Raw genomic sequence first — 60,948 nt, 5'->3', positions numbered from 1 at the left:
TTATCACCTGGTATTTGCTTTCTGTGACTTTAAAACAGTGGAGAAAATTCAGGTAAACGGTGCAGCTGGGCAGTGCAGGATGCATTGCTGTGTGAAAAGGCAGCTGAAGATCACCAAAATAATTTGGAGCAGCTTTGATGACACAAACATTACTGTGAGTACTGATTCCAACAGGAGTGAAAACATCAGAGGTGTTCAGCTGTGTTCAAGGATTGTGTTGATATGGTCTGATTTACAGCAGAGTAAACCAGCTGCAGAGATAGGTCTTCGGAGGAAGATTTCTTTGCGGTGTAAGAATTATACTTCCAGGTTCTGTTTTCTATGCTTTGACTGCACAATAAATATTTTTTTCTTAGTTTGCTTAATATTCTTGATAACTACCAGTTGCTGTGGAGCCACGAACCTTTTCTGCCTGTTAGCCAACTGCAAATAATTGTCCTTAAAATCTCATGCAAAAAGAGCAACCCAAAAGACCAACACCCAGAGCTGAAAACAGTATGTTTCTTGGAGATTTTGGTAAGACTTGAATCTGTTTTTTTAATGACTAATCATTCAGGCATGCAGTGGATTTATGGAGAGTTAGTTACTGAATGTCAGCCAAACTCTGGGAATTGTTTTGGTACATTGCCTCAGGCAGGGCAAATGTGGTGCTACCAGGCAGCAGCTCACAGGAAAGGGTTGTGATGCAAAAGAGTGGATTTTTAGGAGCAAAAGCAATTTGTTAGTGAAGTTGCCTAGATTGAAAGATCCATGTGGGGGAAATATGGGACACTTGTATATCATAGGTAAAAAAGTCACTTGGAAATTGCTATTGCACGTAATAGGGAAAAAATACCTGAGAGGACAAAAAGCACAGGCAGGTCAGAGTTTGAGGAAATTGTCCAATAGCAGCTGTTCCCAGCTCATTGAATTTTTGTTTTCAGTTTGGTTTCAGACTGATTTGAGCCAGACCCAGTATTTTCCTCCCATTTCTGGTAAATCTGAAGTTCCTCTGATCCTTTTCAGCTAGATCGGGGTTCTCGTTAGTACTTGTGCTCACAGCAAGATGCCGTTCTCCTCAGCAACAGCTAAAGGCCTCCAGGCAGGTCCACTGTATGTGTCTGCCCCCAGGCTGGACATCCCAAAACCGTAATGGGCATATCGTGGGGCAGACTGGGGAACCACCAGATTTCCTCTCTTTGATACTTGTAAGCCCAGTTATTCTTTAGTTGTGGACATATTCCGTCCAGAAAAAGAAAGTTGTCTCTTTTTTCCCTTCCTTTGCTGGCCTGTGCTTCCTACGTGATCCCTCTGAGCTGCGGTTGACATCTACTACCCGGCTGGGAGGGGAAGCACGGGTGAAAAAGCACAGCACCTGAGCTGGACGCAGAGAGGGGCCCCGCACTCCTCCCTGGGTGCCTGTGCTCGCTCTGAAAACAGCGAGAAGCGAGGCAGTAGCAGGCGCTGGGTGCCGAGACACCCCCGTGGAACCAGCCGTGCACTGAAAGCGCAGTATGGGCTGAAATCTGTGGCCCAGTGTTTTATACTTAATGTTTCCAGTACCACAAGCTTTAGAGAAAGGTGAGAGGTGCTTGAATTATCTGGCTATAAAGGAAGTTACTTTTAAATGTCTTAAAGCAACGTATGCTTTGAAATACAAGATTGTCAGTCTTGCACTGTGTTGGAAGAGTAATTTTGCTCTTCAGATAGAACGACAGCACAGTTCTGGGTGCTGCTACCTGTTTCAGTTGTCCCCTGTATTGCTGACAAGGGTTTAAAAAAAAAAAAAAAAGACTCTTTTGAGAACTCAAATCTGCGGAGTTGATTAAATCTATTTCTTAAGTATCAAGAAATAGGTAGTTAATGCTTAGGAAACTGGCCTGGGTGAGCCACCCTCCTGCAGGAGCAGGCCCGGTGTCCCCAAGGCAGAGCTAATTTAGTGAGTATTCAGTGATGGAAATAATGAGAACCACCTGACTTGCCACATGAACTTTTAATAAACACAGATATTTTTGTTTCCTCCACGAAATCATTAGAGGGAAGTGCTTTGGGACCCCAACTGAAACCCATGTGGGTTTCCAGTGTCCTCCAACCATTCAGCGCCGTCCCAAGACTTGGTTTACGTGCCTGCAAGTGCTGGCAGCAGGCGAAAATCTGTCAGGAAAAAAAAAGAGAAAAAAAAAAAAAAAAAAAAAAAAAAAAAAAAGCAAGCTGGGCTGTAAGCGGGACGGTTGTGGGCGAGGGCCCGGCCCGCCGGCCGGAGCCCGCGGGGGGCGGAACGCTGGTGCGCGGAACGCGGGGCGCAGCTCCCGTTGCCAGCCGGCAGCGCCGGGAGGACGGGCCGCCGCGGCCTGGGCGCGATGTGGGGCCGCGTCCGTGGCTGGGCCGGCGTGGCCGTGCGCTCCTGGGAGGCGGCGGGGAGGCCGCAGAGGTACCGTCGCCTCCCGTGAATCCTTCACACGGGGGAGAGGGTGGGTGGGTGGGTGGGTGGCTTTGCCGGGCGGTGTCCACGGCAGCGCCGCGCGTCGCCCCGAGCCGCGGCTCTCTGAGGGGGGACGAGGCTCCCTCAGCTCCCCGGGTAAAGCCGCTCCTGCTCGCTGCGGGTGGCGGGGCCGGCCCGCCGTGGGCCTCGTGTTTTTAGCGACTTTCTCCCGCGACTGTGGCGCTTGTAGCGGGGTGCGGGGTGCCCGCCCGCCGCCGCCCGGCCTTCGGCTGCCGGGTGCGTGGGGGGGGCTCGGGCCCGAGGCCGTCTGTCCGGCTGGGGCTGCGTGGTGTTGGCACCCGTGGGCCGGGGCCGTGGGGGCCGAGGGGAGCGGTTTGGGTTGCGTTGCTTCCTTCGGAGGACACGCTGCGAGCGTGATTTTTGCAGCGTGGGCAGGAGCAGAGTGGTGCTGCGTGTCGGCGGGGGTACCTGCCCAAAGCGCGGGCCAGAAGTAATAGTTGGAAGTTCGTTTTTATTTGTACTAAAAGACTTTTAACTGCGCTTAATGAAAAGTCATCTATTTATGTAATTATTTATTTATCCAAAAGTAAGTTGTGTGATTGATCGATTTATTTATTTATTTATTTATTTATTTATTCATTCATTCATTCATTCAAAGCTCCTCAATAATTTTGAACGAGCTGATACTGTGATAGCCTCTCGTATAAAGCAGCCTGGTTTCTTCTGTGTTTTGCTCTCTAAGCCTCAGCTTCCAAGCAGAAGGCAAACCTGATGGTAGGTGAAATACAGTAACGCAGACTGCAGTGTGCTACTGGCTATAAATGTTTAAGGCTTGCAGTCTTGCTGTGTTTTTCTGGCGGTGTGAGCAGAGATCTCTGAATGGATAGTTTTAAGGAGTGTGCAGCCTGAATTAATGAAAAACATGTGTTTGAAAAAGATCTGTGGGGAGCTGCTCAGTGTAAAACAGCAGGGCTCCTACCATCTCCTCAATAATGTGGTTCCGAAGCCTTCCTTAAATTTCTCTCTTGCTTCTCCACGTCAAAATTTAGGGTTTAATGCTGACAATTGAATGCCGACAATTTATTAAGTGTGGAGTGACTGAAATAATCTGGTGCCACAAAAGCACAAAAAGCACAAAAGCAGATTTTTCCTTTTTAGCTAGAGGGGTGTGTGTGTGTGTGTGCGCGTAAGGTATGTCAAAATTCCTTCAGTTTTGTTGAAGTGTTTTAAGATCTACTGAAGCCCTCTATTTTGAATAGAAATAAATATTTAATTGTAAGGGTTTTTTCCCTTATTTTAGTAACTTGAAGGTGAGTTTTAAACTAAACAAGTAGCTGTGAATTTAAAGATTTAACATTTCATTTTAGAATGTTAAAGAGTCAAAGTGTTAGAGAGTTCTTTGAAATTTATGGGAGTTTTTCCAGAGAATCCAGTTGTGTCTGTGTTGCAGCAGTATCCTGATCAGCTCCCTGCTGTCCCTGGCTTCACATAGTTGCCTGCACTGTGCCAATTTTAGCTACTTTGCAGTAATGTGGTAAACTAGGTAGAGGAGCTGTTCCAGAGGGAAAAATAACCAAAACAGCTTTTTTGTTACTGGGTTATTTTGTAGGAGGATCCATTTCCTCATATGGCTGCACAAATGCTTGGCTGCTATTTTGCAGGACGTAGGGTAGGGGAATGTGATCCATAGTAGTGCCACTTGTGTGAAACGATGTGAAGCTAGATGTGTGTGTACAGTCTTTTTTCAGGCAGCTAGGAGTGGTCTCTTTGTTGCCTCATTTGAAGAGTTTCAGTGAGTTTTCTGTAATACTAATGAATTTTAAGTATCAGATACCAGTAGATTGAAACTGTCTGCTGCCTAATGCAGAGATACTTTAAAAGTTTTAAGTTCATAGATTAAACACACTTTATTTGTGGAGGAAATAAAGTTGTTTACTTGACTTTTTTTGTGATGAAGAAACTATAAATAATCAGGAGATTTAAATGGCTCTTCTCAAAAGTCAAAAGGTGCATGTTTGACATGTACTGAACACGCTCAGTTTGCGCTTGGTTAGGCCTAGACAGTTGTAACTGATGGTTTCTTTGTAGACATACAAAATTCAGCCTTGGACCCTAGTTGTAACTTCTGATTTTTATTTATTTATTTATTTTTAAAACTTTGTATATCATCTAGCAAAATACAGAAACTCTTCAGCACAAGCAGCGTGCTTTCTACTGAGAATGATAAACTTGCTGCTTCTAACGACAGCACCACTGAAGTGGCATCGAAGAGTCAGGAGGGTGCAGCAGAAACACCAAAGCAGAAGTTGCTAGACATTATTGGTAATATGAAAGTAGAAGTGAGCTACAGGAATAAACTCCAACAGTTAAAAGCACGTGAAGTCAAAAAGCAAGACACAAACAAGCTGGAAGGCCCGGACAGTGAACATGCTGTGCTTCAGCAAACTACAGAAGACATCCAGCGGTAAAGTATAACAAACTTTTGTTAGTCTGTTTTCTCCTTTTTTTTTTTCAGATTTTTTTTTTTTTTTTAATTATCTAGGACAAAAAATAGCATCATACATCATTTCCAAGTATGGAAAAGAATCTTGTAAGGGAATGTGCTGTACAGATGTAGATTGCAGTAAATCGCAGGGAAGAATCTGGACAAAAGACACTGTATACTTTCTACCTTTTCTGCACTGAGCATCTGCCTGCGGAAGGTTATTGTAACAGGAGGGGGAGAATATTGTTCAGATAAAATACAATAAAACTGAGGAAGAAGATAAAAAATTTGCGAATGGCACCATGGTTGTCAAGTCTTGCGAGTGGCTCCCCGCCGCTGTGTGTCCCAGCATGGCCATGACCCCCCGGCTCTATGCTGCCTCTGGTCTTCGAGCTTCGCGCCCCAGGGGCTGTGCAGTGGCACAGGGCTCCCATTTTCACAGGTTTGAGAACAAGAGGTGCTCAGTGTCATTTGGCAGCTGACGATTACTGCAACATAGGGCAAACCCAGCCGACCCCCTGGCCGCTCCCATTTGGGATAATGTGTAACTGTAACTTCTGAGTTAAGACATAAAATGACGGTAGGAAATGACTAAATATATTAAGGCACTTTGTTTTGGTTTGTTTTTTCTGTATCTGTTGTGTCTCTTACAGAGGCAAGCCTTTAAATCCCAAACTGGTGGAGGCTGCTTCTGCAGTTGCGTCTTCCCTACCGTTCAACAAGAAGCAGACAGAATCAGAACTACTTGCACAACTAAGAAGACACGAAGAAACCACAGATATACAGAAAAAGGAGGGAATTGTTAACATACGGTCTGTTTATTGAATTTTACTCTCAATAATGTTTGAAATTCCGATTTTGCAATATCATCTTGAAGGTGACTGGGTTCTGTGTTGGAAAAATGGCCCTAAAAGATACGTTTGGACAGGTTACCCTTGGAATTAACGACTGTTGGGAACACCATTGGTCTGGTTATACTGAACTCCCTAAATTTTGCCATCCTCGTTCTAAAATGGTTTTGCAGAAATGGAATTGTTTCCCTGCCCAGGACCATTACTTCCTTGGACAGGGTAGCAAAATAACAGATTTTTTTTTTTTTTTCCCCCAAGTTTCCAAAATTCTCACACAATGGATGGATTTGTAGACATTTCAGACGTTCTGTCTGGACTGGTGAATTTTCATGACAGCTCTGCAGAACTGAACTAGAGCAGCTCTATTTATAGCCCCACCCTTCCTTACAAAACTTTCCAGTCAACCTAAGAAACTCATCTCTTGGCTTAACTCCGTTTCCAGTGTGGTTTTCAAGCAGATGAGAAACATTTGTTTGGAAACTAAAACAGTTGTGGATACTGCTCTTTTGGATGATGGCTGAAGACAGATTTTTCGTTCGTGGTTTTTTTTGGTTTTTTTTTTTTTTTTTTTTTTTTTTTTTCCAGCTAGTAGTCATATAACTACTCAGAAAATAAGGCATTAAATCCAGGTGAAATGCTGAACTAAACAGAAAATGTCAGAGAAAATCTTCAGGAAAATAGGATTTTTGAAACCTTTACTTATGGCTGTTTGTGAGCTGCAAGCTGCTTATCTTATTTTATTCCGTGAAAATTAATTTGTCCCAAACCAGGATTTAAGTTTCGCCCATTATTGTATTGTTATTTGTAGGTTGCTCCTAGGGATCAATAAAGGATTTGCTTTGTATATTTATCAGCGAACTGCAAACAGAGTAGCCAATAAACTAATAATGCTTGTGGTTGATGGCTGCCCTTTATGGGAGGGAATACTAAGGAATGGTGTGACAGGTGCTTGCGAATAGATCGAGTTAGATGGTTACAGATAGATTGGGAGGCACAGTGGTCAGTGAATAACTTTGTTAAACAAGATGCATGTTCTTCAGAGGTTGTCCAGGGAAAAGGGAGAGAAATTGTGCAAGTTTCCATTTCAGCTTAGCCTGTATTGATGATTCTGTCTACCAAGAGCGCTAATGGTGGTTGTGGAGAGCAGAATGAAATTCTTTCCAAATGTGTGAAATCTGTGCTGTTTGAGGAGGAAGTATAGTTTTAGGTAGCACGTGCAAGCATCTCCAAAGCCTGGGGGTGTGGTCTGTTTTCATAATGTCCTTTCAGCATGAATGCAGGAGATCTGAGGAACTTGACAGAAGCTTCTCTCCCCAGGGGCTCTTGGAGCCAAAACGAATAGCTTTACACCAAACAGCCAGACCTCTGATCTTTTTTGTTGTTGTTGTTTTTTCTGTGCAGTATTACCAAAAACTTGAGACACTTCCTAATGTAAGGAGGATAAGTAAGGACTATTTTTATATAAAACATATGTTCATTAAACTATTAATTCCCAGTGAGGTCGTTCCATCTCTGTCATTGTGGTTTACAGAAGAGCAGAGTACACAGTTGTGTTAATAATGGCATTGGCTGTGGGTGGCCAACTTAAACGTAATTAAGACCTACTTCAGTACCTGATAAGATGTTGGAGGACTGTACTGATACTGACTGAGCTAATGCATGCCGAGGCTAACCTCATACGTGCCTGCATCTATTCTTTAAGGTATACATACTGTTCTTTAAATGTGGTTTGTCTGCCTACTGGCATCAAGGGCTTGCTGTCCTCACCACCCACTGCATTTTTCCTGAAGCACTTAGCCAGCTGTGACTGCTGTGGAAGAGAGAAGGTGTCTAAGGAAGTTGTATAAGCAAAAAGTTTTTTTTTTTTCTTCTGACAGTTTAAATTTTTTAGAAATATAAAAGCTGAAGTGCCTGCAGCTGTATGGTACTTCCATATAGTTGATTGATGGGTTAACATGTGCTACTACAATATTTTATAACATTCTTGTGCATGAATCACTATGGTTAAAAAATGGTTAAAAAAATGCATTTTCCTCAACCAAAACCAGCCTCTTTGGTTGGCTAGGAATGTCATGGCTGGCTTGCTGTGCTTTGAGTTGTCAAGTTGTACTCTCGGAGGCAGCTTTGTACACTAGCTTGTTTACCCCTGGGAATATACTTCCTCACCTCTGTGTGAGTTGTGGTGTGTGTGTCTCTCCTCCCCTCCCCCCAATATGCTGAAAAGTTCCATTTTCTTCCTTAACGGTTAGGTAACAATTTGAAACTCTTATCGGTGCGTGAGCTTTCAAGAAAGACCAGCAACTCCTGATTTTCATGACTTAAAACTTGGTTAATAGTAACCTTTCACAGTCAGACTCTGAGATAAATGTGGTACTTTCAGCTTTCTGATCAGCGTGTTAAAATTTTTATTTTAAAAAGCCCAGCAGGCATCAGATGTGCTTGGACATGACTTTATACTCCAGAATACTCCAGTCTACATAAGGCACTAAAATGCTTTTAATTTATTAGAAGACAATTAATTTTATTCATACGTGATTATTTTGTGTTGAATTTTATTTGATAACAAGAAAATACGAGCGATTTAACTTCTAATTTTTTACAGAAAAGTTTTGTATTCAATATACTGACACGTTGTAAAAGCCAGTATATATCCCTCTGTTATTAAAACTGTTTAAAAATGAGGTAACTTTACAAGCAGTAGAGACATTAAATGCTCAACTGCAAAAAACTGGGGTACTGCTATTGAGATTTGATATGTAATAAATTGTATATTGTCCAGCTCTCTTGGTTTGTAGTAACTTTTTTCCCGAATTGTGGCATGACCTCCAGAGGTCACTGTTGTATGCAGTTGTCTTGTTGCCTTGTTTTGTAGACAGTGTGAGGACAGCGTGTTCGCTAGGAGGGGAAAATATTAACGATACAGGAATTTATTTTTCTCAGCGTGGGATGAAGTTTCATTCAGTGGAAATTACAACAGCACTATACCAAAATAAAATCTGTAGCGCTACACGTGGAAATTTCAGCTCCTGTTCTGGGTGAAGAAGAAGAAGAGTAATTCAGAGCTTTAGGCTAGAGTCTATCAGCTTCTCGTGTCTCCATTTTTAGTATTATAATTATTGGTTGGTAATCAGGAAGGAGAGAGAATTTGTGGGTGTTGCAAAGGCTCTACCTCTTCCCATCTCTGGAAGGCAGGAGTATCTAGGAACTTTGGTTTTTAACCTCATGAATTTAGGTTTTCAACCTCATGCTGGGACACGAGGTAGTATCTAACCACAGTAGATAAACTGGAGTTGGAGTATGACTTCAGAATCTGATGCTTTTTGTTACAGAAGGCGTTAAAACATCTTTGTAGTTTTATTTTTAGTTAATACAGGGTCACTTTTAATGATGGAGTGGTGAATGTTCCTGCCAGAAATGTTCATATACCAGTGATAGTGTGACGTTGGGACTTCCCAGTGAGAAATACGATAAGATCGACCACGTGTGCTGATAGCTTGGTGGCACGGTCTGTCCAGACCTACTGTGCAAAACTCCAAATAAATCAACATCAGCCGTGAGGAGAGCTTCTCTGAGCAAGCCTGATCCCCCTGCAGCAGGGGAGCACTGCAGCCTTTTAGGTGGCAGCCGAGTCAGGCAGTTGGGCTCGGCTGTGTGTGGCTGACCTTATGAATTATGTCCCCTTGACCCTCAGAAGTGTGGCAAGCCTCTGGCCCAACACCAGCTAACTAATGCCAGTAGGCTCTCCATAGAGTAATTTCTAGTGTGGGATACGCAACTAATCTGAGATTCTTTCTTCTTTAAGATTAAAATGAGATTATTTAAAACTTGTTTTCAGCTGCCTTTCTTTCAGAATAGGTGCTTGAAGAGCTGTGCTATTCTTGTTCTGCCATTTGAAACCACATCTAAGACAGAAGAGAAATCCTACTGTGTTGCTGTGGCAATTAGCTTTTACAATTTTCCAGAAGTATTTCTTTCTTGTCAGTAAAAATCTCTTTTGACTTAAGCTGCCAAAGACATAGTTTGAATTTCATTCAGATTTTCATAAAATGGGTATGCAGTATTTTTTACGTGGCCTGTTTTTATTTTTTGAGACCGTATTTATGTCTTAAAACTTGAGCACTGCAATTTTGGATGACTGCGTGTTACTGGAAACGCTTGGGCGGAGAGGATAGCTGTGAGGAAGAATTACCAGCTTTGGTCTTTGCCAGCCAACAGACTGACCAGTTAAGGGCACTGCCTGGCGGAGGCAGCAAGGTGGTGTGTTTTGTCCTTAGCGTTCAGAATGCGCTGCATGCAGCACTGGAAGAGATCAGAGCATTTGCTCTCCACGAATGATTTTGACAACAGAGTTACAAAGGAGGACGTGGTCTGTTAATGCTATAATATGATTATGCAATGCTGGAGGTTGCAGTGGTTCAGGAAAGGTGACCTACTTATTAGGGTGGCATGATTGACCCACGTCAGGTGATGTGTGAAGGCAAGCTTTCTTTTGGTCTGTAGCAGCACAGCTCTGTCCCTGGGCAGTGTTGGTTCCTGTCCAAAAAGCTGGTGACTTATACCTCTCTATTTCAGTGTATTCCTTATATCCGGAGAAATTCCTCGTTTACTTAAGCAAAACATACCTAGTGCACTTTGTGAATATTGGTATGCAGATATATGACACTTTTTTTTAGTTATAAACTAAATAATATTCAAAGAAAGCATTCATTGTAGATTTAGTAGGTTAAAATAGCACTTTTCATTTCATTTATCTAGAATGTAACGACTGATGTGATTTAAAAAGTAAGACTTGAATGTTTAATGACTCAAAAATGGGTGTATTTTGTAAGGAATGTATAATTCTGTCTTACAGGGGCTTATGAAACCAACTGAGAGTAGAGCTTCTGGTTAGTACCTATGACAGACTTCCTTGCTTTGTTGAGTTCTTAGCTTCATGTTTTTAATTTCAGGAATGTTATTTCAGAAATGGCAGTTAAGAGGCAGTCCCCAGCTCAGAGAGATGTGAGAATATCCGCACGTGTTTCCTTGGAGATGGATGAGGATGGTCAAAGAATCAAGCCTGGAAAATTGTCATCTCAGTCTTTTGACTCCAGAAGGTATTACTGTTGTGTTCCCTTCCAATAGAAGGAGTGTGCAATCAATTACTAATGGTTAATATATTAAATTTAGTTGTATGTATTCATGTTACCATGGTATTTCAGAGCTTTAAAGAAATTACTTAAGTAATTTTCAAGGAAAGTACTGTTAGGGTTGAAATAAACTTCTGGGAGAACGCACTAGTTAATGCTAAGCAGCTAATCAAATAATTTTAGATAATTAAAAAGACATGGTGCTGAAATGTAACTGTGTTTGTTTTAACTAGTTTAAATTATTCTCACTTATGCATAATACAATTTTGTACCACTTTTTGGGAAATGGAGGCTTTGAAGGCTTACTTTCATCTACTGGAAAACTTCGATAAATGTTTTGTATCTAGAAAAGTTTCATCCATTCTGTTAGGGTTTTAAAGAGATTTTAAAGGGTTTTTTTATTTTTTTTACCACCTTGTTGCAACTAATAAGTCATTTTGTGATTAATTTCTCTGTTGTCTGTGATGTTATAATTGTTTATGAAATGAACTTTTTAACTTACGATTTCAGGACACTTCTTAAATTTATCTTGCTGCTGGTTTGTGGCCAGTCTATTTCTTAATGAATTAAGGAGTGCTCTTAATTTTTTGTTTTATTGCTGTAAGCTGTGTTTTCTTGCCTGTAGTCTTTCGATTTTCCCATGGCAGCTCATCAGCGCATACCTTCTCAATATGTTCTTTCTCTAGCGGTTCTGTTTTTGTAAGATTAACTTCTCTAATCATGAATTTATTTTGCAAATTAATCCCCTTTTCTTGGGGTTAGGGGCTGGAAGTTGAGGGAGTAATTTGTGTTTAGATAGATAATACTGAGGACAGAATTTAGATAACTAAGGAAAGAACCAAAACAAAACCAAACCCCCTAAATTTTTGGGTGATGAGATGTACAATGTTCAGCCCTCTTTGGCTGAGACATCTATTTCAGTATATCACAAATAAAAAATTGTGGCTTCCCATAAGGAACAAACTGGAATGTATGCCTTGGGCCAGGTAGATCATGCAGAAACGTCAAAGTGGCGGCTTATAGCCAGTCATTAAAAGAACTTAACCTGCTTGCTGAAATGTTACTGAGGAGCTTCCTTGTTCTTGAACGGCCAAACTGTTAAGGTGTGTTAGGGAAGTATCTCTTGGGCCTCCGCACTGTTGTGAGGCCAGAAAGCAGTGTTTTCTCTTCCTGATGCAAAGCTTGTCGAAAGTGCCAGAGGGGCTCCTTGTAACGGAGGTTGAAGGGAAGAAGTGGAACAGGGTTCTTGACGAAGCCCTCTCGACTTAGGTATTTCTGTCCTGGGGTTTTCATTCAGCTATATATAAGCTGCCAATTTGAGCAGCAAGGCAACTGGCTTTATTATCAGCTGCTGAATAGCTCTAGATATTTTTAATCTAGGGATAATTAACAGAGTTGGTAGTCACATGAAAATAACTTCGTTGATGCGCTGTGATTCTTGACTGATTATGAGAAATACTTTAAATAAAGTGTTGGATTAAAAGTTTCTCAAAGTTTGAAAGAATAGAAATAATATGATCTAGAAGCATGAACTGAAAACCTGAGCTATTACATGCTTGTACAGTGTATGTTATTTTATATCTTTGCTGAACTTTATTAACATACTGCAAAGTGAATTTCACTTATGTTTGAGAACATTTATTAAATTTATGACATGTGAGAAGCTGTCTTGCCCTCTTTGTGTGATGAAACTGTATTTGGCATATAACTTCAGGAGCAGTACTCTAAAATACTTTTAAAATCCCTGTAATGAGCAAACCGCCTCCAGTTTAAGTCCTGAGTTTCCTCCTGCATCCCTCAAGATTGTAACAGGTATACTTATATATTGATAATATGAAAAGAGCAGGTTGGGAAGAGGATCTAAGATTAAATCAAGTTAGTAGAGTTCAGTGAAATGAGTGGTGTAGCTTTATGGTAATTTGAACTAGTAATTTTAAAATAAATGTTCTTCCAAGTCATGCTTGTATCTTCAGCCAATGTTATTGGGAATTACAGATAGGAAAATGCAATCCTAAATCAACATTCTTTTAAGGTTCTGTAGTTAGACTGCTCTGTGCTGAAACAGATCCAGGGTAGTTACATCAGTAAAATGTAATATGACAAGAGCAGGTTTGCAGAAGTAGTTGTGGCCATCAGAAATCTGCAATAAATCCAGAGAGGTAAAATTTTAAGGTCAGGAAGGGCAAGTATTGCCAGGGTAACAGTGGATATGTAATAATATAAAGTAGGAACTATTGTAATTTCAGTGGAAATCTGGAAGATTATATGATTAAAAGAATGATTTGTTCTAAAGTTCAGTGTGTTTACAGTAAAGGCATTGTTTTCTCTTTGTTTCTGTTTATAAGAAAGTTTATTTTGATTACTCTTGGATTTTTAATTTTTTTCAGTATAGGTTTATGCTAAATATAAATATGTTTAAAAAATAGATGATCAGAGTGAAATATTTTTATGTTCAGAAGAGAGAGCATCAGGGTGATGCTATTTAAAATATACAGATATACTTTGTGTGTTTGCCATATGGCAGAGAAGGTGGCTATGAAATCTTCCAAAAGGCTATTTATGTCATAAGGCAGGAATTTTTTGGTTTAGCTGTTGCCTTTTCTATTCCTGAATTGTGCAATATTTTTTACAGGGAAAAAGCCCAAATCACCAGATTCACTTTTTAGTTGCAACTTTGTAAAATTGCTTGAGTACTGTGGTTTGATACTGTTTAGCTGCTTTCAGAATCCTAAATATTTCAGTAGAAGATGGCTGCAAATATAATGTTTGATTTATGCTCATTCTTTCCCTGGGAAATGTTTTGGGAAGCTCTGTTGCAGGCAAATAATAAAGTCATAAACACTTTCTCTGGTTAAAAGCCTGAGGATTTAGTGAGAGACACTATCTCCTTTTTTTTTTTTTTTTTTTTTCTCTAGAGATCTGTTCATGAGAATATTTTGTGCTTTTAAATTTGTTATCTGGCAATGTTGTGAAGTGTTGTGAAATACTAAATATCATTTTTCTTTTTTGTTTATAGAAGTCTCAAAGTAGGAAGGCGGCTTAATATATTCACTAAGGCTTCTAAAGAAACAGAAAACGGACTGGAAACAGGTTAGTGGAAATTCAATAATGAAAAACCCTGTGAAGCCAAGATCTGAATTTTTAGAATATCAAGAAATTGACTGTTGTGAAGGAGACTTACGACCTGTTAACTTCCTGCTTTCAGAATTATAAAAAACCAAATACTTTAATGTAACTCTGATTTTTTTAGTAAGCAAAACTTCCATGCAGTGTAATAGATCAGTGTTTTCTGTACTAATCAGGAAAGTCTGTTGCTGAACTTGAAGGGTAAAACTGGCTTTTTGTCCCTAAGGCCAGTCTGTCTTCTGGGAATGTAAAACCAGCCCGGAGAATGGGTGTGTTGGCTCCAGTAGCTTATTTGGTCAAGTTGCGAACTTGCTGCATTCATTTTATGGCAAAGAAACAGAAGGCTGTGGTCCTAGGGAAACAAGCGTGCCCCATGGGTGGCTAAGCATGAGTAGGGTGGGGAAAACCCAGAATCATTTGATTGCTTTGTGGCCCTCTCTTGTTTAGTGTTGTAGGTGTAGTTTGAAAGACCCTGTGAGCGGCTGACAAACGACACCTCGCTTTACCTACTGTAAAGCTCTTCATATGAGTTTAGAATCAGAGAATGGTTTGGGTTGGAAAGGGACCTTTGAAAGTCATCTAGTCCGACCCTTTGCAATAAGCAGATCTTCAGCTACATCAGGTTGCTCAGATCCTGTCCAACCTGACCTTGAATGTTTCCAGGGATGGGGCTTCTATCTGCTCTCTGGGCAACCCATTCTAGTGTTTCACCACGCTCATTGTAAAAAATTTCTAGTTTGAATCTGCCATCTTTTAGTTTAAAACCGTTACCCCTTGTCCTATTGCAGCAGGCCCTATTAAAGTCTGGCCTCATCTTTCTCATAAGCCCCTTTTAAGCACTGAAAGGCCTCAGTAAGGTCTCCCCGGAGCCTTCTCTTCTCCAGGCTGAACAACCCCAACTCTCTCAGCCCGGCCTCATAGGAGAGCTGTTCCAGCCCTCTGATCGTTTTTGTGGCCCTCCTCTGGGCCCACGCCAACAGGTCCCTGTCTGTCTTGTGCTGAGGATTCCAGAGCTGGCTGCAGCACTCCAGGTGGGGTTTTACCAGAGCGTAGCAGAGGGGGAGAATCGCCTCCCTTGACCTGCTGGCCAGACTTCTTTTTATGAAGTCAGTTGGCTTTCTGGGCTGTGAAGGCCCATTGCTGGCTCACGCCCAGTTTTTCAGCCACCAGGATCCCCAAGTCCTCGGGGCTGTTCCCACAGCTGTATTGATATCAGGAGTCGCACGACCTTGCACTTGGCCTTGTTGAACCTTAGGAGGTTCACATGGGCCCGCTTCTCAAGCTTGTCCAGGTTCCTTTGGCTGGCATCCTGTCCTTCAGGCGTGTCAGTGGCATCACTCGGCTTGGTGTCAGCTGCAAATTTGCTGAGGATGTACTCGATCTCGCTGTCTCTGAAGTTGATGAAGACACTAAACACTGCTGGTCCCAGTACGGGCCCCGGGGGGACGCCGCTTGTCGCTGAGCTCCATCCAGACATTTTGCTGTTGACCACTGATCTCCAGGTGCGACCGTCCAGCCAGTTTCTTAGCCTCCAAATACAGATGCCAAAACTCACGTAAGATGACAAAAGCCAGGTGTGACTCACCGTCCTGTTCACTGAATGGCACAGCTCTGCGGGAGCAGCCAGCGCCGCAGCACGGGGACGGCTTTGGCGCATGGCGATTTAGCTTTGCTGCAGACTGGGATTTGGCCAAGAGTTTGTGAATATGGGCGAGCCATGTAAAGAACTCCCCTACTTTTCTTCCTGAACAATGAAACTGTGCGTTGTTAGCACTGGTCTTTAGTAGGCCGATTTCCCTAAGTTATTCAGAGGCCCTTTAGAAAAAAGACTGTATTCCAGTGTGCTGACTTAGAACTATATATAAAGCTAGCAGCTGCAGAAATAGTATTCTTCTCTGATACCTTAGAAAATTATATGCATTTGTTTCCGTTTCAAGAGTAGGACTGTTAGTTTTTGCCAGATTCTATCTCAGTAGTTTTTTCCTTTTCCCCCCCCCCCAGTTGAAACGCTGGGGAGAAATTAATTTGTTTACTTAACCTATTTAGTAAAATGTCAGATAGTGCTATTTGCATATTTCCAAGCAGCTGTGAGCTTTCTGAATGCAGCCCCCTCTGTGGTGGACTATGAAGGTTGCTTATTAGAAGGGGATTCGATTTGCTGTTTTTTAAGACTGCCGATTTCCTTAAAATAGGCCCATTTTACATACAAAAACATAATGTATGATGCAGTGTTTGTTTTCATCTATCTTGACAAATAGGGTCTTCAAGTAACTGGCCTATGAGTTGAATCAAATTTTCTCAGGTAGAATGGTAGGAATTTCACCTTTCTTTTTTTGCATGAGCCCAGTGCAGATGCAATAGCACATAGTAGTCACCCTAGATAAAAAGTTGAGATACGCTTTTTTTTTAACACACAATTTGTGCACATTCCAGTTTTGTAAGAGAGCAAGTGGAGTTTATTGGACCTGTAATTAAAGAATTAAGCTTCTTTCAGCTTTTTATGTGGTGTTTTCTTGTTCGATTCTAGGTAGCCTGGAGGAAATCTACAATATATTCTAATCCAGGAAATTTATTACTTGGCTTACTGGCTAAGCCTGATGACCAAAAATTGTTTTGTGTTAATCTCTGGAAATACCAGTGTGATACTTGATACCTTGATTCATTTGCTTTCACTTTCTTGGCTCGTGTTAGTGGAGATAATGAATTAAAATATTGTCTGTACATGACAGAACAGCAAGTTCTGTGTTATGTATTGAATATTTATTTTGAAAACCTGAATATTAACTGGAAAGTATGTTGGCATCCTGAAAAAAAATTATTCATAACTGTTAACGTAAAATATAAGGATTCTTTTCTGTTTCACAGAGGTGAAAATAAAATCTTTATTACCTTTGCTGCAAGCTTGAAAAAAATAGTTTCTGCTCTCTTCCATTAGAAGATTTATTAGTTGCGCATTATTAGAAGATATTCTTAAAGATGTAGACAATAATTTAATTCCGGCATGGTTTCTCATGTTGTCTTGTATCTGTATTTTATTCCTGCCTCCAGCCTTCAAATAGAAGTAGGCAACTAGGGAATATAGATCTGGAAATCTCCCTGCTAAGTAATAACTAATTTGGAAAAGTATCTTCTGATTTAACACAAAAAATGAAAACCCTTTTCAGTACATAAAAATACTGTTTGCCCTTTCATTTTGTTTATTTTTTTAAAGGAGGGGGGAAATTTTTTTTTTTTTTTTAAATCCAACTGAGTTGTAAGCCACTGAGCCACAGGTGAATTTGTATCTTAAGTTTCGGATCCTTACACTTATGAGTGGTAAAATAATAGCTGATTGGCCATGATCCACTTCAAATGGACCGTAGGATTTGAATTCACATCAAGATCTTTGTTCCAGGGAGCTGAGGGTGGATTGATAACGGGGGGGAGACAAGAAAACAGAGGGGAATGGGGACTTGGGCCAGCTCGTGAGACCCGGCCCGGGGCACGCCCAGCCCTTCCGCCCTGTCCCGCCGTGACAGCTTGTTCCCTTCGCTCCAGCCGTGCGGTTCAGTCTGGGCTCGTGACCAGTGCTCCTGGGTGGAGGGGCAGGAGCTTCTTAAGAGCAGCTCTGCTGCCCTGTGAGTACACTCTGATTTAAGGGAAAAAAAAAAAAAAAAAAAAAAAAAAAGTGTTAGGAAAGATGCATCCTTAAAAGGGACTGTTTGACTTGGGGAGAAGGATAGGAAATCGGGGCTTTTCAAGCCCAAGAGACAAAACTGGGATGCTTATGAGTGTTGGGGAAGAAATTGCCATCATCTGTGTATTGAATTGTCTCCCTGAAGGAGAGCATAGTTGCGAAGTGCCTGGAAACTCCTGTAGTAAGCAAGGTTCCTTTAGCAGAGTGCACCAGTCAAGGTCAGAGTTTGTTGTATGTACAATTTGTGAAAATCAAAAAGGAGAAAAGGACTGGAAGAATTAAATTCCTGTTCTGTGTGAAAGGCTTAAAGATAAATTGTCCCTTAGGAGTTCAGAATATGTTTTCACCAGACATTTGAGATTTTAATGGACGTTGATTTCAAGAGAGGATTCTCATTTGAGAAAGGTGATGCTGGCATCTTAAGGCAGAAAAATTTGCAGATGAAAGTATTAGTCTCTGTAGAGGTTAAAGGACTTTGTTTTAACTAATGAGAATTCTTTGGCATACTAACAGATCTTTACAAAATGTCTTTGTTAGTATCTCCACCAACAATCTGGGATCTGGAATTTGCTAAGGAGATTGCAGCAGTAACTGCACAGCCTCCCCGCAACGGTTTTGAGGAGATGATCCAGTGGACAAAAGAAGGAATACTGTGGGAGTTCCCAATTGACAATGAAGCTGGTACGTGCACTGTTAACTGTTATTATCTGTCTATATTTATCTTTATTGAGAGTTAGAGCATATTATGACCTGACTGTTTTAGCATAGTATTTCAGCTATGAGTCATGCATTTTATAGTAAACAAATACAGCTTTCCAACCGTCCCAAATCAGAGATGCTTCAAATAAACTCGTTCTGGCACTCTTCAGGTGAAGTCCTGCAGGTGGTTTGGCTGATCTGAGGACTGGCTGCTGCCAAAAAGGAGAGAACTCCCTCCCTCCCTCCCTCCCTCCCTCCCTCCCTCCCTCCCTCCCTCCCTCCCTCCCTCCTCCCTCCCTCCCTCCCTCCCTCCCTCCCTCCCTCCCTCCCTCCCTCCCTCCCTCCCTCCCTCCCTCCCTCCCTCCCTCCCTCCCTCCCTCCCTCCCTCCCTCCCTCCCTCCCTCCCTCCCTCCCTCCCTCCCTCCCTCCCTCCCTCCCTCCTCCCTCCCTCCCTCCCTCCCTCCCTCCCTCCCTCCCTCCCTCCCTCCCTCCCTCCCTCCCTCCCTCCCTCCCTCCCTCCCTCCCTCCCTCCCTCCCTCCCTCCCTCCCTCCCTCCCTCCCTCCCTCCCTCCCTCCCTCCCTCCCTCCCTCCCTCCCTCCCTCCCTCCCTCCCTCCCTCCCTCCCTCCCTCCCTCCCTCCCTCCCTCCCTCCCTCCCTCCTCCCTCCCTCCCTCCCTCCCTCCCTCCCTCCCTCCCTCCCTCCCTCCCTCCCTCCCTCCCTCCCTCCCTCCCTCCCTCCCTCCCTCCCTCCCTCCCTCCCTCCCTCCCTCCCTCCCTCCCTCCCTCCCTCCCTCCCTCCCTCCCTCCCTCCCTCCCTCCCTCCCTCCCTCCCTCCCTCCCTCCCTCCCTCCCTCCCTCCCTCCCTCCCTCCCTCCCTCCCTCCCTCCCTCCCTCCCTCCCTCCCTCCCTCCCTCCCTCCCTCCCTCCCTCCTCCCTCCCTCCCTCCCTCCCTCCCTCCCTCCCTCCCTCCCTCCCTCCCTCCCTCCCTCCCTCCCTCCCTCCCTCCCTCCCTCCCTCCCTCCCTCCCTCCCTCCCTCCCTCCCTCCCTCCCTCCCTCCCTCCCTCCCTCCCTCCCTCCCTCCCTCCCTCCCTCCCTCCCTCCCTCCCTCCCTCCCTCCCTCCCTCCCTCCCTCCCTCCCTCCCTCCCTCCCTCCCTCCCTCCCTCCCTCCCTCCCTCCCTCCCTCCCTCCCTCCCTCCCTCCCTCCCTCCCTCCCTCCCTCCCTCCCTCCCTCCCTCCCTCCCTCCCTCCCTCCCTCCCTCCCTCCCTCCCTCCCTCCCTCCCTCCCTCCCTCCCTCCCTCCCTCCCTCCCTCCCTCCCTCCCTCCCTCCCTCCCTCCCTCCCTCCCTCCCTCCCTCCCTCCCTCCCTCCCTCCCTCCCTCCCTCCCTCCCTCCCTCCCTCCCTCCCTCCCTCCCTCCCTCCCTCCCTCCCTCCCTCCCTCCCTCCCTCCCTCCCTCCCTCCCTCCCTCCCTCCCTCCCTCCCTCCCTCCCTCCCTCCCTCCCTCCCTCCCTCCCTCCCTCCCTCCCTCCCTCCCTCCCTCCCTCCGCTTTCAACACCAAAAGGCCGTTCAAGTCTATTACATAATACCTTTAACTATGCAACTTCTTTACAGAAGCTTCTAGCAGAGGATGGAGAATCTTAAAACTGGGGTGTGGGTTTCATAATGCTGATTCTGTTCTTCCGTGTGGCTCTCAGACCAAGTGACCAGCTGGATCCTAATCAGCTCTCTGCCAGTTCCATATCCGTGCCGCCGAGTCTTAAACAGTTTGCTCCCTTTGTTCTGGCTGTTTCATAAGAACAAGCAGTCACAATATTCACTCACTCTGGGCATCTATCTTAACTAGACATCTTTGTGCACTGTATTTAATTCTATTACCATTAAAAAAAAAAAAAAAAACAAACCCCCCCAAAAAAATCAAAACCCCAAAAAAACCAAACCAAAACAAACCAAACTCTGTGTGAAGTTAAGCCAGCAGAGAGAGAGCAAATGTTAAGGAAAGGAAGAACAACTACACACCACAAGTGTACACTTCAGGAAAGGGGACTTCACAACTTCAGGGGGAGCTTGGCAGTGGTTTTATTTTTTAAAAAAGACTTTGAAGACATCAAACAGAACTACTTTAGAATGATTCAGTGACCAAAAGCAAAACAGGTTAGTATCTGAAGCTGGGAGTCTTTTGAAAATCTGTCCTATACGGAGTTGCAAATTGCATAATGTGGTTCATTGTTTCTTAATGTTTATTCTCATCCTATTTTGGCAATTTCTTCACAGAATTTAATCACTGCTCCCAGAATTGATCTGTTCCATCATGTAGAAATCTGAGTATACTCTAGTCATGTTTTTGCAGGCTTAAAACCACTGTGGCCAATGGTTTTTCTGTTGTTGTAATGTGGCTGGAACCCTGCTGTCTGGGGCTGTAAGTGGACCAGGCGTCTTTGGCGGCCGATGGTTTTTCTGTTGCAGCAACGCGGCCGGAACCGTGCTGTCTGGGGTGGGACGGCGAACGGACAAAGAGTCTTTACATCTACTTAAACAAGAATCTTTATTGATTTGTCCGCAAAGACTAGTCATGTGGAAAATTCCAGTGCGGCGTTCCAAAATCTATCACCTCTCAGGTTGAAATATCAAGTCGGTAAATTCCATCCTATCAATCTGCCAGCCACGGGCTGTTAATCGGATCAGGTGTGTCAAAACTCAGTTAAAACCTTGAGAACCTTGCTCCAGTTATATCAACCTACTGTAATTTCAGTGGCTCTGCAAAAGAAAGATGCCCCTTCCTGCTGTTAATTTTGCAGTTCTGTAACAGTCATTTCCCCCAATAGGAGGACATTACCTCAGCTCGTGCTGTAGCAAGAAACATCTGATTTTTCTTTTATGCCACAAGCACGCGGCTTTAAAAACATAACTGTAATGACATTTTCTATCGAGGAAGCACATATACTCAACTTTTAGCATTCTGAAAGCCTTTAAAATTTTAAATGGAATATCGGAAAGAAGGGAGAGTGCTTAACTTTCCCTTGGCTGCAGAGCATCTCTGGTGTTCTCGTTAGAGTGCTTTCGCAAGGCACTGTGCTGCGCTTTGCGGCATCAGGGCAAGGTCCTGGCTTTTAAAACGTCCCTGGCCTTGGTGTGAAGGCCAGAAGATGTGGCTAGACATGCTGGCTTGCTGCAGTGGCCAGTAGCAGTCTTCCCCCCTGTTCCCCTCTGCCCTGTTGGCTGCTCCTGCCTGCCTCTCCTTTCCCTTATCTGATGCAGCTGAAGTCACTCTTAGGCAGAAAACTACTTTTTTTTTCCCTCCGAGCTCTGATTAATTTTTACCAGATTAGCAAACCATTAGTATAGCTTGCGAAACATCGTTGTCACTCCTCCTCCTTTCTGCCTGCCTCTTCTGCTTCTAGTAGCTTCAGTTCTGCTCCGTGAGTTGCCATGGGAAGAAGTTGGGGAAAACGTTGATTTCTGCCACTTTTAAAAATGATTTATGCGCATTTATGCCTTGATGACTCAAATCCTGAGGAATGCAGTTGTTAAAAAGGACAGTGCAGATTACTGGTACCACTTTGCTTTAGCACCTCACTCTGAGGAGCAAATGCTTTTGGTGGGCCAGAGATTGTTACGACAGAAGTGATAGGTTTAAGGGGAGTCTCGGAAAATTAATGCCTCGGTTGCCTCTGATGGCTTCTGTAGGCAAAAGTTCAAGTCCTGTTTTGCTGCGGTGCTCTTCCCAGCAGAGAAGCATTGGATCAGTTTGCCAAGGGAGGTGGCAAACATTACACAACTATTTTAGAGGGGTTGCTTTTACTAATTCTGGGTCTATTCTAGGGACCTGCTGTAAGAGCACAATTTATCTCATTCGAAAGCTCCTAGAATCCTAGAATGGTTTGTGTTGGAAGGGACCTTTAAAGATCATCTGGTCCACAGCCTCTGCCATGAGCAGGGACCCCTTCCACTAGGTCAGGATACTTGGTCATCTTTCTAGCATGTCAGCAACACTCCCCATACGGGTGGACATCCGCATGTGAGATGTCATCTTTAAGGGGTCATGGCGTGGAAGGGTTAGTGTTTTAGCTAGAGAAATTCCCCAGGCTTTCTGTCTTGTAGTGTGAAGGGGATTGGAAATAGGATATTGAGAGTGAGTGGCTTCTTGCTTTAATAAAGAAAATCCTCCACCTTAGAGTCCCACCGTGCATGCTCTTTCAGATGAGGTTTCTGAGGACCGTGCAGGGGAGGCTGAGGGACGGGCTGCTTGTTCTCGTGCAGCAGGAGTTATGGCTTGCTGGGGGTGGGGGGAGCCACGCGAGCGTATCTCATCTAATCATTTCCCACCAGAGGGCTCGGCCTTTGATGCTTTGGGCAATTGTGGTTTCTTTTTGTGATGCACACTGTATTTTTTTGAGGACTGAAATACGCGGTTTAACTGAAATGCTTGGACCTAGCACTTCATCCCTAAACTATGTGTCATGTCTTTGACAAACGGGAGATGGAAATATATGATGTAATATTTTCTTCTGACCCGCATCTTTGTGAGACTATAAATAGTTTTATTTCTTTCACGTTAGAGGTGAAAATTGGTGAAATTATTAATTAAACGTAATCTCTCCTGATACCCTGTACCAGTCCCCAAAAGAAGAGCATCCAGAAGGCCAAACTCTACTGCCAGGTTCTTTCAGTAGTGTGCTCATTGCTTTAGTTCTCTTGGGTTTTTGTGACCAGCAAAAGTATGGAAATCTGGAAAGGCTGTTAGCTTGTAAAGCAACCAGCAACATCCAGGGACAGTGAGGTTCCACCTTCCCTTGCTGGGGGAAAGTCAGTGTGGGTGGCATGGTAAAAGGACAATTTCTGTGCTTCTGTAAGGGGACAGAGGTTTCCAAGCACAGCAGAAACACACCTTCTGAAGCAGAGATGACCTTTTTTTTTGTGTGTTTTTGTTGTTGTTGTTGTTGTTGTTGTTCCTTTTAACTTAAAGGAAAAAGAAGAGAACTTGTGAAAAAGGAAACGTGCTTTCTTTTTCAAGGACAGGGGAGATAAATGTGGCATGTAGCTGGTATTGATCCACTCACACATTTCTGGGAAAAATATAAGTATTTCCCAGCTCTTTCAGATATTGCGGTACCTGAAGTTTAAAGCAGGAAAGAAACAGTGCAGCCTTAATGAATACAAGCTGAGAGACTCCTCCGTCCCAGAGGTGTGCATCATTTCTTCTGAAACTGTAGAAGCTCTAACACAGGAGGGAGCCTAGGACTGACATGGCTTAATTACTTCAGTTCTAATACTACCGATTTAATGTTGTCAAATAATACATAATTTCCTAGGTAGTATAGAAAACCATGTACTTTTATGGTCTAGACTTCCCATTTTTGTCACCTGGAGATGTTCATATGCAATATATTTCTCTAGTAATAGATTTTTTTTCTTAAAGGTGCAAATGTAATTTACAAATCTATAGCAAATTGGGATCAACTGAAAATTTTCATGTATCCCTAACTGAGGAAAAAATCTTTCAGTTGCAGATCCAAGTTTGCCTTGTTTTTTTTAATCTCAGAATTGGGAACTGTGGAAGCAGCCTTTTTTCTGTATGTAGGAATTTGTGTTCCGAGTCTTTGTCTCGTGTATGCTAGCATCATGGTATGAACAACAGCAGAGGAAATCCGCAGGACAGAACAAAAATTTACCGTGAGATCTGAGCTGTGCTTGATTGGAGATCTGCAGTAATCCCTTGCCCCATGCTCCTGTGGATGCTTTTGAATGCATCATTTTTATGCTAGTTATGACTTAAAAGTAGCAGCTGCAGAGATACACAATGCTTTTACATCAGCATACACTTACAGATTTGGAAGGTGTTAAAAACCCCCAATTTTCTTTGCCCATTTGATAGCATTGGGACGTTAAAAGCATGACTTGGAATAAACATGCAGATGTGTGTTAGCTGTTCAGTATTGGATACTTGATAAAGTTGCCTAATTTCTTCACGACTATCTTGTATTCTTTAATATTCTGAAGAACTTAGGCAATCGGTGTTCTCTTACAGAATTTATTAAGAAAGTGTCCCCAGTCTAGAAGATGGTAGCCATGATGAATCAAAATTTTCGTGTGTTGAACAAACAAGTTATTAGCAAGAAAATTGATTTATTTTTTGACTTATTCTCCCTGCTCCCATGCTGGCATCAACTTTCAGCAAGATTACCAGCCAGAAAGATGAATTAAATATTCTTATAAATGAGAGCACAAAATGAAAGTAATATGGTAGACAGGAGTATGATATACACTGACATTTTTTGAGTGGAGGGAGAAATTAATGCTTTAAAATTCTGCAGTTTCTTCCACTTCTGTGTGATTGGCTTAACTATGCAAAAGAATTAAAAGGCACAGAACCGTTAATTTTAATTAAGTCTTTTTTGCAAACTACATAATTTTTTACTTTTATATTTGCTGTTATATTATGATGATAACTTTTTTTTGTTTGTATGTTTTTTTGGGTTTTTGTTTGTCCCTTCTGTTAGGGATGGAGGAAGATGCTGAATTTCATGAACATATCTTTCTGGAGAAACACCTCGAAGATTTTCCTAAGCAAGGACCTATTCGACACTTCATGGAACTAGTCATCTGTGGGCTTTCAAAAAACCCGTACCTCAGTGTTAAACAGAAGATTGAACATATTGAGTGGTTTCAGAAGTATTTTGAGGAAAAGAAGGAATTTCTTCAAGAGATTTGAGACTTGGGAAAGTGCTTAGCCTTGAAATGAAGAATCATTACGTTAAAATTGATGATTTCTTGTAATGGAAATAAATACTGTTAGTGCATAGCAATCATGTGACCCGAAAGTTGTAATTTAAATAATAAACTGAAAGGTCACGCTTTCATGTGTGTATGTCCATGTATTTGTAGGTTTTTTTTTGACAACAAAAGAAGGAACCGAAAACCGAAAAGTATGTTTTTTGTGTAATGTGCATTTAAAATTTAGTTTATCAAAATAGTGGTCTCTTAAATTTGAAACAGATCTTTTGACTGTAGAAAAGACTAGGTCTAAATCCAGTTCCTGCAGCCTTCACACTTGGTGTGTGTCTTGACAGATCTGATCGTCTTTCCCAGTCTGGAAAATGTGCAGTGCTTTCGTTTTTAAAAACTCCTGATACAGCTCTAACTTTGAAAAGCTGTTATGGAGATAATAACAATTAATTTTGCTAATTCATTAAATACTGTGGTATTTGGATTGTATTAATCCTTTCTATCCTCCTCTCGCTAATTATCTTTATTGGTTCTTTTTAAAAATTTCGGTAACGACCAAGTCATTCGAGTGCTTGTTAGTTCATCCGCTCAACGAAAGGCTGTTGCATTCCTGAGACGTGGGCACAGCGTAACACTGGTGAGTTACATAAAATAATACGGGAAGTCTCTCCTACCATCCGTAAATCCATTCTGAAGCTTTTGACCAAACTTCCATCAGTATTTGTTGTTTAAAAGTGGCTCCAGCTGCCAGGTAATCTGTAAAGTTCTGCTGGGTTAGAGCAGGCAGTTTTCTGGTTGCCGCAGTGTTTGGGGCTGAGGCCTTACCGCCTGCATCTGCAGGGGGAGGAGAGGACTCGGCCGTGCTGGCAAGGAGAGTTGTCACCTACAGATTGCTGTCACCTGGTGCCTCTGCTGTGTTCTGCCTAGTCCTCTAAGGTTGGTGAAGTAGCTTCATATTTTCTAGAAGATCCTTTATCCTAATCAGATGTGTACGGTCCTTCGTGTCTGTTAAGCAATTGCAATTACTTCAGTTATCTTTCGTTAAATTTTCACCCAGAATTACTTGGTCATTCAGAACCCCGGATTATGTTTCCCTGCTTAACTCTCCACAGCATTTCCAGCCTTACCTATTGTGTACTTCCTTGTTCTCTTGCGTTCACTGCAACTACTTCAGCAGCTATTGACCTTATAAATACATTCCTATCTTTTTCTCACATTTCTTTGTAACTCAAGGCGGAAGTTGGGCAATGAAGGTAACACACTGAGCTCATACGCAAACTGATTTTAAAATCAGAATTTCAAGAAAGCAAATCAAAGGTAGTTGGCCTTTTCCTGTGAGTTGGAATATTGTTGCTGTGTTCTGCTCATCTGCAGGGTGTAATTTTTGCCTCTCTGGGAAAGGGCAAGGCTCGGGCTGTGGAAAGGAAAAGGAGCTTTTTGACTTTCTAGCTGTAAGAACAGCAAGGTTCAAATTCTGCAGAAATTTTCAGAGGCTTCCTGACTTTGGAAGGGGAAGAGTGAGAATTATATCAGAGTACCTCCATTTAGTACTAGGTTTTAATTTTTGGTTCAACGCCCAGATATGTTTCACTTCAAAGATACCAGTCTTCCCAAAGTTCTACCAGACTATAACGCACAGCCTGTGCTCTGCTGTATTTCCAGCCTTTTTCTAAAACGAGGTGCCACGACTTTGAATTCACCACGGAGGAGCTGTCCCTAAAAGTCTGCGTGTTTGCATCTAACCTGTGTTCTGATACGAAGGACAGGACACACAAGCTTGGCTCTTGCTGGAAGAGGCTTGGGAGCGTTACCTGTGTATGAAAGTGCTGAATTTCACAGCACCAGGAGTGAGATGAGGGTTGTCATTCGCACGGATTCATCAGGGGGTCAGTACTTGGGCAAACTCTTAACAAGAGCTCTTGGTGCTTAGGATCTTTGGGAAGCTGTGGTAATTCCTACTTAGGTGCTTAAATATAGATTTGAGAGTTAATACTAGGCAACAGGATTTGAATAATCAGAGCTAGCTGTTTATATATGTGGGTGCTTACTGAGAGTGCTCGAGGCGCGGTAAGAGAGCCCAGGTGGCAGCGCTTGTATGTTTTTGGGGTGTTCGCAGCTTGGTAGTCCCAAAAGAGTAGCCTTGCAGGAATTTAAAGCATTTCTGACGGATTAATCAGCTGGAGGCATAAAAATCACCCCTTTTCTTTTGCAGCCCACAAGATAAAAGCTGTCTACGTTGTTCAGAGCGGAGCCGGTGCTGCAGCTACTGATTCCCGTGCTGGAGTCATTCGGGCTTTTCTTGGGACGGATGGTTTTCCCCCTCTTGCAACTGAGTAGGTGGCATTACCTGTAAATGGACTCTGCCTTGGACAGATCCTAATGCTAAATGATGTTTATTATGTTCTGCAGTCCTACATTTCCTTCTTCATGCACGAAGCAGGGGTCTTGTTAACGGGCTGCTAATACGCTGCCTCCCTGCCACCTGCACTGGGAAGTTGTTTGGCTTTTTGGAGGGGCTTGGGCAGTTGATGCTGCCCTGAAAAGATGGAGCAGACTGACCTGGAGGTGTAATCGTGGGGAACATTGTCTATGGACTCTTTTGAGGTGGAGGTTTTTTTTAGCGGGAGGAGAACATCTTGCTGAGTGGAGATGGCTGAACTGCCGCGGAGTTGCGCGCGGAGGCGTAAGGGCTCCCCGTTGGCGACGGTGGTGGCTGTTGGTGGCACTGTGAGTGATGGTTGCGGCTTCTCCAGGTTGGCTGCTACGCTGTGAAGAAGTCCGAGCCCCTTTTTCCCCCTGCTTTCCATCCCACCTGGGCAGTCTCAGTTCTCCACCCATCCGGTGCTTACCGCAGTGGTTCCAGAGGGTCTCTGGCCGTCTGGGAGGAGGAGGAGGCACTGGGGTGGGTAGGAGACCTGGCAGAGGGCAGTGACCCCCCATTGGCAGACCGAGGGAAGAACGGGGGGGAGCGGAGGGGGCCCGTAGTGGGGAGAAGCTCAAGACATAACATTTATTACCTGCCTGTCGCTGTTCCTGCAACTTCATTTCTGCTTCCCAAGGGCCGATCTTGCCCTGCTCTGCCAATGGTTGAACTGGTTATTGAAGTTCAGTTAAATCCAAAGCACTTGCTCACAACCCGGCTTGAAGCCAGCTCTGCGTTGGCCACCTCCTCAACTGGACAAGTCAGAAACGGGGCTGGAAAAAAAATCAGACCTCTCAGAGGTGTCCAAAGGGAAGGGCAGGAGTGAGTTGGCTGAAAACCCCATGAAGGGCTGAATAATTTATTGTGTTAATGCAGCGCAGGTAAATGCCAGCCCCTTGGGTTGTGCACCAGCCCAAAGCTCATCTCTGACATCTGATGGCACCTTCAGTCTTCTCAAACCTATTTGATATGAATGATTTGCTAGAAATCGGACTTGATGAAGCGCTTTTTGCCACGCTATGGAGCAAGCATGAGTGTTTGCTCCCCAGTGTGGTATTAGGAAGAAGCCGGAGCAATGATTGTATGGTTTGGTTGCAAGATTATGTGTGCTGGGATTTCAGCTCTTGGCATTAACCCCTACCAGGCAATTATATCGTGGCATTGATGTGGCCTGTGCCTAACAGGGAGGTGGTTCTCCCTGAACACTTAACAGAGCAGTGTAAAAAAAAAAAAAAAAAAAAAAAAAAAAAAAAAAAAAAAATGACAGTGGCTTAATTTAACACTTCTGACCCAGCAGAGGAGGTCAAATGAATGGGGTAAATAGGGAGGAAAATCTTGAGCGTGTTCCCAGACTGCATTCAGTTTTGCTTAAACCATGGATTTTTACATGAAGAGGAGCATTAAACAGGTCCTGGACTGCTACTTGGGTCCATTTTCTTCCAGTGCTTATAGAGATATTAAAAATCCAGGATGAAGCTAGCTTCTCATTGGAAGCTTGTGCTGTGATGAGAAGCCTGAAGCATCACCGCATTTATGCAAGAGGGGTCACGGTGTTGCTTCCAGTGAGGATTGAAAAGTAAATAGTCTGATTTTATTTAGGTGTGGGAGGGTCGCTTAGCAAAACAACGCTAGTGGGCACGGAAGGACGATTTCTGAGATCGCAGGGCCTGGTTTCCACCAGGGACACACCTGTGGGGTGCTTTGGAAGCCTGGCTGCTGGCGGGGGTGTAAATCCCACCCTGCGGAGAGGCTGCGGCGCTCTGGCCTCATGGTCTCCACAAGATGTCAGTGTAGATTTATTGGATTAGATAGAAAATCCTTGTGCTGTTCCCCCCCCCCCGGCAGATTAAAGCAAAAACTGTTTTAGAGCGGCACAATAGGTTTGATTGTGCCCTGGAATGTGTGGCCCGTGGAGGAGCGGTGTGGTGAGCGCTGGCGTCTGGGGAGGGGTGCAAGTGACACCCCAAAATGGGAGCAGAGCTCCTGGCAAAAAAGGGGCAAGGCTTTGCTCACATCAAGGTGCCCTAACTCCCTCGGGGGTGAGTTGCATACGTGTAGCATCCAGTGTTTCACTCGTGCAAGAACGTGTGCTCTATATTTACTCAAAGAAAAGCTGGAAGCCTGAAGGAAAGCTAGAAGGGCCGGCCTGGGTGGCAGGAAGGATCTGAGGGTGATGGGGTCGAGCCATGTGTTGGAGAAGCTTAACTGCTGGCATGTGGTATCCAAAGCCCGCTTTGTTTCTTTACCTGCAAAAAGTCGTCTTGCAGCCTTGAGCAATGAGCTGTGCCCCTGCGAAGAAACCAGGATATAGCATCCAGCCCCGGGGAGTTCCCCCTTCGCCTTTTAGCTCCGTCGCATAGCAGTGCCTGCTTGTCAGATGAAGTTTTTAATGCCTGTCGAGGTGAATTCAGATGGATGGCAGCAGCCAGGGGGGTTTCGCCGAGGGAGAGGGTATGGAACGCTGGCAGTGGTGGTGGAGATGCTGACCCAAGCCTAGGTCTGGCCCTGGGGGGGGGGGGAGGAAGGAGTTTCCTGAGCCAGGCTGGGCTTCTGCGAGCCCCGGTGCTGCTCCGGGGGCGACCCTGCCCTGGCCATCACTGGGCCACCCGAGCTTCCCCCGGGGTTGCCAGCTCCCGGCTGCTGCGGCCACGGCGAGGAGAAGCAGCAGCGTGGCCAGCAGCCGTAGGGTTCAGAGCCAGCTGCCCTCTCTTCTCCCTTGCAGCCCCAATAAAAGCCAAATGCACTGCAGAAACCACACCACCACCACCCCCCCCCCCCCTCTCTTCTTGCAGCTGGGCTGTGGCACTGCCCTGGCGTGGGTGGCCCCGCTCCCAGAGCCGCCGAGCGATGATTCATTTACGGTCCCTGGAGCTGCACCCTGTCACCCGTGAGGGAGGGGAGGGAGCGAAAGGTGACGGTATTTGTCAGCAGTGGCAGAAATAGCCACGTTTCAGATTTCACTGGGGAGGCAGGGAGGGAGGGAGGGAGGGAGGGAGGGAGGGAGGGAGGGAGGGAGGGAGGGAGGGAGGGAGGGAGATCAAGGCCAGTGCGGTGCTCAGCCCTGTTCCCCGGGCTGCCTGGCAGCTGGGAGGGGAAAGCAGCACCCAGTTTTGCTGATGGGCAAGCATTTGCCCACCTAAGTTTGCCCGAGAGGATCCCAGCCGCTCCGTAGTGTTTGCGTTGTGCAGCTCAGCTAGAGCTGGGGGCGCAAGCTCCCTCTCCCCTCAGTGCAATGTGTACCAGCTCACGCTGGGGACAGCTGAGGCTTCCTGGGGTTAAGGGGCTCCCGAGGAGGCACTTGTGTTTTCCTGCCCTCCGTGCCACGGCAGACCCTGGGATCCACCTGAGCAGTGGCCACACTGCATGGTTATTCTTATTTTTCTGCTGGCAAAGGGGTTTTGCCTGTTGGAGGGCCGGACGCTGCCCACACGCTTGGCGCTGGTATGGGCCAGCGGCTGGGATGTGCTCCCGGGCTGCCCAGGACAGGGGATGCTCTGCAAAGCCAGGCAGCTTTCAAAGATAAGGGATAATTTTACTTTTCGAGCTGATTTTTAAGTAGTAGGAATCCTGATGCTCAGCACTGCAGCCACACAGGGTAAGGGAAAAGGTGCAAACAAAACAGCTGCCCGGATTTGAGGGCGAAGCTGTGAGCTTGTTCCTCCGGTCAGCGATTCCCCCCTGAAATCAATGGGGTTGCTCAAGCAAATTGGCATTTTTGGGTATAAGGAGACTTTACTGTGAACTCGCCCAAAGCCTCCTTGGTGAGGGGATGTTTGCTTAGTGCTTTCCAAGGGGAAAAATGGAACTAGAGGCACATACCAGAGCTGCTCCTGAAAGCCTCCCAGACCCTTAGAGCAGAGTATATTCCATTATTTATGTATATATATATATATGATATGATAGCCATAACATAGTAGCAAATGCAGAATTATTTTATAAAATCAGATTTTATAAAGCTTGATTTATAAACCCACAAACTATAAGAGAAAAAGGGAGGAAATGAAATAAAATATAAGGAATACTTCCAATGTATCTCAATTTTAAGCAGAAAATGAACAGTTTGGCAGCGTTGCTCTCAACGTGATCAGCGGCTGTGTTTTGCTCAAAAAGGCCCGGTGATCGTTGAGCTTAAAACCCTGGGAAACATTGCTCTTAGGAAATTATTGGAAGTTACTTTCCCCCCCCTTCTGAAAGCAACTTAATTTTGCAATTTTTGGAGAAGGGTTGTTTTGGGACAGTCACAAGATACACAGGCCTCAGCGTGGCAGTGCTAGATCAGATTGGCAGCGCTGCTGAGCGGCACTATCCAGACCCGGATTGTGCCGGTATGGTGAGGGTGTAAATTCGAGTTTCTGATCGCTCCAAAATCAGAAGCAGCCGCCCGGCGTGCGGGAGGTTGGTTGCCTGGACTCGGGGCTGCAGCCAGATCGCTTCCTCGGCCGTTGCAAGCCGTGTGATTTACTAACCGGAGCGGTGAAGGGGGGTGAAGGGCGCCTAAAGCCGTCCGAGGCACCTCCACGGCTGCGGCGGGTCCTGCCGGGACGCCGTGGGGAGGAGAGGGGCTTCCCGCCGCTCTGCAGAGACCAGCCGTCCTACCCGCTCTTAATTTTCCTCTCCCAGACCTGAAACATCTCCGGCTCCTCCGTAAAGAGCCTCCTGCGGGTGCTTCAAAAGCAACTGGCAAGCTTCCCCGCTGCAGGGGCTGCTCAGCTTCTGTCCTCCCCCTCCATAGAGCAAAGACCCTCATCCGGGGGGCGTTTGGAAGGGTGAAAAATGAAGCTAGGGCTCCTTTCCCTATCTAATAATTTTTAAAGCCTTGGTGAAGCAAGCTTGGTGGTCTTTCCAGGTGTTGGCTCAGCCAGAGCCCAGTGCTGCTGGTTGTTACTCGCTTAGGGAAGCCCTGGAGGCCTGACCCTCTGCGTCCGCGGGAGCTTTGCGATTAATGTTCTTGCCCCCAGCATCAATCCCTGCGCGAGGCGAGACCTGTCCCCTGGTTCGGGGTGTGGGGCTGGGCCTCCCCGCCGTCACTTTCCTGCCGGAGGAGACTTTGTGGCTGTGCATCTGCCAAGGAGAGATGTTGGAGGGGATGGACCTCCCACCGGGCTGCAACAGCTCCCTGGGTACGTGCGCACCGTAGAACACAGAGCTTTGGTTTGAGCGTAACCGCCACCCGAGGCAGTTTTTCTGCAGCGTGGTGATAATAGGACTGACCAAAACTGTAGCTACAACACCCAACCCCAACGTTTTGCTGCCGTGAACCAAGGGGCTGGGAATGGCTGCCTTTTCAAAGCCTCACCCTCTGCTGGGTCGCACAGCGGTTCATTTTCTGCGTGGAAAAAGCGCTGGTGAAGAGGGGAGGGGAGCAGGCCATGCACTCTTGAGGGGGCACATTTCAGTTTGCCGCCGGGCAGCAGACGAGGGGGACTTGGGTGGGCTGATGCCCACCCCACAGGCCCCCCCCAGACCTCAAGCCATGGCATAGCTGGCTGCATGCCCACCGGCTCAGGGTTATAGCTCCTGCGGCTCCTTGACCCGGGATTTCACCAAATTTTAAGAGAAACCTGGGTTTCTGTCTCGGCAGTGGCATCATCTGACAGTTGGAAGGGTCTGCGTGAGGCTTGTTCCCAGTTCTCCACGGCTGTTGGCAATAACTCGTTCTTTGTCTCTTCTTCTGCAGCACATCCCCCAAATGGGCATTTAATCCGACGCCAACGGAGGAAGCAGGCAGCTTTCACTCACCTCATCACCACGGCCGAAGTATTTCAACTGTGCTGGGGTTCAGGGGGGGATGCAGAATCCCCCCCTGAGCTGCCCCCGGGCCTCCTTCACTTGCCAGAGTGCCATGTCAGGAGCAGGAGCAGGCTTGGGCACAGCCAAGGAGGCCAGAGCTGGAGCCAGTGCCTCGTCTGTAGGGGATGTCCCTGCTCCTTCCCAGGGTCTGCAGCACCTTGAGACCCAGCAGCATCACCTCCGGCCATCAGCCAGAGCCAAGGGGTGGGCGCTGCAGTTTTCCCTCTCGCCCAGCCCTGGGACAAGTGCTGAGACTGTGAATCAGATCTTCTCCCTCCTGCCAGCAGGTGGAAAAGCGGAAGGAAAAACCTGGTGCCTTCCTCCTCTGGCTGGGATGGGAAGGAGAAGCTGTGTTTCCTCCCCACTGCCTCATAGCTGGAAGGAGGAGGAGAAAAGAGGATGTGGGAAGGGAGAAGGGAAAGGCTTACGGCGTGGGCATCCCCATCAGCGAGCACAGTGGGGTCCACCAAAACCTGAAATGGGCGCACAGGGTGTGCAGGCTGCGGTGTGGCACCCCTGCTTGTGAAGAAAGCAAGTACGGAGTCGTGCAGCAACAGTACAGGGCAAACTGGGAAGGCGACCCGGAGAAAAATCTGTCCGATCTCTGATTGTGCTAGGGGTGTTGCTGGATGTTATTTATAACATTTCATTATTATGATTTTTACTTGTCCCAGTTCTTCCCAGCTGGAGGAGGTCACTCAAGACATTGCTTAAGGAAGAAAATGGAGTTAAGCTGGTAAAAAAGAGCAAAACTCGCATAGGTTTGTGGGTTTGTTGGTTGTTTTTTTTTTTTTTCTTTTCATAATTTTGCCATTCTCACTTTGGTGGGCACTGAGATTTTCTACACACCTCGCCCGAACAGGAGCCGAGTGTCGTGGTTAAAAAGATAAGGAAGGGCGGAGCGGTGCAGAGATATGAAGGTGAGTCTGGGTTAATGCTTGCCAAATTAAAAACAAAAAACCCAAAAACCCAATTTCTGGGTGCCAAGCGCCAGGGAATGTGCCTGCCAGGGTGGTGGGTGCTGGGGCTGTGGCAGGGGGCGAGGGGGAAGCTGGCTGAGGGCGCGGAGCCCCTGCCCATCTCTGGGGGTTCCCCGGGGCGGCGTGAGAGCAGCTTGGGGATGGACAAACAGCCCTTCCACCCGGACGGGGTGGCTCTGGGCACCCCGCGGGACACGCTGGTCCTGGGGAAGGTTTGCTTGTGGCAGCAGCTCTCGGGTTACGGCCGTGGCTCCCCTCTGCAGAGCACGGGAACGGCCGTGGGCACCGGAGGAGCGCCCTGTGCGTGGCCAGCACCGTCTTCCCGAGTCAGGAGGAGTTACTGCTGCAGAAGGAGACAGAATCAGGCGTGAAATGTGAAACATGGGGAGACGTTAAAATCCTGTGGCGAGTTTCGCCTACTTTTTTTGCTCTCCCTGGACTTGAGAAGTTGAGGGGCTTGAGGCCTTTACCTTGGGCTGTCGGCGCTGAACCTCCCCAGTTTTGAGCATAAGCTCCCCACTTTCCTGTGGGCTGGTGTAACAGTGTTGGGTGGGATGAGCAGTGCCTCCCCTGCTCTGGTAGTGCGACCCTGCTCTGGAGTAAATGACTGCAGCGGCTGTCAGGTAGCTGCAATAAAAATTAAATGGTTCTGTTAACACACCTCTTCTCACTCCGATTCTTATAATTAGGCCAGATAGAGCAGCGAGTGATTTGAATAGTTCCTGCGGCTGCCCTTGGACAGCCTTTGCAGCAGCAGTCCCTGATTTAAATTGGGCTTTAATATGGGCTATTGATATGGAAAGGCATCACCCTTTTCTGAACCGCTTGCTAGATCGGCTCATCCCCACAGATGGTGACACATGGTTCTACTGCGCAGAAGCCAAACATAACAAACCAACACATAACTCACGGCATCTGATAATCCAGGTGATGTAGGAGAATAATTGCCCAGAAACTTACAGGAAGACACTTGAATGCTGGGGTTTTTTTGATGGTGACAAATGAACTGTGAGTGTCAGGCTGCATGCCTTGGCTTTTTGCAGTAACGGAGATAGGTCTGAGCCCAGGACAGCTGGGGCTGAGTGAGTTCAGAGGTCCCCGACGAGGGTTTGCCTCTGGGAGGGATGTGCTTTACTCTCCATTAACAAGGTCCTGCATGGAGACAGCGACGCTGCGCTGAGGCTGCCCGTGCTGCCCTAGAGCTCCTCAGTCCTCCACCTGCACAAGAGCCGTCGTTCACGGCTCGTGAAGTCCCAGTGAGGTAACATAACCCTCTGATCTGATACCATGCGAAGTGCAAGGTGGGTGGCTTATTGATTTCAACTGGAGCATCTTTTTTTTTTTTTTTTTTTTTTAAAGAAAAAACAAGCAAACAAGCCAAACATTTGGGATTTAATAATTTCCAGCAATGGAGAGCCCGCAGCATCGCTGGGTGAGTTGTTGCGGTGGTTAATTGTGCTGATGAAGTCAATGGAGTTACTGTAAACTCAAGCTATACCAGCGTGACTGAATACAAAATTTGGCCTAGTTACCCGAAAGGAGCAGCGCTTTGAAGTCTCTGTATGTCTTTAAATAAAATAATTCTCCAGCAGAAGATGTGGAAATGCAAAACTTTGCCTCTAAAGCATGCTACAGCAGTCAGTTGGTCTCCAGTATACTACTGGAATATTAATACAAAATCTAAATTGCACCCATGTTGAAGACAGTTAATTGGACTTCTTTTATGCATAAGCCTGTCTGTCGTTGTTAGGGCTATATTGCTGCTGGCTGTGATAACATTTTTATCTGTTAACTTCCAAGCTGCTACGACTAACACCAGCTACTCATGAAATGAGTCAGCTAACTTTCCTTTTAACCGTTTGTTCAGCTCCCTGAAGGTGTTATGAATGTTGTGGTATGACAAGCTGGTCGACACTCATTCCTTTAAAGCTTATGTGGCAATTTTATTGTCACAATAGGCTTTCTAAAAAATGGGGTCAGAATTTTGCAGCCACTGGGCAAGAAACATTTCCCGCCTCATTGTGAAGACCTGAGTGAAAACAATTGTTTTGATTTATTTAAAAAGCATCTTATGATGAAAATTGGTGTTACAATACCCAGGCATTTTCTGCCACAGGAACAGTTCTTACAGGCTATCTGAATTATCCAGAAACTGCCAAGGCAGATCTATACTCAAACTGGATTATAAGGAAATACACTGCAAACCACCGCAACAAATCATTATTAATCACAACCAATCGGAGTGATTAAAGCTTTGAAATCTCTCCTGAAGTTGCATTAATGAATGAGAAATTGCCTGCGAATGGCACTGTGGTTCTCAGTCCCAGGCAGATGTTGTGGCTCACGTCCCCCCTGTCGCCCAGCACATTTGAAGGTTTTCCCCTGAGCTGATGTCCCAACAAACGTCTTTTCCCTCCTGGGTGAAATTTCCACAGGAGGACCGGGGACATTTATCCCAAGGAAAGAAGGAACACTGTAGCTTGCTACACCCTAAAAAGATATTAACCCCTATAGACTAGTCACGCCCTTACTCAGGTAAAATATTTTCAGACTAGCTAACTTATCTCTTCACATGTAAAATGTCTGTGGTATTCTTCTTAACTTCCTGTGCCTAACTGTTGGTGCTAGGGTTGCTATACATGGCCAAGAAGCTATGCTTTCCCACCCCAGATGTGAACAGAGAGCTCCAGCATGTATTTACCATTTTGCATACTTCACAGAAATATTTTGAAGCTTAAGAAGTCTCTCAGACTATGTTTGTTTGGTGGTTCAACAACGTCCTGTGAAAATGCTTGCAAAGGGTTATTCTTTCTGGTCCATGATGATTTACTTATTCCTCCACCCCAATGTTTGCTTCACGCTGATTGTAAGGGTCATAAAAACATGGCACTGAAATGCATAACTTTCAGGGGCTGCTTGCTCTCTTTCCTGGGAGAAAATGAGGACTCGCACCCCAGAGGAGCCTCCCAGATGGAGAATGGAGACTGCTCTCCCGGGGCTGCAGAAAGACGCAGCTGTGCCAGCAGCCCGCTGCCACCAGTGCTGACTGGGACTGGAGGGTGACGGATGCTCCCGGGGATGTCCATGGCTGACGGCATCTGGAGAAGGCCCCGTCAACCCCAATCCTTAATCTGCCTCTTGAGGAGCTCAGAAAGGCTGAGGTACTCGGTGGGAGGTGTGTGCATTTGAGCCCTCCAAAGACGGAGCAGGGTGGCGGCTCCTCCGCGCCGGTGTGAACCTGGCCTGCCTGGCAGCAGCCTTTGGTGACATCCCTGCGTTTTGCCCTCGCCCAAACCAGGCAAAATAAAAACCGAAGCCCCTGGCGCCCACCGGCCCGTGCCCCCTGGGAGACAGATGGGAACGCCGACGGCCTGCTGCAGCCGGGAGGCAGTGGATGTGCCTCCAGACGTGGTGCACGTGCCTGGGAGAGCAGCGGTGCAATTGCCGCGTGGTGAATACCGGTTTACCACGTTCTGGGATCCTTCCCCACATACACCCACTTCATATACTTCTTTCCTGTTTAGAGGGGAGATTATCCCGGCCCGTAAGCTTTGCGCGGGTCTCCCCTGTGTGGCAGAGGTGATGGTGAGGATGCCCAATGTAAGGAAGCCTGTGCACCACAGGACCCGTCCTCCGGGCTTGCTCCGCTTCTGAGTGCCCTTGTGAGGACACCTCCAGCTGCTGCGCCGCGATAAACCGTGTCCACACCGCGCCTGCAGCGCTGGGAGCGCCCTCAGCTCAGCGGGGCTTCACAGCCGCTGGAGGAGGCGCTCGTGGGAAGAGGTGTCAACACCTGCTGTAGGGTGCTCCCGTATCTCAGCACGGCACGGGTGTCCCTCAAAGGCTGGGAGAGGTGACCCAGATCCAGGGCACCCTACCTCCCCGAAGGGGGCTGCCGCGGAGCGGTGCCGCTTGGCGCAGGCGCTGTCACTCGGATTAGTGACAGGAACGAGGTGGTAGGTGTGTTTTATGGAACGAGGTGGTAGGTGTGTGTTGTGGTTTGGGCCTGATCGGCAACCAACCCCCGCAGCTAATCACCCTCCCGTCCCCCTCCCCACCTGGGAATGGGGGAGGGATTAGAGGGGTGAAGGGAGACTCGCAGGCTGAGATAAGAACAGTTTAATAATGGCAATAAAATGAGAACAATAACGATGATGGGGGAAAACAAAAAGAGATATATAACCAGGCGATGTACAGCGTAATTGCTCACCACCCGCTAACCAATATCCAGCCCATTCCCGGCCAGCGACCCTGAGATACCAAGATCCCACAATCGCAATCCCGGAAGCGAGCGAGCTCCTTCCCAGCCCCCCCTTCTTTATATAGTGAGCATGACATTCCATGATATGGAATATTTCACTGGCCAGTTAGGGTCAGGTGCTGTGGCCATGCTCCCTCCCTGCTCCCTGTGCCCCTGCGCACGGGCAGGACATGGGCAGTCGGAGAGTCCTTGAAGTCTCGGCAGCAGCTGAAAACATCAGTGTGCTATCAGCATTCTTCCCATACCAAACCCAAAGCTGAATCCAAAACACAGCACTCATCTAGTCCCTGAAAAGGAATATTAACTCTATTTCAGCCCAAACTAAGACAGTGTGTTTTATGGAACGAGGTGGTAGGTGTGTTTTTTTATGGAGCGCGGCTTGAGCGTCGCCGTGAGTGCCCACGCGGGAGGATCGCTCCGCAGTGGGTCAGTGCCGTGGGGGGGGGGTTCACCCCGCTGCTCCACACGGCTGCAGCCCCCAGGATCACCCCTCTGGCTCTGGCCAAAAGCTACGCGAAACCTCTCCTTGCTGGTGGTGCCGGTGTTGGTGAAGGAGGCGATGAGCTGGGCTGATAGTTGTGTCTGCTGTAGGACAATAGATAAGCAAACATTTGAGGAGGAAGAAACTAGTGAGGGGAGAAAAAGAACCTGTATTTCTCACGGTATCAGGATACAGGGGCTTGGCTAACAGGCCGGTCTGAGCTGGGGCTGTTTCAAGCCACGGTGTTTTAACAGGGCAAAAGGGCCAGCTGGTCTTGGGGACTGATCATCCTCCTCCTTTTGTAAAAGTTGAAGGGCTGTCTCCCCGGTAGGTCTGCTTTGGTTTAATACTCACCTGAAAGGAATCAGGAGTGCCTCCACAAGCACCTAACGCTTCTGTGAGTCTGCAGTTCATCCCTACAGACCTGCACACGGTTCTGAGTGTGTCAGAGTTTCAGCTCGTGGGGTATCGCAGAGCATTTTCTGCTTAACTTTTTACATAGTCTGTGCAAGAATTTCCTATTTTTACCCTCAGCTGTTACTTACTGAGTTAAAGGGATGCACTTGCTGAGGGTTTTTCGTCCCTGGCATTCATCCCGGGTTACCTGGACAGCCTGAGAGCCTTCATGTTTGCTCTTACCTTCGCGAGCCCGTGTCCCATGGTATACCTTATCCCAGAGAAACCTGGCACCCGGCCCTAGCACTGATCCTCCATTCCTGTAAGCAGCTTTATGGTTTGTGTGTTCGAGGCTGTGTTCTGCTTTTCTATCTATCCAGTTCCCAGACACTCACCGCTGAAATGATCCTCTAGCTCTGAGCTGACCACGAGGTGCTGCGTTCAGCAAACGCAGGCTCACTGTTCAGAACCCTTCCCGCTGCCTCTTGGTGCAATAGCACCTTGGGAGTCAGTGTCTCGCTTCTAATCGTGAAGAGTCCCATTCGCAGCGGAGATGATGTTTCTGGCACTGAACATAGATGTCTTCTGAAAAGTCTCTCCTGCTCTTCTTTAATCTTTTCCTTTCCACCTGTGCCGGCTGTGCCTGCTCCTCTTCTCAGTAGGTACTAGAAGCCCGTGTCTGAAGAGTGCAGGTGAGCAACGGCATAGTGCATTACCTCTTTGCACTTTCTGTTATTCTTTTATTTCATTACGATTATTAAACTGCTTTTATCTCAACTGACGAGTCTCCCTTTACCCCTCCAATTCCCTCCCGCACCCCCCGGGCAGGGGGAGGGGGAGCGAGCGGCTGCGTGGTGTTTGGCACAAACCACAACGCTCTTGCAAAAAGCTTTTGCTTCTTGTAAGTGAAGCAGATCTTTGGAGAGCCAGACACTGCCAGGGCGCGCGTGTTTCCACGTGGACGGTCTTCCACACCATTTTCTGTAAGCTCGTTCTTGATGCTTCTTGCTGGTGCCTCCCTGGACCCTTAGTTTGTACCCCCTTTCTGCGCACATTGCTTTAAAGTAGCTCTTCCTACCCTCAGGTGAAGACGGGAGAATAATCCCGCTGTGGTCAGTGCATTCCCCGGCTGCTTCGACACCCTGGGCTCCCTGGCTGCTGCTGTGAGGTTCCTGCTCTGCTGGTCGCCCTGCCTCCCCCTCGCTCTTTGCCCTGACTCCGCTTCTGATACGAAATCAGCGCTCTCTGTTGGCAGATAAGCTGAGCCCTGCGGCAGCGTGGTTAATGAAGATGAGTCTTTGTTGTAATAACAGGCTAATAGGTGAAGGGAGCACTAGCTTACCCTGTAATGCCAGTAACCAGCTAACTCCATCTGCAGCAATTCCAAACAAGAATATTCTGGTCTCCTAAAGGCCACTGGTAATTTTGACTATAATCCATGCAGGGGGATCAGATTTTAAAGCACTTGTCAATCTTCTCTCCCTTTCCACTGACACCAGCCCGTTTTCAGGTCGACATATTAATTTTTAAGTTGCTATTAAGTCTACAACACTGGCATGGCATTTTGAGGTAAATTGAGTAACAGAGGTTGAACAACGCTCACAGATTACTGATTTATGTAGCTTTTATCAAGGCAAAGTACAAAGATGCTTTTAAATAACAGTCTTTTATTAATACCATCAATATTATTATTACACGGTACTATCAGACATACGGTTTTACGTTTAGCTGTGAATTTGTTTTACAGAAAAGAAGATGGGTTGCAGTTCCAGCTGAAGATTTTTCGGGTTAAGAAGTGGTGTTGTACATAGAACGGCTGCTGCCTTTGGTTTCTTGTCTGGAACGACGCGATTCACCTGCATACAAAGAAAAATAAGGGCTCTCTCAGTCTTTGCCGCTGTTGGGCACCTGTACGTCATCTCAAAATTTAGCAATAAGTGAAAGTTTTCCATCCAGAATTGGAGCGGTGGTGCTAGCCAACACATTGTCTTCAAACACAGAAACTGCCTCCGAAGTATCAGTCGATACTTGATGTAGATTGGATCAAGCATTCGACAGGCCTCAAAAAAAAAAAAGGCAGTTGATTGACAACTGTGAAGGCAGATTGCTTTTATTTTTTTTTTAATACTGCTTTGAGGAAGGGCTTGCTCGGTCAGTGTCCTGTCAGTGGTGTGCCTAAAGTCTGCGCCGCAGCCAAAGCCGACCAAGCCTTTGGCTGTTGTTGATGAGCTCTGGTGCCTGATTCTGTGAGGCTTGGGGTCGCCCTCGGGGACGCAGCGTGGGCTCCTGAACCAGCTGCACATGCCTCCAGCAGCCCGCGGGGAGGGTGAACTTGGCACCCCCCTGCAGAGGCGTGAAGGCGACTCGTGTCCAGCTCAGCACTAGCTCCTCTACGTTGTTCCCACCGAGTCACAACAGAGGGCCACTCAGGTCCCCCCGCCTTCTGGACCGGGCTTTGGGTAAGTGAATTTCCTCTGCCTGCTTTCCTTCCCCAGCTACAAACGGAGGGGAAGGTGGTTGGCAAGGACCTAAGCATTAAGTTTTAGGTACCTGAGTCACGGCGGGTGACTCGTACCCACACGGTGCACTGCTGAACGAAGCCGCACGCCGGCTCCTCAGCGCCCATCTCCCCAGAAGCCTTGGCCAGCACAAAAACGACTTGAAAGCCGCTCTTCCACCTTACGACTGGGAAGATTGCAGGTACTTTCCCCTTTGCCTGGAGATATTGTTAGAAGGCAGCAGAGGCCCGTTTTACCGCCGTAACAAGTTAATTAACTTCATTTTTTCCCCAGCCAAGCTGAGCAAGGGTTTTGTGCAAGCCACATGCACTATATTGAGAAACAGGGCTTTTCTCCCACGTTCTTGCTGTGCCCGCAGTGATATGGCTAACAAAAGCTGTTGTCTTCTCAGAAGGGAAATCATACTTCTGAATTATTTCCAACGGCCTAGGTTGCTCTTTTGGTTTCTAACTAAACTCACGGCATTAGAAGAAATCCCCATCGCGAATTGCCCGCTTCCCTCACCAAGCCCTTGTGAATCATCCACGAGGGAACAACGTGGTGCCGCTACCGTGCTGAGCGCAGCAGCTGCCAGGCTGCTCTCCTCGTCTGCTGCAAGATGATGCCCAACATGAGCATCCAACAGCTTTCCCGGGTCGTTCATAGGACGTCCAAAATTTTTGGCCTTTTTTTTTTTTTTTTTTTTTTTTTTTTTTTTTTTTTCCCCCCAGTTTATTCAAACAAGATATGCCACCACGGTTTTGCAAAAATGGTTTCCAGATACTTTTTTCGTAGCAGGGTTGCCTGTGAAAAGAAGTGTAAAAAGCCTTTGCAAATCAGGAAGCTTGTTCTGGGTGCAGTTGGTGTAGGAAAAAGTTCACTCGCCACTTTTTGTGCTTGGCTCTGCCAGTGCAGATTCAACATCTCGCAGCTTCGATTCCTGCGAAGCACTCTCAAAATATTTGTCACAGACTTCTTTTGCTCGAAATCTACAGGAGCAGAGCAAGCTGTGCAACACAGCATGCCAGCATGCTTGTGAAAAATCCCTTCTGGATGCCTGTCACTGCTCTGCTTAGCATTTACCTTTGCACTTGCTATAGCCATTTTCTTGACCTTGCGTTTACCTCCATGGCGCTTACCCACTTCCTTGCTCAGCTGCAGATCTCGTTGGCTGGCTCAGACATCGCTGCACATGCAGCAAGCTGTCAGCTAGACAGTAACCCCACGGAGGAAGAAATGTGCTGATTTCATCTGACATTGGCACATGAATTTGATTAAAATATCAAAGAATGAATCCATTGACGTAGGTGTTTTTGAGGACCCGCTTGCACGACTTCACAGACGTTACTCAAATAGATGTTTTTTTCTGATCCCCATAAGAAAATCTTGGGTTTGATGATGGAGGAGGAGTCGCTACCCATGCTGTAACAGCGGTGTTTGGGATGAAGACTTGTGTAACCGATGTGCCAGTGCTCCACAGCTGACGTTTTGCAAACCATCCGTCTGGCCACTGAGCTACTCTGGCTGCTGATTTCACAGCACCAGCAACCACTGAGCATCCTTCCTCACCTGCCTCTGGATCAGGCTGAAAAAACAAGGAGGGGACGTAGGTTGACCTGGGCAACTGCTTCTGCAGGGACTTTCCTCTGGGTTGCGTTAGGCCACAGAGTACTGTCTTGTCCCCGGAGAAACAAGAATCGAGGTGAAAGATTGTAATGCAAACCCATAATGCTGCAAAACTGCAGTAGGGCAAAGACGTATTCCTGAAGATCTGTCGGAAAACCAAACAAAAATGAGAGCTGTTCTGGTGAGTCAGAAATATCCGGCCACCACTCTCTGCAAACTACAGCCTTTGATAACCAGTCAGCTACCGAGAAATCCGGTGTACCCAATGGTGAGTCTTACCACCGTCTCTCAGCTACCAGATATCGACGGCTTTTTAGGAGCAGGATATCTTTTGGGGCTTCTTTGCCCTTGCCCTCTCCCTGTTGTCTTCGCCTTTTCTTATCCCAGTAGTTGGGCCCATTCTTGAGCCACTTCCCACCCTTCACAGAGGCCCCCGTGAGATGACCGAACTTCACTCTCCCTCCCTCTTTGCAAGCTGCCAGATGTTCAGCACCAGTTAAACAACGTAGATGCCAAACGGTAAGAGAAAAGTGTGAAATGCAGTTGTTGTCCACTGGTCAGTCCGCAGGTTGACAAGGCTGGGCTCTGTTGGTGACAAACCAAGTCACCTCCCCAGCCTGGGGGCTCTGGGGAGGGTAAGTTCTCTCCTCGCCTCTGTGGTTTTTGGCAGGCTGAGGTAGGAACCCTGCCTGGTTTGGGGAACTGACTTTGAAGGGGTTTCATGCTGCTGTGCTGGATTTCGAGTGCGGCTCTGGAGGAGGCTGTACTTCTGTTTCACACCCTAAGTGCCCTTCTGCTAACAGGGGGGAGGAGGAAAGGTCTAGGCAGGGTCAGACCAGTGCCTGTATTTGCACTCCTGATTTAGTCCCAATATGAAAAAAAAAACAAACCCCAAACCAAATTCATTAGATTCACATGATGGAACGGCAAAGAAAGTGCCTATTTATGGAGTCTGAGGAGAATCCAGAGAGATGTGGGTTGCTGTTATTTGTCTGAACGGCGCCTCCTGACATCATGAGTGGCTGGAAATGCTTGTTCAGGAACAACAGAGAAGAAAGCTCTGCCTGGCTGTGTTAAAGCCTTGAGACAACACTTTCGACATCTAGAATTGCATTTCTTGTCTTTGGTGATAGAAGTCTTATTTTGCAGGCAGTTTCACGTGCAAAGAGGGTAATGGTTTTCGAGCCTTGTGAGAGAAGGGTCTTCTTTGCTTGTTTGCAAAGTGACTTTTCAACCACACCACGTCGATTTTACGGAGTAAGGTTAGGTGTATACGTAGAAGAGGAAAAAAAAGAAAAAAGCTGTTAAGAAAGATTTCACTAAAAAAAAAAAAAATCATAGGAAGATATTGGTTGAAAGGAAGACACATCTGGCAGATCTGGAAAAGTAACAAGCAGTCCCGCTTTTCTACACTGAATTTCCTGTAATGTAAAAATGCAGTTTTGAACAAAACTACACAAGTCTCAAGTTTTTAACAAACCGACATATGGCAAGGAATTTTTAAAAATTCATTTTTGTCCATCCTCCATTTCATTTTGACTCCCGAGTCCTTCTCCAAGTGCCTATCCAAACACTCAGTGGCCACCGCTGCTGTGTCCTCCTGGGCAGAACACGAGGAGGAGAGGCCGAGGGGACCTTGGCGTTTATTCAGGTGGGTCAAGCAGAGAGCAGCTGGCTGCCTGATATGTCACTTCACCGAGAGCTGCCAGCCCCTGGCACCCCTGTGCCCGTCAGTCCCTACGTCGTGCCCGGCTGGGCGGGACAGAACACCGCTGGGTGAGGGCTCCTTCGCCACATCCAAATCTGGCATCTTTCTGCCTCACAGCCCGGCTTTTGGTGCAAACGTGGCTGGGGGGGGGGGCTTGCTCCGGGCCTGTGGGTGCTGCGGGGCAACGTCAGCCGTGCCCCACGACCGAAGGGGAGGGACGCGCTGCCCGGCCGACGCGTGGCAGGGCGCGGGGCGCGGGGCCCGCTCCGCAGCGCGGGCTCGACCAGGTGAGCCTGTAAACTTTGGAAACGCAGGATTGCTTCCTGCTGCCCAAGGGGCAGGAGCGCTGGGTGCACTCGCCCGTCCCGGCTCCGCACGGCACGCGGCGGTGGGGATGTGCGTGTGGGCAGGGTGAGCCCCCCGGGAGACGGCTGCCGGGGCTGCCCCTTCCCCGGAGGCACGGCTCTGGGATGGCAGTCTTTCAGTGCCTTTTAAGTATTCCTGTGGGTTCTTTGTCTTGCAAAAGCTCCAATTCGGGACACACGTCCTCTTTCTTCATCTACTGGCCAAGGCAGTTTATGTTTCATGCTCATTTTCCTCCTTTCTGTTATTTTCCTTTCCTTTCTTTCCGGTTTTCCCTTTGTTGTGAATTCTTCTTGTGATGTCCCTATCCCCCACCATTTCCTTCCTCCCTTGTTTCTCTCCGCTCACCCTTCCCCTTCTGCCCCTTCATCGTGTTTCCCGTTCTCCAGCGGCTCTGGGACCCGTCAGAGAGGACGAGGAGTCCCTGTGAGTCTGTGCCTTAGCGAGCCGATCCCCACCTCAGCAAGGAGGGATACCAGAGAGTCCAGCTGCTGCCTGAGACTCTACTTTGGTTTTTGTTTGCTTGGGGGTTTTTTGGGTTTTGGGTTTTTTTTTTTCCGACGCAAGCTGCTTCACCAGCCGGCAAGGTTGGTAGCCACAACTGGAGCAAAGAGTGAAAGTGGGTGGCTTGCAGGGAGCCACTGCTCATTGCTTTGCAGCTGCAGCAGCATTTCTGTAACGAGTGGGTGGACGGATCTGAGCGGTCCCACCACTTACCCCTTTGCACCCAATGCCCTCCTCTGCCTTGAGCCCCCTCCTAAATCTCATCGGAGATTCCCATCTCCTTCTTGGATAGAAGGAGAAGGCCCCAAGCTGCCGCCTGCCATGTGCCTTCCAATTATTGATCACGAGGCACGAGCTGGTCTGATCCTGGGTGAGGTTCACTATTCGGGGCTCGGCAGATGCAAACGTAAAATTGAAACTGCTGGTTGCTCTTCTTATCTGTTTTCAGGCCGGTGTGTGGTGCGCCTCTGCCTGGAGGCAGAACCTGCCGCTGGGACCGTGCTGGTTTCAGTTTCATCGGTATGTTCTCCTCGCAGGCCCCGGGTAAGCCAGGGTTGCATTTGCAGCACCAGATCTCAAAGCACTTAAACTGTTAACCAACCGGGTCGCAACGGACAGATGGGGTTTTATACCCATTTTACGAGAGGTAAAAAAAAAAAAAAAAAAACCCAAGCACAGAGTTACTGTGTGTTACAAGGAGAAAGAGAGTGTAGCTGCCTGGCGTCGTCGTCCTGCTGTGGACATCGATGCCCTGGCCGGTATTTGTATACTATGAACCTTACCCATTGAGCACCCTGCACAAACACTGCCTTCTGCTATGTGTTAGTCACCAGCAGCCGAGGAATATGTGCATATATGTCAAAATACTGTCGTACCGTTATTGTCTAACCATGTTTGCATCTATATAAATCCAGCGTAAATTGTATATAACGATAGCATGCATATGCATTTGTGTAGAGTATACATAATGCACTCATTTGTATGCAAATACAGTTGTATACATATATAAATATGCTTTTCAAGCACGAATTCAACAATGGAAAAAATGTTTGTTTTAAAAACTAAGCCTTTATTATGCCTCAGCCTCTGTGCTGATTCTGGCTATAAACGATTTTTCTTGTTGATGACAGGTAGCTATCAGTTTTCCAGGGAAACAAAGGAAAAGAAGATGAAATAGTTGTCAAGCATTGCATTGTACCGTGCCATGAATTTCCCTTCCTACAGGCTGAAGAGAAACCACTGAAATATACCGTAACTGTCAAGCGTCCTGTTTTCAGTTTGTTGCTCAAACACAATAAAATTATTTAATATACAAAAGCTGCCATGCGAAGCCAGTCAGTTTTTCCTCCAGCAATATATGAAGGAAAACAAGAAATGAGAAACGCACCTGAAAATGTTGAAACATTGACCGTAGGATGTGGGAGAATATTGTAATAGATCATATTTACGACAAAACAGAAACCCAACACCCTGGAAAACATCCACACCACTTGAACTGTGTTTACTTCCAGGCACATTGGCCTTTGCATAGGGGTGGGCCGGGTGATTCAGCTGAATCTGAAACCTGATAAACTCTTGCCTTCTGTTTTTACATCACAGCCAGTGATTGCACATGACACATTAAAACCAGATATCACTACGCCGACACTACCTTTGGTATTTATTGTATTGATCCTGGTCAGGATAATTCCTCGGGCATGTAGTGCTTAGGTCTTTCACCTCTGGATGTGTCTACGTGGGTGCAACAGGATATGTGTGTCCATGGGAGGTCCTGAGCCTGGGTTGTGAGGGAGTCAAGAGATGAGTTTGTCTCAAATGTTTTCTTCCGTTTACTTTCTTCTTCTATTTAGGACCTGCGGCAGCAGACTGTGGCTCCCAGTAATGTACACCTCAGTTGTGCTCGGTCAGTGAAAATGGCTTTGTCCAAAGGCTAAGAGCCACACTTAATAGGAATCTGAGCTGCATTAATTGCAGCAACCAGTAAAGTTGTACTGTTCTTTCTTTTCTTTGACTGGAAAACATACAAGTGCTTCTGACATGAGCTCTTGCACAAGGGAATTTCAAATTAAATTTCAATTCCTTCAAATAGTGCAACCTACAAATGGTTTCCATGAAACCTTGCCCTCGAATCTTAATTGTTTACATTTTTGCAGATGCTGAGAACAAATGAGGTACGAACAACATCAAAGGAAATTGTCAGAAAATACATGGTAAATATTTTAACTAGTTATTTTTAATAAAAAAAATATTTCAAATACTAAATTATCTGTTGATTTATATAACTAAATATTTGTTGCAGCATTTCTTTTAAGTCAGGACGGTCCAGCCTCAGCAGCCTCTAGGTCTGCAGGGAGATTTTGGTAGCCCAGCCCCCAGCAGCTCCAGCTCCCAGCCTGGGGGGCGCAGCCCCACCTTCGCCCCTCTTGACGGCTCCCTTCCACCCTTCCTCCCGACAGCAGCCCCCGCCCAGCCCTCCGGCCGCCCTGCGCCGCTGGGCTGCGATAGAGAAATTGGGGAAGGAGCGGGGAGTTAGCTGGGGGTTGTTGGTGTCCAGCTGGAAACTCGCTGTCGGTTGCTGGTGGTGGAGAAGAGCAGGAGGAGGAGGAGGAGGAGGAGGAGGAGGAGGAGGAGGATGCAGCAGCCCAGCTGTGAGGGTGAGGAGGTGAAGGAGACGGTGTCTGGCTGTACGGGCAGATCTGGCACCCTCGGTCATGGTCCCGCACCTCCCCGGAGAAGAAGGGCTGGGAGCCTGGAGGTTTTCTGCAGGCTGGAGCTGCACCCCCCGCGCGAGGGTCTGCAGCTCTCGACTCTGAAACGCGCCCCGTGGGGCGGGCGGCCAGCCCTGCTTTCGGGCACACGGAGGTACCCCCAGCAGGACCTTGTTGCCTCTGTGGGGAGCATCCCGGCTCTCCCCGCGGTGTGCAGCAGAAGGCGGACGTGAGACGAGGTAACTTCGAATCCCACACCAGCAAGTACCCCGACAGCTCTTTGGGGACTTGAGTTATTTTAGGCCTAAGGACCGGGTATGGTTAGACCTGGCTCCGAAGTCTGTCTCTGTCCACGTGTCCTCTGCGAGGCTCTCTGCACATTACGTGAGTTCGTGGTGGCCCGGTTTCCCCTCTGCAAAGCAGGACTGATCATTTTGCCTTTTTTTTTTTTTTTTTTTTTTGCCCACAGTGCCCGGTTAGCCTGTCAGCTCAACGCTGTGCAGCGCGGCCTTTTCTTACTGTTTCTGCTCAGGAGGGCTGCAGCCCTTCTGAGGAGCATAGTGCTAGCGTACATTGGGTCACAAGAAATAACGCAGAAGTTTCTGCCAGGCAAGACCAAGTGCCGCATGTTTTGCTCAAACAAGTGGTCCCTTTGAGATCAGCACCATCCTGCCCGTCACGTCTGGCTTGCACCGAGCCACCAGACACTTCTGGACCCTGGAAAACCCCGGGGATGCAAAATCGGCGATTATGCGTTTTCCAGGCACTACGAGGTGGGACGGGTGGGATTTGGTGGCCTGAAGGCAGCTGGCTGAAAGCGGGTCTGAACTACTCGGGGTGAGAGCCTGACAGCCCCATGGCCAGTGAGCTCTGCCACCCGAGGTGCCGAGTCACCCACGGAGGGGAACGTGTTTTGCCCCCGTTGACCACGGCCCTAAACGTGACACCCACCTCTCCTTGGGTCAGCCGGACCCCCCCTGCCTCTGGGTGCTGGGTAAGAAGCCTCAGGCCAGTTGGGAGAGCGTCAGGCACCTCGAAAGCCCTTAGCTGGGCAGTGCAGATGCCCTGTCCGCCCGGGCCATGTGCCCACCCTGCGGTGTGGGGAGGATCTCAGTAGCCCCGGGCTGGGAGGGGATGTGGTTAAGGTGCCACACCACCCGCCGGGTGCCCAGGCTCCTTGGAAATGCGGGCTGCAAACCAAAGTCAGTCCCTTCGGAGAGACTGACGTGGTTTAAGCGCCCAGCCAGCAACTAAGCACCACGCAGCCGTTCGCTCACTCGTCCCCCTGCAGTGGGATTCGGAGGAGAATTGGGGGAAAAAAAAAAATGTAAAACTCATGGGTTGAGATAAGAACAGTTTAATGACTAGAATAAAATATGATAATAGCAATAATAGTAATGAAAATTATTATAGAAAAAGAGAGAGAGAAACAAAACCCGAGGGAAGGCAAGTGATGCACAATGCAATTGCTCACCACCTGCTGACCGATGCCTGAGCAGAGATCCTGGCCAGCTCCCCCCAGCTTATATACCGAGCGTGACATCCCATGGTATGGACTAGCCCTTGGCTAGTTGGGGTCAGCTGTCCTAACTGCGCTCCTTCCCAGCTTCTTGTGCACCTGCTCGCTGCCGCAGCATGGGAAACTGAGAAATCCTTAACTTAGGATAAGCGCTACTTAGCAACAACTAAACCATCAGTGTGTTATCAACATTATTCTCACACTAAACCCAAAACACAGCACAGTACCAGCTACTGGGAAGAAGATTAACTCTATCCCAGCTGAAACCAGGACAGAGACATGGGAGGTGCTGAACTCCCCCATCCTTTCTCAGAAAATAAGCTTTTTCCCAGCTCTTAAGATACCAGGCGCAAACTGGTATTTCACTGTTGCTTTTTGCTCTGTTAAAACGTTTGTACTCTCTCAGTGCACACATACATGTGGAAAAAAGAGCTGTACATAGAGTACGAGTGCTTTCAGCTTCACATAATCTCCTGCTAAATTTGATCAAACCCTCAGAAAGTGAATTATCCAGACAGTAGTAAAAAGACAGCACAGATCCTTTATTTTGGCTGCCTTGAACCCAGAATATGAATAGAAGGCTCCGCTTTATTCCAGTGATGATAAAAGGCAATCTTCAGGTCTTTAATTTGAAAAAAAAAAAAAAATACAAGTTGATGCTGAGGATGATAGAAGATATTGTATTGTAGAGGAGTGGAAAATGGGAGCAGGAGTAGGAGTAGAGAAATGAAAAGGTGGAGTGTGGGAGGAGGACTGTGGGAGTAGAAATGAATTGTGGTGCATCCATCAGCATTTCGGCATTGTGGGAGATGAGATAAACTCAACGCTGTCATTTGTAGATGCGGTAAAATTTCTCGTACTGAGCCCTCGGCGTGCCGGTCTGTTTTAGGAGGAGGGAGCCCCCCTCCAGCAGCCGAGGGGGCTGGTTTTGCTCACGGCGGTGGGTCCGAAGGGTGGTCAGTGGGGCACCGGGGCCGTGGCGGTGCCGGGGGGCGCCAGGGCATGCAGCTCGCTTGGCCCTCCTGTTGTGCACAGCGGGTGCGCCGCTCGCTCTGACCCCAAAATCAGTTGACGTGAAGGGCTTCGGTCCCCGAATACTCGACGGAGAGCAGAAATCCCCCGAGGAACGCAGACGATGGCATGCGTGTGGACCGGGGCCTCACAGAAGGGCTCGCTCGCCCCCCGAAGCCAGCGCGGACGCCCGGATTACTCATCCCAGGAAAGCGCGCGGCGTCGTCCCCTCGGCCTCCAGCCCTCCGGCAGCCCTGGGCCCAGCCGTGGGCGTGCAATAGGCAACCCCCCCCTGAGCAATGGGCAGAGCTCACCCCTGCCTCTTGCGCTGTGAGTCACTTGCCGAGCGAACGCCGCGAGCTGAAGGCGCCGGCTTTACGGCGCTCTCCCTCCCCGGCCCTCAGCCCTGACTGCAAACTGCTGTCTGCATTCACCCCTGCGTTCCGAGCTGCAAGAACGTCGGTGACAGGGGGCACAAACGTGGCAGAGCCCTGCCGAGGAGGGGAGGCAAGCGGGGCCAGGGAAGGGCAACCCAACCCTCCTGCGGCAGAACGAGCTGGGCTCAACTACAAACACACCACGGCTTCCTAAAAGCCCCAGCACCAGCTTTCTTCCCAGTTTTCACAGTTGGCATCTGACAAAGGAAAGCTATTTTTTGATCTGCGTATACCAATAGAGGTCAGGGGATAACGTCTCTGTTTTTGACAAAATGAAAAAGCAAGGCGTGCAAGATTTAAAAAAAAAAAATCCTTAGAAGCAAGCCTGGGTAATAAATCCATTTCCTTTAGCAGGATGGGTTCCAGTCTGGCCCTTAGATTTTTTTTTTTTTCAGACACCAAGGAAAGAAAATGTTTCAGTGTTCTCGGGGACTTCTTTTGTTTTGCCTCCCATTTAAACATGTCCATTCGCCGCGCGTCCCTGGCTGCTTCTCACCATTATATAATCTCTGCTTCTCCAAGGCAGGGTGCTCTCCCCTATTGCAGGGCAACTACTGTAGTCGAGTTGTGTAACGCTGCCGGATAAAGCTGTTCCAAGCTGAAACGTGGCATGCAAGTTATTAGGTTGAACTGGGACTAATTTGCCTTTCCCTTTTTTTTTTTTTTTTTTGAAACTGAGGAAAAAAAGGGGTTTTTTTTCTAAAATCTGCGGGCTAAGCAATATAAATTTGTGGGTTGACTCCTCTGCAGGATTTGGAAAACACAGAAATTACTTAAAGGCAAAGCAACTCTGAAATTTGGCAAGCAGCCAACCTATAATAAGATATAATCACCTTTCGCATTTATTTGGAAAATAAACATGACAAAACCAGCGCTTTAAAATTTGATCAGTTGCTGTGCACTTATGCATATGTTGCACTAACTATATAGTTAGGTACATTGCAAGTCTCAGAAAGTGTTTTCATAATAGACGGTATGTGTATGTAGATGTATGATCTGGCACTAAATTACATGCTGTGGGCCTAAATCCAGTCTTACACTTTCTCCTTCATTATTGTTACTCATTTTTGGGAAATATTTTCATAGGAACAATGAACCACGTTTAAATAACATTAACGCTCTCCGCCTCGATGCAGGGAGGAGGGAAGAGCAGCAGGTTTGCTGGCTCAGCGGTGACAGTTACCCTGCTCTGGTAGTTCTTTGACAGGCGACATCAAATGCCATGGCGGGTTGTGAATTCTGTGATTTATCAAGCCATGTCTGAAGCATGTTTTTTGCAAGCATTCCTCCTATTGAAAACAAAACAGATTTTCTAAAAAGTAGGGTTTGCCAGTTTGAACAAGGTGTTGAGTCGCGCCTCATCCCTGGGATCGTTTCCCGAGTTTAAGCAAGAGTCTTCCTTTTAATTTTAAACAGAATAACACTTCTGTGCTGCCTCGAACATGTACCTCTTTGTATGTTTATGGGCTCGGGTGGCAGAGGCGGCACGTCCTGCAACTGCTGCCTCTCTGGAAGCGGGGAATACAAGCCTTACTGAACTGCGTGGCCTTGGGGTTTGCCCGGAAAATATAAAGTACGTTTAATAGTTGACACAAAACGAAATTATCCCGAGCTCCCGTGACTGTCCACGGAATAAAACACCGCCTCGCGGTGTGAAAACACGCTCAGCCGAAGGGGAGGTTTATCACTTCGGGAGGCGCGGACACTTTTTGGCGAGGAGCCGGCCTGGGAGGGAGGGAGGGAGGGAGGCAGGGAGGGAGGGAGGGGGAGGGAGGCAGGGAAGCTGTCGCAGCCCCCGGTCCCGTCCCCGCGGCGCGGGGGCTGCCCGGACCCCCCCGGGGCGGGCAGACGGGCGGTAGCGGCGCTCCACGCGGGGCCAGCGCCGCCGGGCTTGCTGGTGAGACCCCCCCCCCCCCCCGAGCACCCCCCCCCTTTTTCCCCCCAGCCGTCCCGCTGCAGCCGGGGGATGCCCCCAGCCCCCCGCCGATCCCCGAGGGCTGCAGGCACCGGGGCCGTCGGTGCAGGCGGCAACGCGCCGCCGGCAGCGAGCAAGGCAGAAACACTCGCGGGGGCGTTCTCCGTGGCAATCCTTCCCCCCCCCGCAGCTCCGAGCGGAGTTACTTCCTGCGCCCTCCGCAGCGCTCACTCCCCGGCGGGGCAAGGGAGCTCCGAGCCCCGGGGCTGCGGGGGGGCACCGCCCCCCCCCCCATCCCCGCCGCCGGAAAACAAAAAAAAACCCACCCCGAAAGAGCACGGGGGGTACCGGCACCCTCCTGCCAAACCGGCCCCGCGGCGGGAGGCGGGCGGGCGGCGCGGCTCTGCCATTGGCGCGGCGCGGGCCGTCCCACCCCGCCGGGAGGAGGAGGAGGAGGAGGAGGAGGAGGAAGGCTGGAGGCGGGCCCGCACGGGGCGGTCGTTCCAGTCGGGTCGCGCCGCGCCGCGCTGCTGCCGCCGCCGCAGAGGGCAGGGAACCGGGAACCGGGAGCCGGGCAGGGGCAAAGCGGCGGGGCCGGAGCCCCGAGGGGGAGTTGTCGGCCGCGCCGTCGGGGCCGCGCCGGTCCTTGGCCGGAGCCTGCATGGGGCGGCGGCGCTGAGCCCGGCCGCCCCCGCCGCCGCCGCCGCCGCCGCGCTCCCGCCCCGGCCCCGCCATGGCCGAGGCCCCGCAGCTGGTGGACATCGACCCCGACTTCGAGCCGCTGCCGCGGCCCCGCTCCTGCACCTGGCCCCTGCCGCGCCCGGAGTTCAACCCCCCCAGCTCGGCCACCTCCAGCCCGGCGCCGTCGTGCGGAGGGCAGCCCGAGGGGGCGGCCGGGGCCGCGGCCGGCGCTTCGGGAGGGCTCAGCGCCGACTTCATCAGCAACCTCAGCCTGCTAGAGGAGAGCGAGGACTTCGCGGCGCTGCCCCCCGCCGCCGCCGGCCCCCCCCCCGAGGCGGCCGCCTGCCGCTGCGGGGACTTCCCGGCGCCCGAGCCCGGCTGCCGCCTCCACCCGCCGGTGCCGCCGGTGCCGCCGCCCGTGGCCGGTCTGTCGCCGGGTCCCGTGGCCGGGCAGCCCCGCAAGAGCAGCTCGTCGCGCCGCAACGCCTGGGGCAACCTGTCCTACGCGGACCTCATCACCAAGGCCATCGAGAGCTCCCCCGAGAAGCGGCTCACCCCTCCCAGATCTACGAGTGGATGGTCAAGAGCGTCCCCTACTTCAAGGATAAGGGCGACAGCAACAGCTCGGCCGGCTGGAAGGTGAGGGGCGAGCGGTGGGGGGCCCCGTCGGAGCGGGGGAGGCGCGGGGGGGGGGGGGGGGTTCGGCCGTGCTGGGCGCTGTACGCGCTGCCGCCGGTCGCCTGCGAGCGGCCGGGCACGCTGCCCCCCCCTCCCGCCCCCCGGGCTGCTCGCTGCCCGCCGCGCAGTTTGCAGCGCTCCGGCTCCATGCTTTTTTTTTTTTCCCCCCCCCCCCCCCCTTTAAAATTTTCACTTTTTTTCCTCCCCACCCCCCCCCCCCCCAAAAAAAAAAAAAATCTTACGAGAATAAAGCAGTTCCCCCGCCCCCCCGCGGTGGGGCACAGGAGGGGCCGCCCCCCCCCCCTCAACTTGCTGCAATCCGCCTTCCCCCCCCCCCCCCCCCCTTCTCCCCTGCCCTGCCCCGCCGAAAGCAAAAGTTCACGCCGTGTCACGGCGCCGTTCCCCGGGCGAACGCGGCGGGAGCGCCGCCGCCTCCCGCTCCCGCGGGGCTGGCCGGGGGGGGGGGGGGGGGCTGGGGTTCAACACCTGTGTCGTGGGGGGTGGCCGTCGGGCGCTGCGGAGGCACCGCCGCGTCCCCTCGGAGAGGTGGGGGGGGGGGGGGGGTGGTGTGGGGGGTGGGGGCCGTGCCGACAGCTGCCCCGGCGCGACGGGGTTTGCCGTCGGGCGGCGGAGAGGGGACAGGAGCAAACAGGGATGGGGAAAGAGCGGAGTCAGGACAAGGGTTGCAAAAATACCGCGTGTTTAATGAGTAAGCCGCTGTATTTGTCCTGATGGCTTTGTAAAAGTTGGGTTCCGGGGAGCGTCTTTCTCCTGCGAGAAACGGTGGGACGGAGCTGCCCCCGGCAGCCGGGGCAGGCTGGCACCGGTGGCCGGTTGGCGATGGGGGGTTTGTGCTCAGCCCGGAGCCGAGCCGTCGGGCCGGCTGCCCGAGCGCTGCCTCGCCCCCGGGGACACCCACACACCCACCCCCGCGGGGCCGCCACGTCCCGGACAGGGGCCCCGGGGGCCCCGGCCGCCCACCCGGGCTGCCGGCGTCGCTTCGCGTGGGGCTGTGCGGCCACCCTGGCCCTCGCCCCCCGTGGCGCTGCCAGCGCCAGGCCTGTGGCACCCACCAGCTCCGCGTCCCGGCGGGTGGCGAGCGCTCGACGCGCTGCGAGCAAACCCCCTTCCTCCCCCTCCTCCTCCTCCTCCTCCTCCTCCTCCTCCTCGGCCTCCGGTGAGAAAGTGTCGCCCACCAGTGTCCCCGCTCGCTCGCGGCGGCAGGGCGTGTAGTTTCGTGGCACTGTTGCGCGGGAGCCCTGTCGGAATAAGCTTTAGCCGCCCGTGTAGAGGCAGAGCCTCTTCCCCCCGCGAGGGATTAGGCGGTGGCGATAAACGTGCGAGGTGCGTGCACCCGGCCACGGGGTGAGCGTGTCCCGCCGTGTTCGTGACTTCGGTCCGGGTGGGGCCAGCCAAACCCTTTGCTTCGCTTTCTAGCATCTGTAATATTTGCCTTTTCTGAAAAAGAAAGTGTTGACTCAAATTGTGTATTTATATATTTTCAGTTGCACAGCTAGCAATGTTTGTTACATCCAATTGCTGTAAATTTATTTGTTTTTTTTTTTTTTTTTTTTTTTTAGAGGTGAGCAACATCCTGCTAAGGAAATGCAGATTAATCCTAAACTCATTTTTAGCTGAATGCTTTTAAAAGTAATTTGTTAGTTTCTATTGATGTTTGACTAAAAAATTTAAAGGATAATTCTCTGAAGACGTCTTTTATGAAAAGCCTTAATAGGAGTGGAATGATTGATAGCTGACAACTTTTAAATAAGGTAACTTGTCACTTGAAAATGCTGTTTTTTCTCCAGTGGTATTTCGGCCTCCTTGAAAAAAAGCAAGATATATCAATTTCAGAATGAGTAGAAGAGAACTGAAAACCAAACAAACCAAAATTAAAATCAGAGAGCCCCCGAATTCAAGCGAGCAAATAGGAAACTCTGCTGGCTGGGTAACTTATTAGGTGCTTCTATTTTATTGCTGCTCTTTGTGTGGTGCTTCAGCAAGGAAGAAGTCTCACACTCCTGGTTCTGAGAGGGCGAGCTCCTTCTGTGCCCACATACCTTCACTGTGACAGGGCGAGCCGTTACCTGGGTGTTTTTTGGCTGTGGTACCCTCTGGCAGAGTGCAGGAGGTACCCTGCCACTGCCAGCGGGTGGATACACATGTACTCTCCCACCATAATTAAATAGTTACTGTGCTCCGCATTGTACGCGTTGCCCTAATCCCTTCTTTCGGCCGCGTCACTGCCAGGCTGCTCGCAGAGTTACACGCTTGCAGATTTCACGGCCTGAGCCAGATAAACGCAACGTTTCTTACCCACCTTTTCAGGTTTAGTCACGGGCAGCCACTGGGTGTCAATGCTAGAATTGATCTGGTTGAGGCGCGCGGCCCGTCTGCCTTGTTCATCGCCATTTATCCACGGCTCAGCCTGAGTAGGGATTATTTTTCTTTTTTTTTTTTCCCGACTGGGAGCTGTTGGTTTGCTGGTGCTCGGGGGGGCCGGGGGGGCCGGCTGTGGGTGCGGGCGTGGGGCTGGGAGCGAAGCCGGAGTGCGAGGAGGAGCGTGGCTCCAGCGAGGGGCACAGATTAGCGCGACTTTGCTGCTGACAGAGGGAGCGCGGGTTCGCCGCAGAGCCTGGCACTGACTTGGGGCCGGGAGTACATTGTGCGCGGGCGTTTCGCAGCCAGAGAGGTGGTTTGTTGTTTTTTTTTTTTTTTTTTTTTTTTCTTTTTGCTCTCCCTTAAATAAAGCTTCGAGACACTTCATCATCTCGTTGGAGCTTGCATATTTGTAAGTGCAACAAGGCACCTTTCAAATTATACACAAAATCCATGAAATACACAAGAAATTAAAAAGAATGTGCCCTTTCTGCATAGTGTCAAGGCTGTGTTTCTCACCCAGAAGATGAGGGCTAACTGCTCTAATGCTTGTGAATACATACTGCCCTGATGTAATACCTGATGCTGAGCTGCTTTTTAATTTTTTTGATTGAATAAAGAAGTTCAGCGGTGTCAACATTATCCATTAGGAGCTCAAAATAGCATCCAAATTCTTCCAAGTGAAAATGGCTTTTTAAATAAGAGTAGAAGCTGAAGGTGGTAACATAAAATTCTTAGTAGCAGCTTGTTAAAGTAGGTAAAGCCGTTCCCAGTTACACATGCAAAGTTTATTCCAGACTTCCCGAGCAAAACTCTGCTTTGTGAACAGCCCCCCGGTCGAACTCGAGGGGAGCAAAGTCCGCGTGACCCCCTCGCGCGGCGGCGACCTTGAGCGGAGCGCTGGAGATGTGCTCTGCCAGGCCGGCTGGGCTGCTGGTCGGGAGCGAGCGCGGACAGCGACCGGCGTCGCTCAGAGAAGGCTGAGCCACAGGCAAGATTCGGTTCAGAGACAACAAAAAAATTGTTGTGAAAGTTGCATGGAAGAACGAAACTTTTCTCCTACTAGCAGTCAAGTGAAAGCAACGGTCTTCCCTTACCTGTGCTTGTGGGAGACGTGGGGCTTAAGAGAGTCTGTAGTCCTCCAAGAACTTCACCGCAGCTGTAGATAACTCTTCTTTACTCAAATCTGACAGCTTTTTGGCTAATCATCATACATGAAATACAAAACGTAAAGCATCTCTGTGATGTGCGTATTTCATGATGTCTTTGCTGTGTGGTGAGACGGTTGAGATGTATTGTGTAGGAGCTATGGCAGTTAAGCTTCCTTGGATGGTCTCCTCCTTTTAGCTGGCTTTTGAAAATGGGTTCTAATCAAAACCTATAATGTTTCTTGAACAGAAAACAGAGTTTTGGTGGCACTCATCTGGAGGTGGATGGGTTGTTTATTTTTCACAGTGGCAGGCGTTAAGGTTGCGTGGGTATTTACACCTCCTCAACTTCTAGCCTCAAGGAAACTTGGTCACCTAAATTTATTTGTTGCCGTTGCTGAAGGAATGAGAAGAGGTGATATCTAGCTGCAGAACGATGAATGGATGTCAGCCTGAAAGCCTGAGGACAAAACAGGCGTGGGACGGGTGCTTTGGGTCGCCTTACCAAAGGAATACTCTGCGGTCATGACTCTATTCTGTAGTGAATTGGTCGCCGTGCAAAATAAATTCTGGGTTGTGGTGTGTTTGGTTCGGAAGCCACACATAGTATGAAGTGTTTGAGAGACTGAGAAATTGAAGAATAATATTTACAGAAGTTATCCGAAGCTTTTGAGTTTTAGGTCAATGAACAATTTAAGTAGTGGAAATGTATACCATTTTTCTAAAGTGAAATGCATACCTCTTTGTGAGGTTTTTGCCACACATTTTTTTTCTTCTACGTGGAAATACCACAATTGCTTTGAAGAGTTGCTGTGCATTCCCTCAATTCTGGTTACATATCCGTAGGCATTTACCTTTGTCCCTTTCGGTGCTTCCCTAGGTGATTTGTGGACCCCCTAGCATCGTGCATTGTGTTACACATACATACAGCGCACACACATGCAAATGCATATGGAAGTATTCAGATTTGGCTTTCTCTTCCGGGATTCTGCCAAGTGAAATGCAGTTACAGTTATACCTTCTTGAGGCACGAGTAACAGCCTCAACAGCTGGAAGCTGTAGTTGCATCTCCTCCGCAGTGACGCCTGATCTCGGAACACTGGCCAGACCAGTCCCAGCCTCTGCCCACCTCCGTGTGGGTTTTCCTGCATAGCGGCTTGCATACCGGCTCACTGCCGCCGAGGAGTCCTTTGCAGCAGCTTTCGTTGTCTGTCTGTGAGTCACCAGCTTGCATTTCACTTAATTTCAGGTGCGAAAGTTCAGCTTACTATTTGCAGGTGCAAGGTGCTCTCCTTGCTTGCCCCCGGATCACTCACGGCAAAGCTGTATCGCAGTGCCAGCCCTTAACTCTTCGTTCCTTTTCAACTTCATTTTGTTTCTCCTTTTACGTTTGCCCTCTTGGCCTGAGCCCTCGCTTGAAGGAAAAAGCCCATTCTGACCTCGAGCCCCTTCGTGGCCGCCCTGGTTTCGGGGCGGTGTGTGGGCTTCCCTGGCCCCAGCCCGCAGGCAGGTTGCGGGCGGGAGGGACCGAGCTGCCTCTCGGCACCCGGGATGCTCAGGGTGCCCCTGCTGCCGTGTGGCCCCGCGTTCGCCGGTGGTTTTGAGCTTCCCATCAGGGCCTTGAATTACGTGCTGGATATGCTCCTCATTTTCCTTGCCCGTTTTCTATTTGCTGTGGTGTCTGTTCAGTTAATTGTACGGCTATAGGTAAGACTAAACACCAAAGCAAAATGCCCGAGTGGCTTTGTGTGCTGACATAATGAACTAAATTTTCCCGAGGTGTCTGACTTCAAAGAACTTCAATACAAAAACTGCTCTCTTTTCCACGATATTCCTTACGACACGCTCAGCTGCCGCCTTAGGATTATTATTTTTGTATCTTTTACACGGTTTCACAAGTTGTCAGTGAAGTTGGTGGTTTAGAGAATTGGGGCGTTTGCTGCGTGGGATGGAAAGGGGAAGCAGTGTCATACAAGGGGATAAAGATGTTTAGGTAAGGTGTTTGGGTTTAGTGGGTTTTTTTTAATGCAATGATGAACAATAACATAGGCAATATTTTGGGTGTTTTAGGTCTTTTGTCAGACTCTAGAAATTATGTACTCTTGAGATGTCTGTTCAGACCTTTTTCAGTTTCCAAGGCATAATACTACCGAAATATACAGTCCTCTGTTTACACAACTGGTGAATATTTTGTAAAATGAGTGCTTGGCTTTTGGAACAAAATGCTGATACAATTTGCAGCCACAGATTTGTGAAATATGTAGGGCTGTGGCTACAGAGATTCAACCTTCCGCCCTTTCTCTTTTGGGAGAAAGTTCGTATATGAAACA

General features: G+C 48.3%; 2 protein-coding genes across 3 annotated transcripts in view; both read left to right on the top strand.

Annotated features, from left to right (window-relative positions):
• Window positions 1–2,279: 2,279 nt before the first annotated feature.
• LOC122154741 (28S ribosomal protein S31, mitochondrial-like) lies at window positions 2,280–25,245 on the top strand. Of its 2 annotated transcripts, XM_042806164.1 has the most exons (8): window positions 2,331–2,410; window positions 3,081–3,196; window positions 4,596–4,886; window positions 5,561–5,719; window positions 10,708–10,854; window positions 13,904–13,977; window positions 18,227–18,370; window positions 24,888–25,245. In XM_042806164.1, exons 3-8 carry the CDS (start codon window positions 4,750–4,752, stop codon window positions 25,097–25,099), a joined length of 873 nt encoding a protein of 290 aa, XP_042662098.1. In that variant the 5' UTR covers window positions 2,331–2,410; window positions 3,081–3,196; window positions 4,596–4,749; the 3' UTR covers window positions 25,100–25,245. The 2 variants fall into 2 exon arrangements, with proteins under 2 accessions (XP_042662097.1, XP_042662098.1); XM_042806163.1 differs by lacking the exon at window positions 3,081–3,196 and having other exon boundaries at window positions 2,280–2,410.
• Window positions 25,246–54,264: 29,019 nt separating this feature from the next.
• LOC122154716 (forkhead box protein O1-like) overlaps window positions 54,265–60,948 on the top strand; it is a 6,881-nt gene continuing 197 nt past the window's right edge. The window contains 2 exon segments of the mRNA XM_042805829.1: window positions 54,265–54,967; window positions 54,970–55,052. Of these exon segments, the coding sequence (XP_042661763.1) occupies window positions 54,466–54,967; window positions 54,970–55,052 (585 nt within the window). The 5' untranslated portion in view covers window positions 54,265–54,465.

This window comes from Tyto alba, unplaced genomic scaffold, assembly GCF_018691265.1.
Source record: "Tyto alba isolate M040663 unplaced genomic scaffold, T.alba_DEE_v4.0 Super-Scaffold_45, whole genome shotgun sequence".
Classification (NCBI taxonomy): Eukaryota; Metazoa; Chordata; class Aves; order Strigiformes; family Tytonidae; genus Tyto; species Tyto alba.
This window is presented reverse-complemented; position numbering and strand designations above follow the sequence as displayed.

Bases quoted from the DNA above. Each gene is read 5' to 3' on its own strand.
- LOC122154741 (XM_042806163.1), top strand. From the start codon at position 2,340: ATGTGGGGCCGCGTCCGTGGCTGGGCCGGCGTGGCCGTGCGCTCCTGG. The intron at 5,720-10,707 runs GTCTGTTTATTG...TTTTAATTTCAG, and splicing joins GAGGGAATTGTTAACATACG to GAATGTTATTTCAGAAATGG. The intron at 10,855-13,903 runs GTATTACTGTTG...TTTTGTTTATAG, and splicing joins CAGTCTTTTGACTCCAGAAG to AAGTCTCAAAGTAGGAAGGC.